The following is a 71,508-nucleotide window of genomic DNA, read 5'->3' as shown; positions in this document are numbered from 1 at the left end:
GTTCCAGCTTTATAGAACACCTGCCTCGATGGATCCGCCCGACTCTGGAGACGAGTTCCACTGGATTTCAGACTCCGGGTCCCTGGAGTAAGGGAAGTTGACAGGATTTGGCTTCTGTTTGGTTTATTATTATACACGGCTATAGCCTCAGGGGCACATTTTCCTAACCTTCATAAGCGCACATGAAGGTGCCCTCAAGCGCAGGATGTGCATCCGCAATTGGCTGGTTATGTAGCTAAACTGCCACTGTTGCATGGGCACTTACTTAGGCCTTGTCTACATGGGAAAGTTTTATCAATTATACCACTATAGTTACACCAGTATAACCCCACCACCACCACCACCACCCATCCATCCTCCGCCATGGACAAGCCTTATTCCACTATAAGAGACCATTTTTCTGGGTTAGTTTAAACCTTTTCCCAAGCAACATATGGTAAGCCGAACAAGCCACCCTTCTGCTGGTGAGTATCCCCAAGGGGCATGGCAGCACCTCTAGATTAGTTTAATTACACACTCCAGCTTACAGATAAGGAAAATTTGCTTTTTAAACAAGGCGGCTTTGGAGTGGGGAACTTCCTCCTCTCATTCCATCTAGGGCTGAGCTGCTAGCAGCATCCACACACCTAGAACACTGCAGTGATTCCGGAAACTCGCCTGCACTGTCTCACACCTCCTCTGCTCTGTCACCACATGCCAGAGGAAGGCAGAGACAGGGGGAAATGGATAAGGAGAGCCAGCTGCTCCCTCTACCCCACACCCACCCACCTGCTGGGCATGCTCACCGGGGGCAGGGGGGGGGGTATGAAAGTGGGGAAAGACACCGAGAAGCCAGGAGAATAGTAGGGTTTCTACAGAGGCAGAAAGCATGGTAGGTGGAGATGCCCTCCCCATGCCAAAAAACCACGGGACAGGAATGGATATGACTGACCAGGGCAGATTTGAAGCAGTGACCTGGTAGTGGCAGGTCCTGTGCCCCATGCCTCATCCTGGAGGCGATGGACCCTGTACCCCACTCCCCATCAGATCAGATGCCCGGTTCCCCCATTCCAAGTGGCACTCTGTCCTGAGCACCCCCGTTGAGTCTCATTAACACGCTCCCAACGGTTAGAAACTGACCTTAGAAAACCGTGCCAGGCACAGGCAGAGATCTGTCCCTGGGATCGGCATACAGGCACCCGCTGAGAGGCAATCCTATGGCCTCAGAGCGTCTGCCTGCCCCTGCTCTTCCCCCGTGGGCAGGGATCCCAACACCAGCCTGGGCCCCTCTCCACACCACCCCCCGGGGAATCTGCCCTGGGAACACGGAAACCTGGCACCAGTGGGTATAAAATGGGCATTCACCCCCCACGACCCCCCATCCCAGAGACACCCTCTGCCCGGCCCTGCTGCCCCAGACACACCACACACCCTGCCCACCCCAGAGACACCTCCTGCCCGGCTCCTGCTGGCTCAGACACCTCCTGCCCAGCCCTGCTGCCCCAGACACCCCCACCGCCCACCCCAGAGACACCACCTCCCTGGCCCCCGCCGCCCCCTCTCCCCCCACCCTCACCCTTTTCCCTCTCCCCCGCCGGAACCCACCGCAGACGCCGGTCGCTCCCCGCTGCGCCGGGCCGGGCCAGCCCGTGGGTGCTTGGCGGGGCGCTCCGCTCACCTGGTCGGGTAGCTCCTGGGCGGGGAGAGTTGAGCTGGAGGAGGGACCCGCCAGCTCCCGCCCTGGGGCCGGCACGACGGGCGGGTTCCTGGCAGCGGCTCCGCCCGCAGTCTGACCGGAGCCCCGCGGCAGCGCGGGGTGTGATCAAGAGCCTGGAAGCTGCAAGTGCCCAACGAGCCGGGTTGTCATCCCCGGCCCGGACAGACACACACCCTGGATACACACACACCGGACACACACACACATTCACACACATACCCCCGACTGACGCACAAGCGCACCCTGGACACATGCACACACCAGACAGACACACACACATACACTCATGCACACCCTGGACAGTCACACACCCCGGACACACACACACCGGACACACACACACACCCCAGATAGCCAAACACACACACACACACCGGACTGACACACACACCAGACACACAAACACACTCCAGACACCCACACACATACCCTGAACAGACACACACACACACTGGACAGACAGACAGACATCCCAAACACACACCCCAGACAGACACACACACATACCTGACAGACACACACATACACCCCTACACACACACCGGACTGACAGACATACACCCCAGACACACACACTGGACAGACAGGCATACACCCTGGACACAAAAACACATTGTACACACACCCACACCTTGTACAAACACACACACCCTGTACAAGTACACACACTCCCGTACATACACCCTGTATAAACACACAAACATACTTTGCAGACACACACATCCTGTACTGACACACACATACACATTGCTAACATAGTTCCTATCTTTAAGAAAGGGGGAAAAAGGTGATCTGGGCAACTACAGGCCTGTCAGTTTGACATCTGTAGTATGCAAGGTCTTGGAAAAAAAATTGAAAGAAAAAGTAGTCAAGGACATTGAGGTCAATGGTAATTGGGACAAAATTCAACATGGTTTTACAAAAGGTAGATCGTGCCAAACCAACCTGATCTCCTTCTTTGAGAAGGTAACAGATTTTTTTAGACAAAGGAAATGCAGTGGATCAAATTTACCTTGATTTCAGTAAGGCGTTTGATATGGTTCCACATGGGGAATTATTAGCTAAATTGGAAATGATGGGGATCAATATGAAAATTGAAAGGTGGATAAGGAACGGGTTAAAGGGGAGACTACAACAGGTCGTACTGACAGGTGAATTGTCAGGCTGGAGGGAGGTTACTAGTGGAGTTCCTCAGGGATTGGTTTTGGGACCAATCTTATTTAATCTTTTTATTACTGATCTTGGCACAAAAAGTGGGAATGTCCTAATAAAGTTTGCAGATGACACAAAGCTGGGAGGTATTGCCAATACAGAGAAGGAGTGGGATATCATACAGGAAGATATGGATGACCTCGTAAACTGGAATAATAGTAACAGGATGAAATTTAATAGTGAAAAGTGCAAGGTCATGCATTTAGGGATTAATAACAAGAACTATTGTTATAAGCTGGGGAGGCATCAGTTGGAAGTAACAGAGGAGGAGAAGGATCTCGGAGTATTGGTTGATCACAGGATGACTATGAGCCGCCAATGTGATATGGCTATGAAAAAAGCTAATGTGGTCTTGGGATGCATCAGGCGAGGTATTTCCAGTAGAGATAAGGAGGTATTAGTACCTTTATACAAGGCACTGGTGAGACCTCATCTGGAATACTGTGTGCAGTTCTGGTCTCCCATGTTTAAGAAGGATGAATTCAAACTGAATCAGGTTCAGAGAAAGGCTACTAGGATGATCCAAGGAATGGAAAACCTGTCTTATGAAAGGAGACTCAAAGAGCTTGGCTTATTTAGCCTAACCAAAAGAAGGCTGAGGGGAGATATGATTGCTCTCTATAAATATATCAGAGGAATAAATACCAGGGAAGGAGAAGAGTTATTTAAGCTCAGTATGTAACACAAGAACAAATGGATATAAACTGGCTATCAGGAAGTTTAGACTTTAAATTAGACGAAGGTTTCTAACCATCAGAGGAGTGAAGTTCTGGAACAGCCTTCCAAGGAGAGTAGTGGGGGCAAAAGACATATCCGGCTTCAAGACTAAGCTTGATAAGTTTATGGAGGGGATGGTATAATAGGATAGCCTAATTTTGGCAATTAATTCGTCTTTGACTACTAGCGGTAAATATGCCCAATGGCCTATGATGGGATGTTAGATGGGGTTGGATCTGAGTTACTACAGAGAATTCTTTCCTGGGTGTCTGGCTGGTGAGTCTTGCCCACATGCTCAGGGTTTAGCTGATCGCCATATTTGGTTTCAGGAAGGAATTTTCCTCCAGGGCAGATTGGCAGAAGCCCTGGGAGTTTTTCACCTTCCTCTGCAGCGTGGGGAACAGGTCACTTGCTGGAAGATTCTCTACACCTTGAACTCTTTAAACCATGATTTAAAGACTTCAATGGCTCAGACATAGGTTTGATACAGGAGTGGGTGGGTGAGATTCTGTGGCCTGCATTGTGCAGGAGGTCAGACTAGGTGATCATAATGGTCCCTTCTGACCTTAAAGTCTATGATTCTATACACCAGTACACTCACACACACATACACTCATACCCAATACAGACATACATACATTCACACCCCAATACAGACAGACACATGCATTTACACACACACACCCCATACAGTCACACATATGTACACTCATACACACACGCACCATAAACTCACACCCCATACACACACCCTATACAGACACACACACATGTACATTCACACACACACATATATTCACAGTTCATGCAGACATGCACACCCATATATGCACACCCATACACTGACATACACACACACCCTGTACATACACACACACCTTCATACACTCACACCCCATACAGACATATACATACCTGTGCACTCTGTCACACACTCCCATGCCCTCACACCCCATACACACACACAACCCCGTACACTCATTCATACACAATCACACATGCTCCTGTACACTCACACACACATACACACATAAATACACACACCCCTGTACATTCACACATAGATACACACAGATACACATACACTCACTCAAACATGGATACACACACATCCATGTACGCTCACACATACAAACACACAGAGATAGGCACATACACCCTGTACACTCACATGTGCATACACTCAAAAATACACACATACAGATACATGCACTCCGTGCACTCACATGTGCATACAGAGATACACACTCACCCCTATACACTCACACTTGCATACACACGCAGATACACATAATTGTGTGCATGCACACATATATATACCTGTACAGCATAGACACACACATATTTGCAGATACATACATGTGCACAAACACACATACATGCACACATACATAGATGCATGCAGCTACCCACAAATATACATATATACCGATTAGGTGCCTTGGCAATCTTTTCGAAATACAGTAAATAAACACCCAGATCCGCCTGCAGTGCCGCGAGGCCTGTGCTAATAATGGAGGCCGGCGCGGCCTGCTCTCATTGTGCGGTCAGCGTGGGAAAGTGGCTCACGGCTGTGACATGCTCCAAGCAGGTGTACCACGGAATGGGGATGTGGAAAGGTGCGAACAGGAGACAGACTCGATTAGTCCAAACAAAGAGGCTGTTGATGAGTCATGGACTCTGTTCAAATCAGGTTTGATAAACCAAAGATGTGGGGGCCCGAAAATGAATGGCCCACAATTGGAGTGTAGGAAATGAAGCCTAATTGGCGATCACAATGATGAGGGGCTGGGCTACCCCATCCCCCTGTTTTGGGGGGTTCTTAACAAAAAAAAGACTTTGGGGGGAAATGAACAACTCCTGGCTGGAAGACAGGTAAAGCAAAGAAAGCAAGCGCCTCCAGCCTGGCTCCCGCCCCCACCATCTCCGGAGAACCCAGGATCCGCCGGAACACAACTGGGCTTCCATCAGCCTGAGAAATGTCCTGAGAAGGCCAGGCCAGAGCAAGGCGACCCCACCAGCTCTGGCTGACTCATGAGCAGCACCTGGGATGTGAGACTTTGTCATACAGCCCCTCTTGTGCATCATGCCACGGGATAAGAGGGAAGGTGCTCTCATGGACTGGCAACTAGTTAAAAGATAGGAAACAATGGGTAGGTATAAATGGTCAGTTTTCAGAATGGAGAGAGGTAAATAGTAGTGTCCCCCAGGGGTCTGTTCTGGGACCAGTCCTATTCAACATATTCATAAATAATCTGGAAAAAGAGATAAACAGTGAGGTGGCAAAATTTGCAGATGATACAAAATTACTAAAGATAGTTAAGATCCAGGCAGACTGCAAAGAGGTACAAAAGGATCTCTCAAAACTGGGTGACAAAATGGTAGATGAAATTTAATGTTGATAAATGCAAAGTAATGCACATTGGAAAGCATAATCCCAACTATACAGATAAAATGATGGGGTCTAAATTAGCTGTTACCACTCAAGAAAGAGATCTTGGAGTCATTGTGGATAGTTCTCTGAAAACATCCACTCAATGTGCAGCGGCAGTCAGAAAAGCAAACAGAATGCTGGGAATAATTAAAAAAGGGATAGATAATAGGACAGAAAATATCATGCTGCCTCTATATAAATCCATGGTACACCCACATCTTGAATACTGTGTGCAGATGTAGTCATTCCATCTCAAAAAAGATAAATTGGAATTGGAAAAGGTTCAGAAAAGGGCAACAAAAATGATTAGGGGTATGGAATGGCTTCCGTATTAGGAGCGATTAATAAGACTGGGACTTTTCAGCTTGGAAAAGAGACAGCTTAGGGGAGATATGATTGAGATATATAAAATCATGACTGTTGTAGAGAAAGTAGATAAGGAACTGTTGTTTACTACTTCTCATAACACAAGAACTAGGGATCACCAAATGAAATTACTAGGCAGCAGGTTTAAAACAAATAAAAGGAAGTATTTCTTCACACAATGCAGAGTCAACCTGTGAAACTCCTTGCCTGAGGATGTTGTGAAGGCCAAGACCATAACAGGGTTCAAAAAAGAACTAGATAAATTCATGAAGGATAGGTCCATCAATGGCTATTAGCCAGGATGGGCAGGAATGGTGTCCCTAGCCTCTGTGTGCCGGAAGCTGGGAATGAGCGACGGGATGGATCACTTGATGATTACCTGTTCTGTTCATTCCCTCTGGGGCACCTGGCACTGTGACTGGCCACTGTTGGAAGACAGGATAATGGGCTAGATGGACCTTTGGTCTGACCCAGTAGGGCCATTCTTATGTTCCTTTTCCTTCCCTACCTTCTTACTTCTCCTTCCTATTGCTCTCCTTTCCCCTTCTTTCTACTAAGACCTGGCTGAACTGGCCACGACTGTGTTTTGCAACACTCCTGGGACCCAGGAGGCAGTTAAAAGCAATGCACTAAACCGCCCAGCCTATTTATTCCATCTAATTTAGCAAACCTGGTACAGGTTTGCCGGGTCTCTCAGGGGCTGCTCGGAGCATGTGCCAGGTCTGTGTCTCTCCAGCAGTGCCAGAGACAGAAGCTGTATTTTCCCTTTTTCTCTCCCCAGTTTGTGTGCGTTTGGCTTGTTTTGTCTGGCAGGAAATGGGATTGGGCTCACAACAGCTCCAACCCATCTCAACTCACTGCTTCTCCTTCCCCAAAAAAGGACACTTACTGCCGCCTATGACACCATCCAATCAACTGTCAGATGGGGAGTTTAACTGAGCCTTGGTTAGCTGTTCAGCATTGGACAGTGATGGGGTCGGGTAACACCTTTAGCTCTCTAGGCCTATTTATTCCATCTGATTTAGCACAATGGCCCCAGTCATGGAGCAGCAGGGCCCATTGTGCTGCACATCTGATCCTTCCTCTTCTCCCTGCTTTGGCGAGGAGAGATGTAGTTAGCAAGGTTGACATGTAAAGTATCCTTGGAGTCAGCACTCATTGAAATGAATGGAACCGTCCCCCCACAGCTATTGTCTCAGGCTCTCTGCAGACTCCGGCACAGCTCACTATATCAGCTTCACTCACTCCAGGCTTTGAAAGGTGGCCTTGAAGCCATAACAGCTAGAAACGCATGGTAAAACCTCCAAAGAAAACTCTGAAACCAGAGAACAATGGAGAAGTCTGTCTGTGCCCTCGTTAGTCTGGGGGTGAGGGTCACACTAGGATACTCAGTGCCTCCCAGCTGCCCAAACCAGTCTTTACATCATTCTCTTTGGCTACCCCCAAACACGCACCTCCCGCTCTCCCATTCACCTCCAGGGCTGTGGGGTTTAAAACTGGATTGCTATTTAGGGAAGCAGCATGACCTAGTGGCTAGAGCGCAGAACTGGGACTCAGAAGAATGGGGAGGGCCTGCTGGGTGACCTTGAGTCACTTTCCCTCTCTGTGCCTCAGTTTCCCTATCTGTGAGATGCGGATAACAATCCTGACCCTCTTTTGTAGAGGGCCTTAAGGTTTGCTGAAGAAAAGTGCTGATTGTCTACTCCAACCTAGGGGCTGACCCAGTTTTTCTACAGGACCCAGCACCATGGTATATTGGCACCTTACACAATGATTACTATAGCAACATCCCCTACACCCACTCCTGCTTGTCCACTTCTCTCCCGTGGTCCAGAGGTGCATAGGAGTAGTTTCCTCTCTCCTTGTCCTCTGGTTCTGCTTCACCTGGCCATTCTGCAAGCAGGCAGTGCTGTGAGATTGGACTGGTGCTGCATTAGGCTGTGCCATCAGCCTCTGAGTGTGTGACTTTGGAGCTCATAAATTTGTGATCACCTGTTGGCAGTGGAAAGTTTTCCACTCCGGGTGCCCCCAAAGGAAGCTCTGTCAAGAAGCACTGCTAATATTTATATTGGGATAGTGTCTAACAGCCCCACTCAGATTTGGGGCTCCATTGTTCTAGGCAATGTACAAACACAGAGGAAGATGTGGTCTCCCCTTGGGTGTTCTTAGGACAGTAAACTAATAGATAGATCCCTAATACTCGCAGGCACCCCCTCTGCAAACCTTGATCGGGGAGGCAGCCCCACATGTGCAAACAGGCGCAAGTGGCTGCAACATGCTTTTCAAATGTGGGGGATGGGATGGAGTGTGACAGGCAGGGCCGGCTCCAGGCACCAGCTTGCCAAGCAAGTGCTTGGGGCGGCCACTCCAGAGAGGGGCGGCACGTCCAGCTATTCGGCAGCTATTTGTCGGACGGTCCCTCACGCCCGCTCGGAGCAAAGGACCTCCTGCCAAATTGCCGCCGCAGATCACGATCGCGGCTTTTTTTTTTTTTTTTTTTTTGCGCCGCTTGGGGCGGCAAAAACCCTGGAGCCAGCCCTGGTGACAGGGAGTGTGTTGTGTGTATGTGGGGGGAGAGAGAGTGGGTTTTTGGGGTACTGAGAGTGTGTCAGCATGCTGTTTTATAAGTTCAGACCCCCCCCACACACACACACACACTCACAGCAAGCAACATTCCACACTAATGGTTTGCTTTGTCCCGGAGCAGATAAGCATGGCGGCTGTCAGAAACGGAGCTTTGAAAGGGGATATCCGCATTCCTATAGCCGATTCCAAAACAATGAGAAGAGTGGCCACTTGACTTAAGGGGATTATGGGATGTTTCCGGAGGCCGATCAAACCGCAGTAATGCAACACCTCGTCCACACTGACGCCCCGGTGTTTCAGCCAAGGCGCAACAAGCATTATGCTTCTCGTGGAGCTGGATTACCAGGAGTGCTCCAGCTGCAGAGTCCAGGTGCTCTAAGTGCCTTGCCAGTGTGGATGGGTTGGGAGTTAGGGTGCCTGGGGCTGCTTTAATGCGCTCTAACTTGCAAGTGTAGCCAAGCCCTAAGGGCATGGCTACACTTGCAAATGTAGAGCGTTTTGAGTTAAACCAGCCTTTGTAGAGCGCAGTAGGGAAAGCGCTGTAGTCTGTCCACACTGACAGCTGACAGCACACTGGCATGGCCACATTAGCAGCTCTTGCAAGGGCCACAGAGAGAAATGCATTGTGGTAGCTATCCCAGCATGCAAGTGGCTGCAACGTGCTTTTCAAATGAGGGGGGTGGGGTGGAGTGTGACAAGGAGTGTGTTGTGTGTATGTGGGGGGAGAGAGAGTGGGTTTTGGGGGGGCTGAGAGCATGTCAGCATGTTGTCTTGTAAGTTCAGACAGCAGCAGACCTCCCCCTCCCGCCCCCACAGCATTCTACAGTAATGGTTGCTTTGTCTCAGAGCAGATAAGCAGTCAGCTGTCAAACGGAGCTTTCAAAGGGCATATCCAAAACAATGACAAGACTGGCCTCTTGACTTAAGGGGATTATGGGACGTTTCCAGAGGCTGATCAGAGCGCAGTAATGCAACACCTCGTTCACACTGTCGCTGGGGTGCTCCAGCTGGGGTGCATCAATTGTTATTCTACTCACTGAGGTGGAATACCAGGAGCGCTCTAGCCGTGGAGTCAGAGCACTCTACGTGCCTTGCCAGTGTGGACAGGTAGTGAGCTAGTGCACCCGGGGCTCCTTTAATGCTCTGTAACTCGCAAGTGTAGCCAAGCTTGAGCAATTGTGGGTATGCTGTAGGGTGGGGGGTGGGGGGAGGCAGTAACTGGCAGCCATAACAGTGTGTTATTATACACCCTTTGCTGTTGTCTGAGGAACAGTTAGCAAAGCCAGTGAGTTTGCCAACACCTAGCATGCATGAGTTAAACACTTTACCTGATTTAAATGACCTTTGTCTTTGAAATTGCATTTCCATCTGAAAATTCTTGTACCAATGATTGTAACAAGTCCCCCCTAGGATTGCTAGAGCTGAGAGGTAGATAGAGACTTTCCTTTGTGCATTTGAGGGCACTTTGTCAGTTACATTGTGCTGATGATGATGACACAAACCCTGCTCCCCCAGCCCACGCAAGTGTGTTAACAGCTAGAGCAGAACCGAAAGCAGCAGACAGAGAGTTGTACAGTGAATGGAGGGAGGGGCACATCTGAGGAGGATGGGTGTGGTTTTGCTTCCAGAACTGCCCAAAACAGCTGCAGGGAGCCCAGAGACCCACACACATACTCTTCCAGGAGTGGTCTAGGAGATGCTGAATTGTAAAAAATTAAAAAGTTTAGCAATAAAATAAAATAAAATTCCAGTTGGCAGCATCGCTTTAATAGCACAGCCGACCCTGAGTACTCACAAATCAGAAATCCAGCTGTTCCCAGCCCTGAGACTATCTTAAAAATAATGACATTTTACAAATAATCAATTCATTGGAGTTCTGTGTATTGCCTTCTGGGTTTTGAACCTTGGCTTACATTTTCCAGCTTTTCTTCACACCCACAAGGGCCAGAAACTTGTGGGATAGTTTTAAACGCAAACTGCGATTCTCCCACAATCACCTGACTTCAGCAGCTGGGACTTTCCAAAACACCAAATATCATGAGCCTTGTGATAAAATCACAAGAGTTGGTGACACTGCTTTACATACAGAGATAAGACACGTGGGTTAAAATGCAGTTATCGCTCTCTTCCAGGAGTGCTGAGGCCAGACCAGGCTTCCAGCAGGATCTGCCTGGGGACACTCCACCCAGTGTCCACACTCCTTTCTAATCAACAGAGCGCCTACCCACTTCCTCTCTGCTCGTGGTTCCAGGCCAGTTCCGTAACTTTGGGCTCGGCTACTTGCAAACTGGAATAAATCCATAGAACTCCACCAGTGTGAATTCACGCTTTTCATTATTTCAGCACCTGTTTATGAGGGGGCAGTCCTCCATATTAAAATATCCTCTTTCAATATAACGGGAGCCAGTTTTTAATCAGTTTAATGTCAGTAGAAACTGAACCCTCTTAATCCCAAATCAGAGTGCACACACAGACAGGCACGGAGATGACAGCCTGAATTCAAATGGACGGAGTTGGCTGGGTTCTAATTTTCATGGTGACACATAGCACGAAACCCTGGGTGTTCCCATTACGTCTCTTAACATTTTAGAAGAGTTTGAAGTTTTCCTCCACCGACTGAAATTGCTGTCTTTCACACCAATGTTGAGTTAACAGAAATATTTCAGAGCAAAGGAATTAAACAAGGGAGAGGGGAAGGAAATCTCCTCAAACCTATTTTTTCCTTCCACTCCCCCACTCCTGTTTCCCCCCAATCCTTGATGTACATGACTGGTCACCAAGCCTGATCAATTCTGAAGAGAGCATGGTGAGAAGGAAGACATCCCCAGAGCTGTTTGCAGATGGTTTTCCAAGAGGAAGTGAAGCCTCAAATGTATTGAATATAGGCCTCACAAGGAGTAACGGCTCTCAAAGCCATCAGCTTTTTCCAGTAACGTACCGGACTCTGCCCCCCTCCAACAACACCAGGTCATTTAACCCTATGGTGCAATCGTAGCAGCCACCGTGACTTCCTGTTAATTAAGAGGATCCGCTGAGTTGCACAGCGGCGGTGACCTGTAATGCTGTTACTCGGGGACAGTGTACGCAGAGCAGCAGGGAGGCCTCAGTGCATGGCACATCCAGCAGATGGAGCTTTTCCTTGCACAGGCTTTGATAATACAGGACGGTGATTGGGGGCATGACTGGTGCAAGGCACTGGCCCAGCTGGAGGCAATGCTAGCGCTGCTGAAGCATGCTGTTCTCCAGTGGCTGCAGCCCACACAGGATACAGGGAGAGGTTTTCAGAGGCACAAAGTTAAGCTAGGCCTCTAAGTCCCAGAAAGAGCCAATGGGAGTTGGGCACCTACCCAGGCCTTAAGGCATGCATACTCAAAAAGGGTCCCAACCCCAGCAATACAGTGTCCACAGCTGAAGCTTCCAGGGCTCCCCTCCCTGGCAGCAGGCTCATCAGTTAATAAAAGCCCAATACAGCCCCCCATTACCTAGTGGTGACTCCCAGTGCTCTCCCTGGAGATAGGCTCCCTTCCTGCACTCAGGTTCACCTGCCTTCCCCAGCCCTGGGCACCTTCCTCAAGGCCCCCCACTGACACTTCCTGTTTTCCTCCCTACTTCTCTGACTTATGGACCCACACGCCCCCTGTGACCCCTCCTAGGTTGTACTTAGCTAACCACAGGTGCACTGAGCCTGCTCTGCCCCCTGTGAGCAGCAGGAAGCCTCTCCTGGGGAGAGTCTCCCCACCCCAGCTCTTTTTACAGACCTTTTTTAAGCCCTGTGCCGACCTCCCATTTGTGCCTTTCACATTTCCCCTGAGCCCTAGTATCATTGCAGCTGCTGGAGATTCTCTTTCCACACCAGTGACCGAGGGCTGTGAAGTCCTGGGCAGCCACGTTCATAGAACATAAGGTCAGAGGCGACCACTAGCCTATCTAGCCCGAGCTGCTGGATAGCACAAGCCAGAGAATGCCACGCAGCTACCCCTGCATTGAGCCCAGTGACTTGTGTTTGGCTAACGCGTCCCTCAGCAAGGCAGCCCGGCTGGATCTGCAGATCCCAATGAACAGAGAATCCAGCACTTCCTGGGAGAGTTTGTGCAGCACTTTTTGTTGAAAGCGTGTCCCTCCCGTATTTCTAATGTGAACGTGTCTGGCTGTGACTCCAGCTAGTGGTTCTGGTTCTGCCTTTCTCGGTGAGTTCAGTACCTGGGATATGCTCCCTGGGGAGATCCTTATGTGCTGTGGTTGAGTCGAGCTCTCAAAGTCGCTCTCAGGCACTTTCTCCAGCCTTCAAGTCATTGTCACGGCTCCTTTGGGCACTGTCTGTAATTTTTCAACATCCGTTTTCAAATGAGGCTCCCAGAACTGGGCCCAGTGTCCAGCACCAGTCCAGCCAGGCTGGGGAAGCAGCAAGGACCAGGAGGGCTGGGTGGACCACAGATCCGGTGATTGGATCTGAATGTCTGTGGCTAGGGGCAGGCGGAGGTTTTTCGCCCCCTGCTGTTCGCAGAATGACTTTCAATGGCCATGTAATGGGGTCTACAGACCCCATACTGAGCTTTGGCAGGAGGGGAAGGGGAGTTTCTCCTGTCTGTGGGCAAGCAGCCCAGCCACACCCATGCACAGCAGCCAGAGCTGCCAGTCATGGAGGTGGGCACCCAGCTGCGCCCATTGAAGGAAACAAAGCCTACTACAAAGCGGAGAGTGCAGAGAGGGGAGGGGAGGCAGAAGGACCTGGGCACGGCCGGCTCCAGGCACCAGCTTACCAAGCAGGTGCTTGGGGCAGCCACTTCGGAGAGGGGCGGCACGTCCAGCTGTTCAGCGGCAATTCGGGGGATGGTCCCTCACTCCTGCTCGGAGCAAAGGACCTCCCGCCGAATTGCCGCTGCAGATCGCGGCCGCAATTGCGGCTTTTTTGTTTGTTTGTTTGTTTTTTGTTTGGCTGCTTGGGGCGGCCAAAACCCTGGAGCCGGCCCTGGACCTGGGACAGCGGAAGGGCAGCACCCCTGCTCCAGGCTGCCTCCCTGAGCACAACTCAGAGACTGAAGCACACTTCTGGACTCAGGAAAGTGCAGAGTCAAACAACTGCCTTGACCAGTGGCGAACTAGGGGGTCCTGGCAAGGGCATCTGCGACTTGGAGTGGGTGAGAGCATGGTACCAGAAGTGGGGTCTGTGTGCAGAGGCCCCTCCCTGCAGAGATGGGAAGCCAAAAACAAAACAGAACCTCCTCTCCTTTTTCCCCACTTCTACCTAGACATGAGAACTATGGAGGTGACTCAGCTCCTGCAATGGCTGGCAGACTCCACAGCCCAACAACAGCTGACGGAACAGATGGCAGCTCACCAGCAACAGCTGTTACAACAGGTGGCCACTAGTACCAGCTGCTACTCCCCAGCATCCCACTTCTGTGGGAAACACATACCTCCTCAATACAGGGGATCACTCTGGCCTCAACACTCCCCACGATGACAGCGGATGATGATCCCAGAGCATTCCTGATAACCTTTGAAAGGGTAGCCATGGCTCCGAACTGGCCCTTGGCTCAGTGGGCAATCCGACTCACCCCACTCCTCATGGGGTAAGCCCAGGCAGCGTATCGAGGTCAGGACGACACGGCAGCCCAAGACTACGAGCAAGTGAAGGCAGCCATATTGGATATGGATATGGCTACTGGCGATGGTTAAAACCAGAATCTCGAATGGGGCCGCAAGTAGCCAACCTCATAGTCCTAGAACAGTTCGTACAGATTCTTCCACTTGCTGGTCGAGACTGGGTTTGCAAACACCTGCCGCTAACCCTAGCTGAGGCCTCCCCCATCTTGGAAGGATATCTTAGGTTGGATATTAGGAAAAACTTTTTCACTAGGAGGGTGATGAAGCACTGGAATGGGTTACCTAGGGAGGTGGTGGAATCTCCTTCCTTGGAGATTTTTAAGGTCAGGCTTGACAAAGCCCTGGCTGGGGTGATTTAGTTGGGGATTGGTCCTGCTTTGAGTAGGGGGTTGGACTAGATGACCTCCTGAGGTCCCTTCCAACCCTGATATTCTATGATTCTATGGCTCCCAATATACCAGAGAAGGAAATGAGCCAGGGACCCAAAAGTGGTGATCCCTCTTGGGTGAACTCCAGGAAGACGCAGACTGCTATCCAACCGACTGGCAGCTTAAGGGGCAGGAAAATACCTCAAGGTCCATGGGTCAGATTTCCCCACAACAGTAGGCCCATGCCCTTTACTCCCCTACCAACTCCTCATCCCATATCTACACAGGAACAGGGGCTCGCTGCAACTCAGCAAGAAGGTAATGCAGCTGCCAGAAGACAAGGGACAGGCATAATGATCTGTTACTCCTGCAGACAATAGGGGCACAGATTCTGCAACTGTCTCTACATCGAGTATAACTTTGGACTGGTCTGGACCAGAGAGAATAGGGCATGATGAAAAAGCCCAAGGAAATTCACAATCCCAGTTGAAGTGGAGGGTGAAAAGACACTGGCCCTCGTAGACTCGATGTGTGATCAGACATTTATCCGGGAACGAATAGCCAAGGTGGCAGGGAAACTCAAGAAGGGGAAAATCCCAATCAGAGGTATCCATGGAGATATATTACCATACCTCATCACGACAATAAGACTAACCATTGATGGGCACCAAGGGCAGATGAGAGAATGCGTGTCTACAGACCTCTGCTACCCTGAGATATTAGGCTGGGACTGGCTGTAGTTCTCCGAGCTCTTACAGAAGCTTCTCCTAGCACCAGGACCCAAAGAAAACACCCCAGAGGAGGTCCTGGGGGGTCTTGTTCCCTTTTAAGGATCCTGACCTCCTGACCCAAGGAAAGAAAATCTCAGAAATGGATAGTGAGGAGAGAGTGAAGGGAAGTGACAGAGGCAGTCCCTTCCATAGGCGTAATGGAGGCCACAAATGCTGGAACTTGTGCCTGTGAGGCAGATGAGCCTGGAGAAGAAACATCCACGGGCCCTAATACACCACTCCCTCTGCAACTGAACCTGGAGAATCTAACCAGGTTCTCTGATTTCTGCATGCAACAAAGAAATGATGAGACCTTGAGTTGAGCCTTCAAACAAGTAGTCACGATAGATGATGAAGACGTGGATCCCCTGAAGGCCCAGCAGTACCCACATTTTGCCCTGAGGGCAGACTGCTTATATCACGTTGACTAAGACAAGCAGATACAAGAGATAAGGACACAACCGCTAGTTTGACACATATACCGCTGTGGGTTAGTGCATTTGGCCCACACAACACCATGTGCGGTACAACTGGGGAAAGACAAGACATAATCGAGAATCCTAGCCCAATACTTTTGGTCAGGAATCTTTAAGGAAGTTAAGGATTTCTGCACCTCATGTCCCAAATGTCAATTGACGGCCCCTAAGGAAAGCCCGCAAGCCCCACTATTGCCTCTCCCCTTGGTGGATGCCCCCATTGAAAGGATAGGGATTGACTTTATAGGCCCCCTAGAGAAGAACACCTCAGGACATCAGCATATACTTGTCATTAAGGATTATGTAACCAGATACACAGAAGCTATACCACTACAGTCTACGAATGCTAAGACGATAGCCAAGGAGCTACTGAAAGTCCTCGCGAGGGTTGGGTTTCCCAAAGAAGTCCTGGTGGTCCAGGGGACAAATTTTACATCCCAGATGATGAGAGAACTATTAGAAATCAAACCCTGACACACATCCGTGTACCACCACCCCGACAGATGGCCTAGGGGAAAGGGTCAATCAGACACTCAAGGGGATGCTCAAGAAGTTCATTGCCCAGGATCCCCGACACTGGGACCAACTACTCTCAGCAGAGAGGTGCCCCATGCTTCAACAGGGTTTTTGCCATTCGTATTGCTATATGGACGACAGCTGAGGGGCATACTCAACCTGGTACAGGGCATCTGGGAAGGCCAAGAACCAAGAGCTGAGAACATAGCACAGTGTGGTTTAAAGTTACTTGAAAGGCTGGAGGCCATGCATGTCTTTCAAACGAGTCCTGTTGCTTCTTCCAAGCTCTGAGGCAAAGTTAATGGCCCTTAGGAGGTATCAAAGAAAGTGGTGACCGTAGACAACGTGATTAGACAGCCAGGGAAGAGAAAGGAACAGCAGGTATACCATGTAAACTTACCGAAACCCTGGAAAGCCCGGGGAAAACCTTTTTATCACACTGTTTCTGGAGAAACTGGAACTAGGACCCCAAGGTCATGACTGCCTAAAGAAAGGCTCCGTACCTTGAGACAGAACTTGAGCCAGCCAAGAGCAAAAGGAGCAGGGGCTCCAACTGGTGGCAACTTTCCCACAGATATTCTCAGATCTACCTGGGAAGATGTTCCTAGCACAACATCACATTAGTACAGAACCTGGTAAAGTAAAATGGGAAGGGCTCCTACCAATCCCCAACAGGTTGAGGGGGGCTGCCAAGAGAGAGATCAGGACCATGTTGATAGAAGAGGCCCAGAGCGACTGGAGGAGCCCCATTGTGCTGGTCCCAAAGCCAGATGGTTCACTACGTTTCTGCATAGACGTCAGGAAAGCAAATGTGATTTCCAGATTCGATGCCTACCCCATGCCATGAGTGGATGAACTCTTAGAGTGACTGGAGAAGCCCAATACATCACCACTTTGGATTTAACAAAGGGTTATTGGCAGATTCCCTTAACACCGGATGCCCAGAGAAGACAGCCCTTTCTACACCGCTCGGCCTATTCCATTTTAGGACCATGCCTTTCGGGTTACACAAGCCAGCAGCTACATTTCAACATTTGATGGACCAAATACTCCAACAGCACAGTCAATATGCGGTGACATACTTAGACGGCGTAGTGATCTGTAGTAAGGATTGGGACTCCCATCTAGATAAAGTCACCGCTATTCTCCGATCCCTAATAAAAGCCGGGGTAATGTCAAATCCCACTAAACATGCAATAGGAAAGGAAGAGGCCCGTTACCAGGGCCATAGAGTCAGTGGAGGACACGTTTGATCCTTAGTCAACAAGGTTCATGCCTCACAAGCCTACAAGATGCCCTTCACCAGTGGGGGGAGGGATAGCTCAGTGGTTTGAGCATTAGCCTGCTAAACCCAGGGTTGTGAGTTCAATCCTTGAGGGTTCCATTTAAGGAACTGGGGTAAAAATCTGTCTGGGGATTGGTCCTGCTTTGAGCAGGGGGTTGGACTAGATGACCTCCTGAGGTCCCTTCCAACCCTGATATTCTATGAGTGCTGTATAGCCTGGACTTCAAAAAGGAATTCATAGTACAAACAGATGCATCAGAATCAGGGCTGGGGCTGTCATTTCAGATGGAGAGGAACACCTGATAGTCTATATCAGCCAGAAACTCTTCCCTGTGAGAAAGCATACTCAGTGATGAATCAGGAGTGCTTGGCTGCCAAATGGGCAAGAGAGAGCCTGCGATACTATCTCCTAGGAAACAAGCTCACGCTAGTTACCAATCACACCCTTGCCTCTGCGCTGACTAAATGTGATGGACGAGTCAAACCAAGGATCATGAGATGGTACCCATCGCTACACCCATACGCCTTCCGGATACAACACTGGGCAAGAGGCATCATAACACAGATTTTCCATCTACAGAAGTAGCCTATGACAGTCAAGGCCGGGTCTTGATCTAGCAGAGGAGGAGATGTAATGGGGTCTACAGACCACATACTGAGCTTGGGCAGGAAGAAGGGGAATCTCTCCTGTCTGCCGGTAAGCAGCCCACCCATGCCCAGCTGCCAGAGCAGGCAGGCACCCTAGGGTGACCTGGTGACTCTGGTCAGCACTGCTGACCAGGCCATTAAAAGTCCAGTTGGCATCGCTAAGGCAGACTAGTCCCTCCCTGTCCTGGCTGGCACCACGCTGCACCCCAGAAGCAGCCAGCAGGTCTGGCTCCTAGGCGGCGGTGGGGCACAGGGCTGCGCGCGCTGCCCCCACCCTGAGCACTGAGAACGTGCAGGTGAGAGCGGCACGTAGAACCTCCTGGCCCCCTCACCCCCTAGGATCCAGACCTGCTGGCAACTTCTGGGGCACGCACAGCACAGTGCCAGGACAGGCAGGCAGCCTGCCTTAGCCCACCCCCACTGCGCTACTGACTGGGAGCCATCCGAGGTAAGCCCAACCCCTAAGCCCAGAGCCCTCCCCCCCCTCCTGCTCGCCAACCCCCTACCTCAACCCACAACCCCCTTCCACATTCCAAATCCCTCGGCCCCACCCCCTAGCCTGGAGCCCCCTCCTGCACCCTGAACCCCTGTGATAAATGAAGGGTTGGGGGTAGCTCCCTTTTATGGACCCAACAGCCAGTTAGCTATAAAATCCCTCTTAGTAGCTATTCTCTACTTGCCTTACCTGTAAAGGGTTAAAAGTCACTGTGATGCATAGGTAAAAGGAAGTGAGTGGGCACCTGGCCAAAAGAGCCAATGGGAAGGCTAGAACTTCTTAAAATTGAAACAAGACTCCCCTTTTGTTGTTCTTTGGAGAGAGGGAACAGAACAGCGATGCTGTAAAAAGCTTTGGGCCAGGTATGAAAAATCACCAGATCATACCTAGAAACTACTCATTTAAAACCCCAGATATGTAAGTAGATCAGGGAATGTCTAGGAAGATGCAGTTAGGTTTATCTCTTTTTTGTTTCTATATGGCTTGTGGACTCCTCTGTGCTAACCCCAAATGCTTTTGTTTTGCTTGTAACCTTTAAGCTTGACCACAAGAAACTATTGTTGATACTTAATCCTTGTATTTGCTCTTTTTAAATGTAGCAATAGCCTGAGTTTCCAGATGTATTTTCTTTCATTTTGTTTTTAATAAAATTTACCTTTTTAAAGAACAGAATTGGATTTTTGTGTCCTAAGAGGTCTGTGCACATGTTGTTTAATTAGCTGGTGGCAACAGCTGATTTCCTTTGTTTTTCTTTCTCAGCTCTTCCCCGGAGTGGGTGGTGAAAGGGCCTGAGGATACTGCACAGGAAGGAATTTCCAAGTGCACCTTCCTGGGTTCTCAAAGGGGTTTTTGCACTTGGGTGGTGGCAGTATCTACCCATCCAAGGTCAGAGAAAAGCTATAATACAAATTTAATACAAGTTTAAATAAAAGTTTAATACAAGCCTGGAGTGGCCAGTAGTGTTAGAATCCTTGTGGGCCCCCACCTTCTGTACTCAAAGTGCCATAGTGGGGAATCAGCCTTGACAACCCCACATTTCTGGCCCCACCCCGGAGCCCACACCCCAGTTAGAGCCCTCACCCCCTCCTGCACCCCAACCCTCTACCCCAGCCCAGTGAAAGTGAGTGAGGATGGGGGAGAGCGAGCCACTGAGGGAGGGGGAATGTAATGAGTAGGGGTAGGGCCTCAGGGAAAGGGCAGGATAGGGGCAGGGCCTCAGGAAGTGGGGGGCCTATGATGTTTGGTTTTGAGCAACTAGAAAGTTGGCAACCCTAGGGCACCCAGCTGTGCCCAGTGAAGGAACCAAGGCCTGCTACAAAGGGGACAGAGCAGCAGAGAGACAGAAAGGCCTGGGACAGTGGAGGGACCGCACCCCTGCTCCAGGCTGCCTCCCTGATCACAGCTCAGAGACTGAGGCATGCTTCTGGACGCAGTCAGAGTCAAAGAACTGCCCTGCTGGGGCAAACTAAGGGGATCCAGCAAGGGCAGCAGCGACCCCCCCAGGACCACACCTCGAGCCGGTGACAACTGGTCACTGGAATTCCTGCCTCTGGGTGGCAGCCCTGGCAGCCGGCTGCTCTGGCCCTGGTGGCCCAAGCAGGGCTTTCTGACACACCCGGGGAGGGGGTCCTGCCTCCCACTGTGCCAGGCCCAGCAGGAGAGCTGGGAGTACCTGCGGCCCATGCCAGGACAGGCTGGTGAGTGTGCAGACAGCCAGGCCTGGCTGGTGTCGGTGGAGCTAGCTCACCCGTGGGGTCTGCCAACTGCCCCACACACAGGCTGTCACCTGTCAGAAAACTCGGTTGCTGATCCTGCCTTCTCTCCCCCCACTCTGGAGAAGAGCCAGCTGCCACCCCACTGCCATCCCCAAGTCTTGGCGTGTGCTAGTTACCCCACAAGCCTCTACCACCGCTAGGGCCCACCTGTTGAGCCAGCCCTCCCCAGAGTAACTAGCCCCCCTCGCTGAGCCAAGGGGTCTCCTTGCCACCCACTTGCCCTTCATCCCTCTTCTGTCCTGGGCTTCAGGATTATCCCTCCCCCCTCAAGATTCCCTTCTCCTGCCCCCTCCTCCCAGGCTTCTGCCCTCTCCTACTTCCCGACCTCCCTGTATCTCTTGGACCCTCTCCCAGCGGGCCCCTCCTTCCCCAGGAGCTGCTGGCGCTTGCTCCCGTTCTAAACCTGCCCCCACCCCAGACGAGTGTGTCTGCCCCCAGGGTGCTGCTTTTCCCTTGGTGCCCATGACTCAGATCTGCCTCTGCCACAGCTCCCCTCCCCTGCTGCCAAACCCCATTGTTCTTCCCCGTCTCCTTGGGATCAGCTCTCTTCCGCCCTGGGTGCCTCATGCCTCGCCTGAGGGTTGCAGCCTTCTCTTCCTCCCCTCTCCTGTCCAGCCCATTCTGCCAACTGCAGCAAAACTCTCCTCCCTTGGCCCACCATGGGGGTCCTGTCTGCTCCCTGCTCAGATCCACCCACCAGCCTCCGCCCACAGCGAGCCCATGTGCCTCATCCTCTTCCTGACGGCTCTGCCTGGTGCTGCCTTGGCGTAACCCCCAGCACGCCCATTCCACCAGCTCCATCCACCTCTCCGAGCCCATGTCTGCTCTGGGTCGCGTCACTGAGTCATCTTCCCCAGGGATCATCCTGCAGGACCAGCCTCTCTGACCCAGGACAATGAACCCCATCCATAGCCTCATCCTCACACTGCACTTCTTGCTGCCAGCTGTCCGCTCCTGCTGGCCTCATCCATCCCCTGCTAGCTGCCTCTGAGCAGACACCACCACTCTTGGGATTTGCCTGCAAAACGCTGTGTGCATCGATGCACTGGAGCAATAACACTGTCGGCATTTTAGAACCGCTACCGTTCTTCCCAAAGGGCCCAACCCTGCAGACCCATACGCACAGGAGCAGCCCTCGCCCTACGCTCCAGTGGGACTGCTCCCCAAATGAGGGTCACGATGCCGGACCGGGCCTGGTAGTGCGTCATGCGCAGTGGAAGGAAGGGGAAGGTGTTGGAGGTTCAGGAATTGGACTGTGGAGGTTGAGCATGGAGTGGAAGGCTGGCCCCTACCCTGAGAGCCAGATGACCAGGATTCAGTTCCCAGCTTTGGTTCACTCCCTGTGTGAGCTTTGGTCTGTCACTGTTCCTCTGTTCCCATCTGTAGAACAATAATTATACCTCATAGAGAGCATCAGTGGCTCTCAACACATGGCATAATTGTGCATTTCCCTTGCACCACCGTGAGGCAGGGCAGGACTAGCATCCCCACTGCACAGAGGCTAAGTGACTTGTCCAGGGTCACACTGGAAGCCTGTGACAGCCCAGGAAGTTCACCATGGGTGAACCTACCCTAGTACAACTCTTATGCATGGGAGGGTGGGGCATGAGGATCAGTCTCTTCTGGATTGGGGGCTCAGATATGCTGGTCATGGGGGCCAGATACCCAAGATAGCAACAGAGCCTTGAAAGGCAGAGGGAAGGCTGCCCTTCTCAAACCAGGCCACTGACACTCCAAAACTCAACCCCCTGGAGACTCACTTAGCTGGTTATGGCAAAGGGGGGGCCCAGGTTTGCATGGAATGGGAGCCCTGGCTGCTGAGCTCTTGTAGGCCAAGGATCAGGGCAGATGAGGCAATGACTGGTAGGGTTGTGAAATCTGCCAGGGAGGACGTGGTTTATAGCTGCACTGTGCAGATCCTGGAGTCCAGATTTCCCCACTAGGCAGCAGACACTGACTGCTACCAACCATCTCCCCACTCCCCAGCCCTGCGCGGTGTTTATGGAGAGCTCCCTGTGTGCCCTAGGTGCCTTTCACACTCATGGACCCGCAGTGAGCAAGGGAAGGAAAGATCCTCCAAGTCCCAGACAAATCCTTCTTCTCCACCCTTAGAACTGGGGGCCTGATTTCCCCCTCCCTGTGGTCTCTTGAGCCAGGTCAGTGACTGCTACCTGCTAGTCACACTCCCTGTTCCCCAGGGACATGTCTCTCAGCAGGCCAAGAGGACAGCCAGGGCTGCTCTACCCTTTTCTCTTCGCCCAGGCTGCCTGGCGGTTCAGGGGGGTGAGATCTTACTGCTGCAGCTACACTGAGGGGATAGGATCAAGGTGTCTCATACCGGTATAGCTTATTCCCCTTATCTGTGCTGGGGCAGGGCCCAGGAGCCAACTGTGGCCACGGACAAGCACGTGGTGCTGGCTCGGCCTAGGCCCACCACTGGCACCATCCGGGTGCAATTCCAAAGTCTGCTTGGGTCAGTGGTACATTGCAGGGCTGCTGGCGGCCCCTGCCCCGCTGGGCCATAGCACCCACTTTATTAACCCCACACGGGACATTTGTTCTGGGCTGAAGTATTGCAAATTCCTGAAAATAAGAACAACTGATAATCATTGTAAAGCACCGCAGGACAGCTGCACATCCAGCTGTGCCAAGCACGTTCAGGCTGCAACAGAGACAGTTTGGGCTACAACGAAGATCATTTGGCATTTCAGAGACAGTTAACAGAAGTCCTGGTGAGGTTCACAATGGAAACTGGCTTTAACCTCAGACTCCGGACCATTTCCCGCTCTCATCCTCTGCTGCCACCACGTGGCCATCTCCCCGCAATAAAACTACCGTAGTTTCTTTGCAGCCTTTATTCAATGGTGTTGGTTTCCTCCTCCAGCCCCATCCCAGGATCCGGTGCCATGGCCATGAACACAGATCAGCTGCTGAGCTGGCTCCGAAAACCCAGCCACAAGGACAGGCAAACTGCCTGTGATCCGGGCTTGGATGAGATCCAGGGAATACCTGGGGGTGGGAGAGGCCGGCACTGACTAATGGAGACCTGGGGGTGAATCCTTCTGGGGTTGGGGACCCAGCCACCCTGCCCTCCCCAGGGTGACCAGGCCAACATAAGGCGATGTGAGGGCCTCCTCACTTTGGAGCCCAAAGGGCCTGTTCTTCCTGTCCGGGTGCTCCCTGTCCCCCAGACCCCCAACAGGCCTGTGAAGGACCTGGCTGGGAGATGCTGGCGTGGAGACGCCAGGAGCAGGGGAAAGCTGGAAGACAGCAGGGAGAGGGACCACACCAAGGGGCCAAGCTGCTGGGCAGTACGGCCCTTCCTGCTCATGGCAGATTGCCCTGTGTGCCCTGCCCACCAATGCCTCTGAGAACCTGTCCCTTGGGGAGCCAGGCAGAATGCCTGGGCCTGGCAGATGGCTGGGGCAGAGGTGGAGCCAGCAGGTTTTGCGGTGCACAGGCAGTGACCCCTGGCTCAGAGACCTGGAGGCCAGGGATAGGGGGGTGGGTGTGGAGTGGTGGAGATGCCACCTCGGCGCTCTGGGAATAGTCTAGTGATGGAGAAAAGAGGGGAAGTGCTGCAGGAGGAACCAGGGGTCCTAGGAGCCCAGTGCATACTGAGCGCCTACCCCTCCCCTGCCCCACCATAGAGGCAGCTCAGTGGTTTGAGCATTGGCCAGCTAAACCCAGGGTTGTGAGTTCAATCCTTGAGGGGGCCACTTAGGGATCTGGGGCAAAAATCAGTACTTGGTCTTGCTAGTGAAGGCAGTGGGCTGGACTACATTGGGGATTGGTCTTGCTTTGACCAGGGGGTTGGACTAGATGATCTCCTGAGGTCCCTTCCAACCCTGATATTCTATGATTCTATGACTCGATGACCTTTCAAGATCCCTTCCAGCTCTATGAGATAGGTATATCTCCATATATATTCCCCCCACCCAAACTGAGGGATATACCCCAGGAATGAAGAGGAGTGTCCCAACAGAGGAGGGAAGCAGGATGGTGTGGGGAGGCTGAGAAGTGGCAGGTGAGGTAGAAGCGCTGGCTGGAGGCTGTAGTGAGGAATGCTTGTCCAGGTGGGGTGGCCCCTTAGTAGCAGGGGTCTCCATTGGGTCCTAGTCACAGCACCAGGCATCTCGGGAAGCTTTAGGTTCTCTAAAATCTGCTATTTAACAACCCCATTAATGTGCTTTCCCTGCATTTGGGGGCAGAGGGCTCTGCTTCCCAAGGGTGTCCCTTTCCCGCCATCCTCCACGCACATCGGGAGGGCGGGGCCTGCCCCGGGGGGTGTTCTGATCGGAGCCGGGAATGCTCTGGGCATGGCTGGCACGGCACAGCACCCATCAGTAGGTCTGCGGTGTCAGGATGAAGAGTCGGTCCTCTTCCCTGCGGATCCACTTCATCAGCTTGTTGACAGCGCTGACGGCGGCTGCCTTGGTCCCCAGCGGGCTGTAGCACACGTAGAGCTCGAAGGCACTGGTCACCTGGGGGAGAGATGGGAGCCAATCCCAGTCAGTGCCTGGGCACAGAGCCTGCCTCCAGATGCCAGGAGGAGTCCAGGAGAATGGCCCAGCGATGAGGTCACTAACCTAGGAGATGGGGGTTCAATTCCTTGCCCTGTTACAGATCTTGGCCCAGATCACGTAGTCTCTCTGGCCTCAGTTTCCCCATCTCAACAATGGGGAGGGCAGCACTGCTGCATGGGGGGGTTATGAAGACACGTACATTAGAGACTGCAAGCGGACAGGGTTTTCCACCTCCTAACTGGGGAGCAAAGGTGGTTGGCACATTTCAGTAATTAACATTGTCCATTCTGCTTATGAAAGTTTAAACCCTGTAAGGGCCATCCCTTCCCCCCGGAGCTCCCTGGATTTGTACAAAAAAAGATGGATTTAACCTTTCCATCCCAGGGAGATGCCCAAGTTATGCCCACTCATGCCCTAGACCAGCAGCTACTTTTCCTAGAATGCAGCAACCCTCATCTCTAACATGGAGATGAGGCCTGTGGAAAGGCCTTGCTGCACTGCATACTGGAAACTATCTCAGCTCAACATGGAGCATTGCATGCTGCAATGGGTGCACGCTGCAATGGGTACATGCTGGCACATCAAGGACTCCGACAAGGCTAGGACTCTCCCACAAAAGCCAGAGCAGGGGGCAACTCCCAGCTTGGAGAACAACACTAGAAGTCTTCTGCCGTGTATTCACATTGTATCACCCTGGTGTCCCGCAGCATCACTGTGCTACAACCTAAAGGTCTCACAGCTGTTTGTGTGAGGATGCACACAAGAGATGGGCTCTCAGAGGAGCAGCAAGAGAGTACGGCAGCAAAGAAGGGCATTGACAAATTGGAGCGGGTTCGGAGAAGAGCCAGGAGGCTGATTAAAGAATTGGAGAACCTACCTTATGGTGAGACACGAAAGGAGCTCAATCAATTTAGCTTAACAACAAAAAGGTGAAGGGGTGACTAGAATCACAGTCTGTAAGTACCTACAAGGGGAACAGATATTTAACAATGGGCTCTTCAGGCCAGCAAGTCTAACACAGACCAATGGGTGGAAGCTGAAGGTAGGCAAATCTAGACTGGAAATAAGGCGTACATTTTTAACAGTGAGGGGAATTAACCATGGGAACAACTTACCCAGGGTTGTGGTGGGTTCTCCATCACTGACCATTTTTAAATCCAGATGGGATGTTTTTCTATAATATCTGCCCTAGTTCAAACAGCAATAATTGTGGGGCAGTCTCTACAGAGGGGGGCAGATTAGATGGAATCATCTATGAAACCCCTGGTTACCGTGTACATCATGGTTGTCATTGTGCTGCAAAACCATGGCCATTTGGAACTCCGTGATGGGGACAGGGCTGGAACTCAGCTTGGCCTGCCAAAAGCCCAGGACTCTGCCACTTAAACTAAAGGAGATTCCCCTGAGCAGCAAACAGTATAAGGCTTATGACACACACTGAGCAGTTCTTATTTTCTCTCTCTCCCCCATGTATTTCCCAGGCACTTATCCTGACTGTGTGTTGGTATCCAGGTTCCATGCAGAGGAAATTCCATGCAGAGGACAGTGGAACATACACGCTAGCCAGACCACTTCAGTGTACTCTAGCTCTCCTATCTCAGCTTGTTATCCCCATCGTGGCATGTGGGTCTTTGCCCCCTCTAGTGGCTGGTCCTAATAAGAGGAGAAAAGTCTACTACTGTTGCCAGCATTAATCCTGTAGCTCAAATGACAGAGGCTTGGCTGGTTCACACTCTTTAGATGTGGGACAGCTGATGGAAGGATGAGTGGTTCTTACCCAAGCCAGGAGATTTTCGCTGGGTCCTGTGAAGTAGATGTTTTTCAGGGGGCGGGAGGAGTTGTGGGCACGGCTGTGCAGGTACTGGTATAGCTCCAGCAGCCTCTGCTTCTCCTCCTCGCTGACATAGGGAGCCTCAATCTCAGGGCTGGAAAAAACAAATTGCCCTTTGATTAACCTCCCAGAACGTTAACCTGACCAGGGTAAGCTCCACGCAACAGAGCAATGGAACTCCTTGTCCCAGGACAACTGCAATGGGTCACACAAAGCTACTGAACCCAGTGGGCAGCACATGCAACCGACCTGCATACCTTGCAGGGTGATGGAGATCACCGGTAGCCAGCACCCACCCATGTCTGCCAGCTTGTTGCAGGTGATTCTGATGGAAATTGCACACTTGCTGGCACCTGCCTGTCACTGCCAGCTCCTCTCAAGGAAACTCTTGGACCCAATGAAGGACCCAGCATGGGGCGCTGTGAAGAGCAGCTAGCCTGCAAGGTGAGGAGGAGCATGTCCTTCACCACTCCCTGTCTCTGGTGCAAAGAGGTCTGGGTAATATAATATGCAAATGAACACACAGGCCTTGCTAGACCACTGCAGTGGAGACCTTCCCGGTGTTTGGTTTTTTCCAGGATTTGCCATGGAGGCCTCTCTACGCTCCCCAGCCCACACCAGTCTTCAAGCCATGCACAAGGGGATCTTCTGGATGGCATTGCCCTGGAATCCTGGCAGCTGTTCCTAGACCAACCACAGGAGTCCCTGCGGATCAGTGCCACCCCCAGTGGGGGACAGTCCAGGACCCAAGGAGTACGGGTCTGGGAGATGGGTGTAAGCGAGCCCTCCAGAGCAATCCATTAGGAAGCCGGCTGCAGTTGGAGTCACACACTGCAGCCTGGCTGGATGTTCCCCCTCCCATTTTGCCACCAGTGACGCAGCTCCCCGAGCCGGAACAGTGCTGGGAGCACTAGTGCAGACAGGGTCTAGACCCATCTGGCACCAGCTGCCTGGAGCCTGGCCTACCTTGGCCAGCAGCAGGAAGCTGCCCTGTTGGGAGCAGCACTGGGAACATGAGGCATTCAGGCTGGTGTGGCGGGTGTCTTCTCCCAAGCACCAATCACTGTCAGGGTGGGGAAGCTGCTTTGTGAGCTCCCTGACTCTGGCTGCAGGGCACCCCCTTGGAGCTGCCACCCTCGAGCCCTGTGCCAGGCCTGCAAGGATCCCCTCTGCACTGAATGCCCCCCACAGTCCACTGCTCAGGGCACACCTGGGAGAGACCCACCCTGCCCCCCAATGACACACCCCAGGGCTTCGTGTGTACCTGACTTGCACTGTGGTGCATGAGGTGCCATGTGTGGCTCTAATGCAATGCCAGCTGTAAGCACAAGTGGTGGCTCTGGGGCACCGTGAGACTCACAGGCTGACCCAGGCACCATCAGTCCCTGGCACCAGCTTAGTGGCAGTCCAGGATCTGGCAGGCAGGGAAGCAGCCCTGGCTGGCACGGATTGTCATGGCCACAGTTGGGAGCTACCCCTGTGCTCTGATGGCACAGAGCAGCCCCAAGGACTCATCCCAGCCATGCACGCTCCCCTTGGCTCCGCGTCTGGCGATGGAGACCATGCCCACCTCGACTCTCACCTGGTGAAGAGCCCCGAGCTCTTGGATTTGTAGATGAAGTGTCTTAGGTCCGGGATCCCCACTTGGGAGACGCTGTAGAAGGGGGTACGTAGGGCCTCCTGCAGGGCATGGGACACGCCACGCTTCCGCAGGCGCTCCTGGAAGCGGCGCTTGCAGTCAGAGACAGTGAAGAAGTCCTCACGGTCGGTGGAAACCAGGAGCAGGCACAGGTCCATGTCCTGCTCCAGGTATGAGATGTGGGCATGGAAGAAGCCACTGGAGTTGAACTTGGGCAGGCAGATAGGAGTCCAGGCCTCGCCTTCACGAAAGGAGGAGGAGGAGCTGATGAGGTTGAAGAGTAAATGCAGGTCAATGGGATGCAGGAACTGGTCCTTTCTCCTCACCAGAGACACCAGCTGGTTCCTGGACAGCAGGATGGAGAACACCAGGCTTTTTGCCTTGGCCTGCTGGAGGCAGGTGCTCACGGTGTCCCTGAGCCCCGCTGCCATTGGCAGGCAGCGCGCGGCACCCATCAGGAAGCTGGGGTCCCGAGCCATCAGGTCCAGCAAGTTGTCAGTGATGCGCTCGGAGCCCGCCAGCAGCCTGCGTAGGTCATAGTTCTGCTTCTGCTGGAAGATGTGGTTGAGCTGGGTCCAGGTGAGCAGGCTGAGGATCTGGTAGTAGATGTAGAGGAGCTCATGGGCGATCTCCTGCTCCGACTGCCGCGTCCGGGCCATGGCCACCAGCACCAGGGGGCTCCGGCGCACAAAGACCACCTTGTAGCCATCTGCCCGGCGTGGGAGGAGAGAGAGGGACACGTCAGCCCAGGGCAGCGCACCGCTGGGAAACACCAGGGAGCTCTTGTGGCTCGGGAGGGTCAGCGAATGAGGCCACGTCTACGCTACAGGCACTACTATGCTGGCGCAACTCCGTACCACAGACACAGCCTACACGAACCACTGGGTTTAGGAATACCACCTCCCTGAGTGATGGTGGGTAGGTCTTCTGTTGGCCTAGCTGCATCTACACCAGGGGTTAGGTCGTCATAGTTACGGGAAGCGCCGTAGCTACGATGACCTAACCCCTGTTGTAGATGCACCTAGGCCAATGGAAGACCTAGCTACCGTCTCTATGCAGCTAATCAACCTACATTTTCAGTGTCAGTCAGGCCTGAGAAGCAAGGACAGCTGTCCTTGCAGTGAGGTGGACACTGAGGGTAAGCTCCTCCAGCAATCCAGTATTCCTGGACCTAGCCAGGGAAGGGAAACCCAGTGCTTCCCCTGCACTGTGTCAGAGCCACAGGCTTTCGTGTGCCCTTTCCAGGGAGACACCAACACACAGGTCCCTCGTCTCCTCATCTGCCTCCCTCTGTAACCATCTCACAGTGCCCTCAATTTGCCCGCACATTTAAAGCACTCACCAACAGCGGATGCCCGGATTCGCACACACGGCTGTGGTAACTGCACTTGCAAATCAGGCAGCTGTGTTTGCAGCTGGAGGCCGGGCCCAGCGCCTGCCCTGCTCCCAGGACAGCAGTGAGCTCCTGTCCAAGCCGGTGCTCCGGCTGCTCTGTGCAGCGGTCGACAGCGGAGCATCACATCTAAGGTACAGCTAATACTCCCCGAGGCAGCATGTGCCATCAAGTGGCCCCTGCCTGCAATGGTACCTGCATGGATAGACCTGATGGCATTCTTCTCTGCCTCCAGGAAGGACACCAGGGCCATCATCACTCCCATGGTGCTGGACAGCGCCTCCTCTGAGCCGTAGCGGGAATACACTGGCTTGCCCGCCTCGCTCAGCACGAACACATGCTTCTGATGCATGCGCCAGGTCTCCATGGTCATGTCCTCGTCCTCCTTCTCTGACCGCGCTGAGTCCCTCCGGGCCGTCTGCAGCGAGAGATCCATCTTGTCCTCCTGGCTCGGCCTCATCTCCTCCTCCAGGTCTAATGCCATGCCTGTCAGCTGTGTGCTGAGCTCACTGAAGTCCTTGCTGATCTGTTCTATGCTGGTCTGGTCTGCCTGGTCCCCTCGCCCTTCCTCAGAGCTCCTGGACACAACGTCTCCATCCTCAGGGCTCGTCAGGTCCTCGTAGGACCGGGTGTGAACAAACATCGCCCCCTCCTGGCCTGCCCCTGGAAACCAAGACACCGGAGAGCTTTAGCCTCTCCTCTCCAGTGCCAAGATGACTGCTCCAAGACAAGCTAGGACAGCTGACTGGATGGTGGGGAGAAATGAGCCAGACCCTGGGAGACACCACAGATGGAGGGGAACCCCACTCGACCCCTGCAGGACCAATAACAAAGTCAGGCCCCATTCCCCCCGCTAGAGAGAGGCCGATACCCCAAGTCTCCAAACCCCACCCTGTGTTAGAGCCCCATCTCTGAAGCAGAGCAGGCCCACTCCTAAAGCAGAGCCAGCAACTCTGATGCCTGCACCCAGGGGCCCGGCTGGCTCAGTCTCTCATGGCCGTCGGGCTCTCCAGACACCTGCAAAGAGAAACCAACATGGCTGACCGTAGAGCCTAGCTGTCCTCTGAATAGTGCCACAGAATGGCGCTGCCGGAACTATCTGTGCCCTACTGGGGTTGAACCATGCCAGCTGCACACACAAAACCCCTGCACCCCTGGTGATGCTGGCAGGCCAGATACCAGCTTTTTCCCAAGCTGCAGGCATTAGCTAAGAACTGACAAACTCATAGCTGGAGACCAGACCACTTCACCTGTATGGTAGTTTTCCTCAAAAGAGCTATTACATTCTTATAAGACATTGGTTGTTTAGACCAGGGGTCTCAAACACGTGGCCCGGGGGCTGCATGCGGCCCGCAGGGTTGTTTTATGCAGCCCGCGAGCTCCTCGGGGCCCCCCCCCCGCTCACCCCAGGGTTTACCTAGAGCGGCTCCAGCCTGACATGCACCAGGGGAAGGGCAGGCTCCCTGCCTGCCCTGCCCCCTGCTGCTCCGGGAAGCGGCCGGAACATGGGGAAGGGGGGGCACAGGGCTCCGTGTGTTGCTCTTGCTTCAGGCAGCGCCCCCAGCAGGTCATATTGTCCGCAGTTCCCCATTCCCAGACAATGGGAGCTGCTGGGGGTAGTGCCTGAAGCAACAGCAACACACAGACCCCTGTGCTCCTTCTCCCCCAGGTTCCGGCCACTTCCCGGAGTGGTGCGGGGACAGGCAGGCAGGCGGCCTGCCCTGCCCCTGGTGCGTGTCAGGCCGGAGCCCGCCCCCCGAGCCCCTCCTGCAGCCCGACCCCCTGCTGTACCCCACACCCCTCCTGCACCCCACACCCCAACTCCCTGCCCTGAGCCCCCATCACACCCCACACCCCTCCTGTCCTCCCTGGGGGCTGGAAGGGGGCAGAGTTGGGGTGGGGATTTCAGGGAAGGGGTTAGAATGGGAGCAGGACCTCATGGAAGGGGTGGAGTGGGGGCGGGGCCAAGGGTGGCAGGGGGAGGTGTCAGTAATGCAGCCCTCGGCCAATGTACTAGTCCTCATGGTCATTTGAGTTTGAGACCCCTGATTTAGACTCTATGAAACGCTTGTAAATTGCAGCCTGCATTAATCTCGCTTGCAATGTCTGTATCCCAGGCTATAAGAAGAGAGGTAAGCTTTGGTTTATAACTTTGAAAATGTCTGCTCTGAATTTGTGAACCCAGGCACAGGAATTGTCCCCCCACTCTTCCAGAAGGACTATAAAAATCAGATGGGCCATCAAGAAACATCGCAATACTACCTGCAAGGAAGCTCGTCCTGCGGACTTGGAAGCTGAATGAAGAAAATAAAACCAAATCACAGGAAAGTTTTCCATCTTTTTGGCTGTTTGAACTCTGAAGGGCCAGAGACTCTAAGGCCATGTCTACGTGACCACTTTTGTCGGTATAATGTCGCTCAGGGGTGTGAACAAAACACACCCTGAATGACATGTTACACTGACAGAAGTGCCACTGTGGACAGCGCTGTGCTAGTGGGAGAGCTTCTCCCGCTGACACAGCTACCACCGCTTGTGGAGGTGGTTTTATTATGTCGACGGGAGAGCTCTCTCCCACCGGCATAAAGTGGCTACACGAGCACTCTTACAGCGGCGCAGCTGCACTGGGACAGCTGTGCCGCTGTAAGCTCGCTAGTGTAGACATGGCCTAACCTGAAGCCAGAGATCCTCAGGGGGTGCCTCCTGAGTCCACCCTGAAAGAGACTTTGAATTGACAGATCACTACAACTCGTTCACTCTTAGGATTAGACGGTAACTCATTGGGGTGGATATGTTCACTTGCTTTAACCTGTAAATAACTCCCTTATACCTTTTTCCTAGTTAATAACCCTTTAGATAGCTTATTACAGACTGGCCACAGGTGTGGTCTTTGGAGTAAGATCTAGGGGACCAACTGATCTGGGGTAAGTGACTGGTCTCTTGGGACTGGGAGCAACCTGAATATGTGGTGTGATTTTTGATGTAAGTGACCATTTATCACTAAATCCAATTTGTCTGGGTGGCACGATAATTTGGGGACTGTCTGTGACTCCATGATGAGACTGTGACAGTGATCCAGGAGTTCACATTTGTTACTGGCATGGTAAAATCTGATTATAGACCACCAGCTTGGGGTGTCTGCCCTGTTTGTGACTGTCTGTCCTGAGGTTGCCACTCAGGGTCCTGAGCCTCTCCAGACAGCGTGACCACCACCTCCTCCCCCTCCCATCCCAGCACAAGGCTGGGGCAGGCGCTTTGTTTTATGGCCTCTCTTATCTCTGCTCCGGAGCTGTGGGGGGACTTTAGTCTGGGCTGGGGAGGCAGGCACCCTGCCACAGCCATGCAGACCTGTGGTTTAGAGATGCTGCCCAAAGCACAACACAGGGGACTGGGCACAGGGCAAGGGAATCCCCGGGCTCTGTGCCTACAGCCTTTGCCCACTGAGCCAGCCCCAGCGCTGGGGGTTGGTGGAGGGAGCCTTGTCCAGCCCCTGCAGGGAACGAGGGGCAGGGGGTGATTGAGCAGAGTAAACCAGCCACCAAGGGCCCAGACGGCATGCTCCTAGTGGGGTCCCCTCCCAGTGGACATGACCCTGATGGGGGGAGCACATTTTTTTTTTTTTTTTATAATGGAGATATCCTATCTCCTAGAACTGGAAGGGACCTTAAAAGGTCATCAAGTCCAGCCCCCTGCCTTCATTAACAGGACCAAGTACTGATTTTGCCCCAGATCCCTAAGTGGCCCCCTCAAGGACTGAGCTCACAACCCTGGGTTTAGCAGGCCAATGCTCAAACCACTGAGCTATCCTCCCACCCCGACATGACAGCTCTTGTGTCGCTGTGACTCACACATTTAAAGGGCCAGCACTGCACCAGGGCAGTAACTTGGTTTTTCCCGTAGATCACGTCCAGACTCCATGGCACCATCCCTCACCAGGGAGTGCCCTCTGCAAACCCTGCTATCTAAATCCCCAGGTGGGCGGGGGGGCACAGATTGTTCCTCACCCCACACTTGGCAACCAGTCCAGCAAACTCCCTGCAGCCCGAGCCTGCGTTACCCTTTGTCCGAGGCCCCTCCGTCAGGAGCTTTCCTGGGGGCAGCAGTGGGGTGGGTGCATTAGAAGGACTGGCGATACGTTGCCACTGAAGCTGCACTGCCAAGATCCCAGAGGAAGGGTCGGGCATCCCCAGCTGGTGTGGAGTCCCTGAAGCTGGGCCTCCCCTCCGGGGGCCTGCCCCCCCCCAATGGAACCTCAGGGTATCAGGAACAGTCAACATGGATTCACCAAGGGCAAGTTATGACTGACCAACCTGATTGTCTTCTATGATGAGATAATTGGCTCTGTGGATATGGGGAAAGCTTGACTTTAGCAAAGCTTTTGATACGGTCTCCCACAGTATTCTTGCCAGCAAGTTAAAGAAGTATCGATTGGATGAATGGACTATAAGGTGGACAAAAAGCTGGCTAGATCATCAGGCTCAATGGGTAGTGATCAACGGCTTGATGTCTAGTTGGCAGCCAGTATCAAGCGGAGTGCCCAAGTGGTCGGTCTTGGGGCCAGTTTTGTTCAACATCTTCATTAATGATCTGGATGATGGGATCAACTGCACCCTCAGCAAGTTTGCGGATAACTCTAAGATGTTAGGGGGGGAGAGGTAGATAAGCTGGAAGGTAGGGATAGGGTCCAGACGGACCTAGACAAATTGGAGGATTGGGCCAAAAGAAATCTAATGAGGTTCAACAAGGCAAGTGCAGAGTCCTGCACTTAGGATGGTAGAATCCCATGCATTGCTAGAGGCTGGGGACCAACTGGCTAAGCGGCAGTTCTGCAGAAAAGGACCTGGGGACTACAGTGGACGAGAAGCTGGATATGAGTCAACAGTGTGCCTTTGTTGCCAAAAAAGGCTAACGGCATATTGGGCTGCATTGGTAGAAGCATTGTCAGCAGATCAAGGGAAGTGATTATTCCCCTCTATTTGGCACTGGTGAGGGCACATCTGGAGTATTGCATCCAGTTTTGGGCCCCCCACTTCAGAAAGGATGTGGACAAATTGGAGGGAGACTAGCGGAGGGCAACGAAAATGATGAGGGGGCTGGGGCACATGACTTACGAGGAGAGGCTGAGGGAACTGGGCTGGTTTAGTCTGCAGAAGAGAAGAGTGAGGGGGGATTTGATAGTGGCCTTCAACTACCTGAAGGGGGGTTACAAAGAGGATGGAGCTCGGCTGTTCTCAGAGGTGGCAGATGACAGAACAAGGAGCAATGGTCTCAAGTTGTAGTGGGGGAAGTCTAGGTTGGATACTAGGAAACACTATTTCACTGGGAGGGTGGTGAAGCACTGGAATGGGTTACTAAGGGAGGTGGTGGAATCTCCATCCTTAGAGGTTTTTAAGGCCCGGATTGACAAAGCCCTGGCTGGGATGATTTAGTTGGGGTTGGTCCTGCTTTGAGCAGGGGGTTAGACTAGATGATCTCCTGAGGTCTCTTCCAACCCTAATCTTCTATGATTCTATAATTGTTCCAGCCTCACCTCCTCCAGAAGGTCACTGCGTGGGGAAAGATGCCCTCTCTGGCTCCATCCCACTGTGCCCAGGGTGGTGAGACACCAACCCAGAGTCCTGGCCACTTGGGTCACTGCAGGTCCCATGCCCTTCACAGCCCTATTAGCGTCATGGTCCTGGCCACATTCCCATCACCCTACGCTCATTGTCCTCTTCCACAATTCCCTGCTTGCTGATTGGCTGGGGCATCTGAGCCACATAAGAACTGCACAGTTGTTTCTCATTAACTATGGAGAGCTTGTGGGATGCTGTCTCACCTATAAATCCCTGGGGTGGATGGCTTCCCCACCAACCATCCCACAGCAAACATGGCAGCCTTGACTTGTGACATGTGTTCCCATTCCATCACCCAGCTGTGACGTTATTGACTTAAACTGTAACCATATAGAGCATTGTTGCAACCACTGTTATATATATTTGCAGCAAATATTGTACAAAGGTTGTCAAGTGAGGTGTCTATGGAAAGGTTGTAGTTTGCTGGTTATGATTATGCTGTCTGTATGTGTGTATCAGTTTTGTATCTGAAGTTATGAATATTGGATATGTACTTGTATCTCAATTCTAAATAGCCTCAGTGAAGCATTTGGTCAGCTTCTTGAGAAAGGACTATTCTCAGTAACTGCCCAATCAAGAAAACACTTAACTGACAATGGACTTTGGGAGATGCCAATCCATATCTGAGCTTTCCTAAGAATGTTCAAACTAACATGTAAACAATGGCGTCGGCCTGCAAAAAGCTGAATCATTCATAGACATGTGACATGCCCAAGTGGCTACAAACTCCATCTTGTTGCTGTGATTTTGCACAGGAGAACAAAGGGGTTTCCGCCCACAAGAGAAAGAATATAAAAGGCCTGGAAACCTCTCCATTTTGTCTTCAATCCTGCTTCTTACCTCTGGAGGAACTTTGCTACAAACTGAAGCTCTGAACAAAGGACTGAATGACCCATCCAAACTGTGGATGTACTCCAGAGACTTGAGTTGAACCTGAAGTTTGTTCCATCACTGCTACAAGCCTGAACCAAGAACTTTGCCATTACTGTATGTAATTGATTCCATTTAACCAATTTTAGGTCTCATCTATATTTCTTTCTTTTTATGAATAAACCTTTAGATTCTAAAGGATTGGCAACAGCGTGATTTGTGGGTAAGATCTAACTTGTATATTGACCTGGATCTGGGGCTTGGTCCTTTGGGATTGTGAGAACCTTTTTTCTTTTATTGGGGTATTGGTTTTCATAACCATTCATCCCCAAAACAAGTGGTGCTGGTGGTGATACAAGAGAACTGGAGTATCTAAGGGAATTGCTTGTATGACTTATGATTAGCCAATGGGGTAAAACCAAAGTCCCCTCTGTTTGACTGGTTTGGCGTGCCTTAATAGTAAAGGAATTCCAGCTTTGGGTTGTAACTGCCTGGCTCTAAGCAATTTGTCCTGAATTGATACTCTCAGTTGTGTCCCACCAAAGGCTGCATTGTTACACCAGCCAAACCCCGTTATTCCAACCCATTTATCTCATGAAGGAATTCACTACGTGGGACTGGGCAGAGACAGGGTCAGAAAGTCAGGCGGACATTTTTGTTGTGGGCATGACCTTGGGGCGCCAGTCAAAGTGAGAGATCTTCCCAGTTATGGAGTCGGGCCCCTTCTCCTGATCTGCTCCCGGGTGGAGAAAGCGGCTCAGTTACGACATCTGTACTAATCCCATAGCAGCTTCAGAGCAAGGATGGAAACTCTTCCCCATGCTGGCTCCAGGGTCATTCCCAGCACTAGCTCTGCCACCAGTGTCCCCCTGCCACAGCTGGGGCCGGAAGCATGGAGCCGTGTCTCCGGGGGGGGGGGGGGATGACACCCGGAAAGGGGAAAGTGGCCAAGGCTGGTGCCACAGCTAGTGCCAGGGGTGGGGCTGGCAGTGGAGCCCCGGGTGCAGGGCTGGGAGCCCACTTGCAGGGCCAGAGGGAGCAGAGCCCCGGGAGCAGGGCTGGCAGCTGGGAGCCCACATGCAGGGCTGGCAGCTGGAGCCCTGGGCACAGGGCACTAGGCACCCCCCACAACCCTAGTTTCCACACCTATGCATGGGACAGCTTAATCCATGGGGATAACATGACGTGATCAGCCCAGAGATGGACCCTCACTCACATCATTCCTGCTGGTTGGCCTATGCACCAGTCACGGTACCTCAGCTAGGGTGGCCTGCTCCTCCCAGTATCCTTCCCAAGCTAGCCCGGGAAATGAAAGATTAAGTTGTTTTCGGCCTCCCCCCCTGGGGCCAGCAGAACAATCGCACAGCTGGAGTGAGCATGGCCCCTCCTACGAATGCAATAATCCCCTGCCCCTACCTGGTTCCATGCCCTGAGCCAGCCCTGGGGTGGGGCTCTCCGACCTCTCTGTGGGTTGCCCATCTGCTGGCACCAAGGACCCGTTGGGGACTTCCCAGCCTTTCTTCTTGTGAATGTCAGCAGCCATTCCTCAGAGGCTGGCAGGGACCTGCACACAAAGGAAACTGTCAGCCCTCCATGTCCCGCTGCTCTCTTGCCTGGTCTTGCTGCTCCCCAGCGTGGGCAGACGGAAGCACCACGACACAGTGGGCATCGCATCAGAGTGGTGGTGAGGGGGGAAACCTATCCAGGAATGTCTGGGTGGGGTGGCAGCAGCAATGGGGAATGGGCCAGAGGGTAAGTAGTTCAGTTCTCTTTGATCATGGTCTGGAGCTCACTAGGGGGAGGAAACAGCTGGGCATGTCTCTGGTAGCACATGGAGCAGGCGTGTAAAAGCCATCTCTGCGCCACCTATCCATAGTAGGTGGGACACATCTACAGGAGGTACCTCTTCTACATCCAGGCTGAGATCACATCCACGTTACTCAGCCACGGGAAGGGCCTGGAGTTCTCTCTTCCATTGTGGGAGTCATGCCACAAAAGGGACAGTGGTAAAAAGGACAGGGGGCGGGTCCTGGGGAGGGTGACAAGGGAAAGGGCACGTCGTCTGAGCAGCCCTGACAACCTTTCAATGGGGGTAAGAGGAGCAGAAGCATCGGGACGATCCTTGGAGCGCCACTGGCTGCTTTGGGTCAAGAGGACCGGTTGGAGGAGCCGAGTGGGGAAGAGTGGTCAGAGGGAACAAGACCCATCCCTCATCAATGGGGCCGGTTGGTCTGAATGAGGGAAAGCAATGGCTCTAGAGATCCCCAGAGCAGTAACATAATGAAAGGGGGTGGGAGCTGGGTGGGAAGGGTGAGAAGCTGGCATGGGGAGTTAGTCAAGCATGGCTCATTCAGTCACTTCCCCATGGCTGGCCCCAATCCCAATCAGACTCCTGAGCCAGTTGGATGCCAGCGCCTCACCAGGCCAGTGGGAGCATGTGGGCAGGAGGAATCAGAGTGGAGCCTGGATCCTTCCAGTGCAAGAATCCCCCCTTCCTCACCCACATTCCCCAGGGCTTGGCTCTCACCAGGAAGAGCTTCTCACCCCGCTAGTTTAAGCAGCTCCATCCCAGCCACTCACTGGCTGGGGAGTGATGGGGGAGCACAGAGGAGGCCAAAGAGATGGGTGTCCTGTCCGTGCTCACCCCTGCCTCCCTTGTTCTTAGGCCTGTCACTAACACCATCCCACCACTGCTACTGATTGTTTTCTTGGTGTCAAGCAAAGATGTTCTGAAATGGCTAGAGATGAGGCTCAAGCTCTGCTAGGAGCAGGGTGGCCTAGTGGATTGAGCGCTGTAGGGGGGCTCAGAAGAGGCAGGCTCTATTCCTGGTTCTGCTGCTGGGTGACCTCCCTGCCTCAGTTTCCCCATCTGTAAAAGGGGATAATGCTGACCTGCTTTGTAACATGCTTTGAGAACTAAAGACAAAAAAGCACAGCCTCCTTGCCTAGACCTTGAGCAGAGCTGAGACTTTGGTCACATTAGCATTCGCCACCTAATTCTCCTGGCTCAGTTGGGGTGCACAAACTCCTGGAAAGGCGTCATGAAAGCTGCTCTAATTCCAGCAGGGTTTCCTCTCTTCCACAGTCCTGTATAATGGATCCCATTGGTTTTCTCTTTCTGGGGCCTGAGGCCAACTCATTGGTCCCCTTGTTATTTGTTGTCCTGGGTTTGGGTTGAATTCACCTCTGTGCCACATGAGTGCCTAGCCACCACTCAAACCACATTGGAGTCCTGTGACACTAGCCCGTGCGCTGGCTCCTCTGCCCAGCCTGCCCTTTACACTGGCACTGCTTCACCTCTCCCTGCATTCGGCATATGTATTTGAAATGGACAGAGCACAGAAAAGAGAAGGAGTGGCTTAGCCAACCAAACAATATCGATTCTTCGCTCTTACCCAGTGCTTTTCATTGATAGATCTCAAAGTGCTTTACGGAGGAGGTCAGTACCATTATCCCCATTTTATTAATGGGGGAACTGAGGCACAGGGAGGGACATGATAGGCCCAAGATCAACCAGCAAAGCAGTGGCAGAGCCAAACATTGGTCCCAGGCCTCCAGGGTCCCAGTTCACTGAATCACCCTGCAGTAGCCTGTAAAGTTGATAGCGGTGATAATCTATCTCATCGGATAGGGTTTTTTTCCCCCAGAAAACCTGACAAGCCATTTTCACATAAAAAGTTGGATAAAACACCAAGTGCGGCCTACAAAAGCAATGCCACATGTGAGCCTCGAGTTTGTTTTCCTTCATGGTGCAATAAGTTGTTTTTTAGATTAAATATGCTCATGTTTGGCCATCATTTTTCGTAACTGATGGTTCATCTGTCAGCAGAACCCGGCACATAAAATCTTCAGAGAACGCCATGGAGAATTGGCCACTCTCTCCTAGGGCTTCAAAGAGGACTGAGGCCACAAGGTTCCCTCAGCTTAGCTGCCTTTATTCAAAACAGCCACCATCTCCTATTCCTCTTACCATGAGGGAAACCAAGCTACCTTCAGGGGATGGGTGGACCTACCATGCTGAGGAAGAGAGAAGTACTGTGAGGACTAGGTGAATGGAGACATGGGCAGCCTGTGTCCCCCGGAGAACAGTGGGAGACCTCAGCTGTTTTGAAAGTGGGCAGATTTTTGTGGAATTCTCTGAACATTATTATTCATCCTGCCTCCTTATTCAGTATGGCCAACCTCAGGAGAGCCAGACTCATGAGTTGGACCCCCACATACTATGCGGTTGGCCCCCCAAGTCATGAGACTTCAAAAACATCCTCAGGCCATGGTTCCTGGCCTGTCTTTTGCCCTTCTAATTCCCCTCTACTCCTATGGCTCTGCATGTGTGATCCTTTCAGGTTGACAAGGCAACCTCCAGCACACACTAAAATACACCCCTCCCCTGGCTGCTCAGAGGGAGCCCCCACTTACCCTCTCCGCACCGCTGAGATGGGGAGCTGCCATCCCCTGCCTATTATTGCCTTGACTCCCCCTCCCAGGCCTTGCTGCCCCCCGAGGCTTCTCTCCTACCTGGATCCCGAGGCGAAGAGAGGTGATGAGGCAGTGGGAGGCGTTGCTGGTGGGTCCAAAAGACCCTCCCCCAGCCTCACTGGAGGGTGGTGACCCATCAGGAACTGCCATGCTGCAAAACAGCCTGATTTGTGTTGGGCCACAGCTGGCATGACGTTGGGACATGACTTGGCCAGCCCAGGCCTGTCACATAGCTCTGAAATGTTTCTGCTTAGGCTGGCACCATGTCGTTGGGCAACCAGATTCCAGCTGCAAGTGAGGTGAAGAGGGCCAATGTTCAGATGCAGCACTTAAGTGAGGTTAACGCCAGGTGTGCCCATGGATCCCACGCGTGGCTACAGAGATCAGGTAACAGCATGAGCCAAAGGGCCACTCGGCGCAGTGGCATGGTTTATGTTTGCACACGCAGGATTCGCAGCACAGCAGTGGCACATGAACACATCGGGGTGGGTGGGTCTGAGCGCACTGAAGTCATGGGGGCGGGCTCAAGACTTGTGGGAAGAATTGAGCTGCCACCTTTAACACTTTAAAGGATTGGGGCCTGTTTTATAGCGCCCCTTTCTGGCTGCGACCTAGGCTTGCACTTGCTGGGCCAGCACCTTCCCTGGGGGAATTCTGCCTTAAACCTTCACACCAAGCCCAGGGAAGGTGGTTTTTATTTGTTTTATTGCAAGTCTCCTCAACAAACAAGATCATCTTCCCCACCTCTGTCCCTCACATCTGTCAGTTCATCACCCCAAAAGCTCCTGGCTCTTACCTCAGAGCCTTGTGGTAACAGGACTTCCCACAGTCTGGCGCTGTCCATTTGTCTCTTAGAGCAGTTCTGCCCAGCAGCGGCCGCAGCCTCTGGCAGGTATTGCAGCCCCCCTTCCATTTCCTGCTCCTCCTTCTATGAGGATCAGCCAGTTAAGGTGCAGCTCTTTCCCAGGTGCAGCAGCAGGGCTAATCAGCCAGCCAGCTGCTGGTCTCTGATCTCAGTGGGATGATAGGTATCCCCTTATAACTTTACAGGGCCCAAAAGTTCTGAATGGCAGAATATAAAGCCCTGGAGGCTGGGTATCAGACTCGTTCATTTTCTGCTCGTGGGCAGAGCAGAGGCTGAAATAGAATCTGGATCAATGAAGGTCTATCACCGCAGTGCACAAAGTGGCAGGCCTGCTTTGGCTGGAATTACACTAAGGACAGACATAAGTAGTTAACACATACTGCAAGGGACCATTAACTACTCGTGCTAAACAACCTGCTCCACTTCGTATTTAGCTGTGACACTGAGTACCTTTTCCAGACTTGCAGAAGAGCTCTGTATAGCTAGAAAGTTTGTCTCTCTCCCCAATAGAAGTTGGTCCAATACAAGATATTACCTTGCACACCTTGGATCTCTAATATCCTGGGACTGACACGGCTACAACAACACTGCATACTCAGGCCAGACAAACAGATTCCTTTCTTCTCTTCGAACAGGCACGTGTCAGGAACTAGCAAAGGGAACTGAAAGCAAAAGCGGGACCTGAAAGCAGTGCATGAACCTGATCTGGGCCTAGCCCTGGTGCTTTAGCTTTACTGTCTTTATCTGAGACGTATGTAAGGCCAGTTGCCACTGTGCAGACTCTGAGCTATGTAGTTTGCCTCAACAGTTTGCGTCATCTCCTGTTCTTAAACACAGTCTGAAAAGACCAGCATTCAGGGCTCTGTGCTGCTTCTGCAACAGTGGCTTGCACAATGCTTAGCACAACTCAAGGAACTACATGCGTCTTGCTGCGTTAAGGATGGCGAAGCATCAGCTATCACAGGGGAAGCTCTGACCTCAGATCCTGGCTGGGGCCCCAAAGGATTAACTGATTTTCCACAATTCTGAAATGCAGCCATTTGTACAAGACACATTCACATCTCCCTCCTTTCAGACCACGTTCCCGTTGACTATTTGAAGGCATCTTACAGCTGTCATTCTGTTTAATGAGTTACAGCTCTAATGAGGGTGGCATTGGCTCTGGGCCCAGGGCCATAAACAGCTAAATAAACAAACTTTTGCCCTCTTCAATTCCTGTGCTGAAATACTCCCTCCCTCCTTCACCCACAGTTCTCTGCAGCAAAACCAAATGCAAGAAGTGAAAGGCAGCACTTGCGGGACAAGTGTGTATCTGCTACTACCAGTATCAGATGGGCCCTATCAATCGACTCCCATTTGGAAGAGCTTTCGATTCTGAGATGCCAAGGCCAAAAGGGAACCTTGTGACCATCTGGTCTGACTTCCCACATAGTACAGGCCAGAGAACTGCCCCATGATAATTCCTAGAGCAGATCTTTTAGAAAAGTATCCAATCTTGATTTAAAAATGGTCAGTGATGGAGAATCCACCATGACCCAGGGTAAATGGTTCCAATGGTTAATTGCGCTCCCTGTTAAAAATGTACACCTTATTACCAGTCTGAATTTGTCGAGCTGTATAGTGCAGTCTGCTAGATTGAAGAGCCCATTGTTTAATATTTGTTCGCCATGTACTTATAGATAGTAATCATGTCACCTTAAACCTTCTCTTTGTTAAGCTAAATGGACAGAGTCTATCACTATAAGGCATAGCTTTTACTCCTTTAATCATTCTCAGGGCTCTTTTCTGAAACCTCTCCAATTTACCAACATCCTGCTTGAGTTGTGGGCACCAGAACTGGACACAAGATTCCAGCAGCGGTCGTACCAATGCCAAGTAGAGAGATAAAATAACCTCGACGCCTACTCAAGATTCCTCTGTTTATGCATTCCAGGCTCACATTCGCTTGTTACACTGGGAGCTCATGTTCAGCTGATTATCCACCACACTCCTCACAGGTATGTCTACACTACCCGCCGGATCGGCGGCTAGCAATCGATCCAGCGGGGATCAATTTATCGCGTCTAGTCTAGACACAATAAATCGACCCACGAGCCCTCTTCCGTCGACTCCTGTACTCCAGCACACAGGCAGAGTCGACGGGGGAGCGGCAGCAGTCAACTCACCGTGGTGAAGACACCACGGTAAATCGATACAAGTACGTCGACTTCAGCTACGTTATTCATGTAGCTGAAGTTGCTTAACTTAGATTGATTCACACCCCCCTCCCCCAGTGTAGACCAGGGCCACATCTTTTTCAGAGTCACTGCTTCCCAGGATAGAGTCCCCCATTCTGTAAGTAGGACCTGCATTCTTTGTTCCTAGATGTGTACCATTACGTTTAGCTGTATTAAAACACATATTGTTTGCTTGCAGACAGTTTACCAAGTAAGCTAAATCACACTGAATCAGTGACCTGTCCTCTTCATTATTTAAAACTCCTGCAATTTTTGGGTCATCTGCAAACTTTATCCCTGATTTTGTTTGCTTCCAGGTCATTGATAAAAATGTTAAATAGTGTAGGGCTAAGAACTGATCCCCAATGGAAACACACCCGCTCGATGACGATTCCCAGTTTACAGTTACATTGAGACCTATCAGTTAGCCAGTTTTTAATCCATTAAATGTGAACCATGTACATCTTATATCATTTTATTTTTTTTAAATCATAGAATCAGAGAAGATTAGGGTTGGAAGAGACCTCAGGAGGTCATCTAGTCCAACCCGCTGCTCAAAACAGGACCAACCCCAACTAAATCATCCCAGCCAGGACTTTGTCAAGCTAGGCCTTAAAAACCTCTAAGGATGGAGATTCCACCACCTCCCTAGGTAACCCTAGGTAATCAAAATGTCACGTGGTGCCAAGTCAAACACCTTAGAAAAGTCTAACGTATTACATCAACCTTTATTAACCAAACTTGAAAAGATATCAAGGTAGTGTGATGGGATCTATTTTTCATAAACCAATTGATTTGCATTAATTAACCTCCTTTAATTCCTTATTAATCAAGTCTCATATCATTCTCTTGCTCCATTCTCTTGCCCAGGATCCATGTCAGGCTGACCAGCCTATAATTACCTGGGTCAATTTTAAAAATTGGCACAACATTAATGTTCTTCCACTCCTCTGGAATTTCCCTAGTGCTCCAAGACTTATTTAAAAAAATCAATATTAATAGTCCAGCATGCTCTTCAGCCAGCCCTTTTGAAACTCTTGGATGCAAGTTTGACCTGCTGATTTAAAAATTAGTTAGTAGCTACTGTTCAACATCCACCAGAGATACTAGTGAAACGGGGAGAGTGTAATTACTATGTGATGAGACTATATCATCTGATCCCACCCAAATACAGAACAGCAATATTTATTTAGCACTTCTGCCGTTATTACTGATGATTCCACCGTGTCCATTAAGTAATGGACCAAGGCCATTGCCAGGATGCTTTTTATGCCCAATATATTTTAAAAACGCATTGTCCTTAACTCTGCCGGCCATAGATTTCTCATATCCCTTGGCTTCCCTGTCAGTTTTCTACAATTCTTAACTTCTGATTTATATTCATTACTATCAACTTCCCTTTTCCTCCATTTGTTGTATTTTTTTTATAGCTGCCCTCACTTCCTCTCTAAACCAGGTCAGCTTTTTTTAACCAGTACAGCCTTCCCTCCTTGATTTTGGCTTTTTGGGCATCTGCTAACAATGTTCTGAAATGATTCACTGTTATCATTCCCATTTTTCTGATTAAATTCATCCTCCCGGCTGATTTGGCTCATAATTGTTTTCAGCTTTGTGAATACAGCACTATTAAAGCACCAAGGGTACATATCACTGGTCTGATCATTACTCTGCATGCACGTTATAAATGCAGTTAAGTCATGGTCACGTATACCTAAGTTACAGTGAATTTTTAGTTCTCTTTAAAAAGTGCAGCGCTGCTGGAAGCTTCTCCCACAGCCCTGCTCTAGCACACCAGGTACTGTCCAGCACAGCTGCTGCTTCCAGCCATGGCAGATCTAACCCTAAGTCCTGCCGCTTCCCCTTCCAGTCGCTGCAAAGCTCTGTCGGTAGCCACTTATGGATTCTCTGGGCGCTGGCAGCAGGGGTTCCCCAGCTGCGGAGTTGGCGAGCAGAGGCATCACTTAGCACTGCAAGGGCTGGGGCTGCAGTGGTTTCTCTGACTGGCCCAGCTGGAAAGCAGCTGACGAGGTCTGTGCTGCACTCAGCTTGAGGGGTCTCACTGGTCACTTCCCAGCAGTGGGATTTCACCAGTGATAGACACAGGGAATGGGATGCGGAGCCTTTGGGCTGATGGTTTGACTTTGGCCCAAGATGGTTGTGATCGCAGTTCCCATCTAGTTAGGTGGGCTGTGGGAAATGGGCTTTGTGGGCAGGTGTTAACATCAAGACCACTGCCACTGGAAACCCACCGCTGGGCATGAGGGCTCTTGGATGGCAGGGGAGGAGTATGCCCTGGTGCTCCTGGGGGCTGTGCTTGTTCTCTATGCTTCAGGATGCCCAGCCTGGCACTTTTCACCAGCACTTATCTGGGCTTGTGTTGTCTGCCCCCATCCTCCCCACTCCCGCTCCCAAACTGAGACGGGGTAAGACCAGATGGAAGCACAGCCGGGGGTGCAGGGATGCCCCTGTTTTCCTCTCACTATCCTTGCCCCACCCTGACCCTGCCTTCACCCACAACGCAGGAGGAGCCCCTCCCCGCACAGGAACACTGGCAGCTCGCTGCCAGAGGGAGACCAGGCACATCTCTCGCTTGGGCACCCTTCCTTGCAGACCCCACTCACTATGCCTAGGAGATGTCTTGGAGGTGGCCAAGAAGCACCACAGCCAAAGGGGACAGGCTCCCCGGGGAGGCTGGATCTTGGAGAGCAACGTCGGGGACACGCAAGGACAGAGAGAGACTCAAAGGGACCAACCTGTGCGGTTCAACCAGCTGCGCTCGGGAGGCCCTGCTTCGCAGCTCTGGCAGGAACCCAGCGTCAGTGGCTGCTTTGCGAAGCTTAGACAAAGGGGGAGGGAGGGATGCCCCGGGGGGCCCTCGGCCTGCCTGCTGCTGCCTCCTCTGGACACGCTGTCATTGTAATCGCAGACACACTGTACAGGGCGTCCAGCCAAGCTTGCTCCTGCTGAGTCCAGCCAGGAAAGCACTGCACAACTGCTTCTCCTCTAGCTCCGTTTCCAGTGTCACATACCCCAGTGCAGCTTGGGGATTGTAGTCCACAAGGATTCAGTGCAGTCTGCACGGGTCACTTGGGCCGCCCATTCTCCCCCACTCTGGGGACTAGTGCAGCGCTGGTCCCCGCAGTGGTCACCAGTGCTTTGTCCAGCAGTTTGACGCAAGCTACTGCTGCGAAACCCTTAGCACAGAGCAGCCTGCGTGAATGTTCTCCTCTATTTCCATTGCACTGTGCTCAGCTGTGGTTCTGGCTGCAGTGCAATCAGACCCAGAGGCAGGCCAAAGCCCAGGGGCTATGCCTGTCTAATAACATGCCTCTGCTTCCAGGATAGGGTGATCAGATAGCAAGTGTGGAAAATTCAGGATGCTATTTTTCCAGGGGGGAGGGGTATAGTTGCGTATATAAGCCAAAGTCCCTAATATCGGGACGGTCCCACTAACACTGGGAGTCTGGTCACCCTGTTCCAGGGAGAGGAACAAGTTCAGTACAAGGGGCTTTCTGATGATAGAGTGCAGCAGCCTAAACTCTGATGAGAGCAGAGAGAAGCCTGCACCAGTGATCCACAGCCAATGTGCTGCACCAGGGTCTGATACACCTGAGCTCTGGCATCACTGAGGTGTTTTACCAATGTTTGTTTTCTGTAAATATGCTCCTTAATTCTTATGGTTCTATTGAGATGGTTGGAGAGGCAGGTGAGCAGTAAGGTAGCAAAGTTTGCTGAGGACACAAAGCTATTTAGGTTAGGACCAGAGGGGACTGCGCAGAACTTCAGGGAAACCTAACCAAGCTAAGGGAATAGAGAATATGACAGCAAATGCAATTCACTGTTGGCAAGTGCAAAGTTATGCACTTTGGAACAAGTTAAGCTACTTGACGTCTTTCAGGGGTCCAATTTAACTGCATCAACACGAGAAAGAGATCTGAGGCCTGGTCTACACTACGGGTTTAGGTCGACTTTAGCAGCGTTAAATCGAATTAAGCCTGGACACGTTCACACGACGAAGCCCTTTCTTTCGACTTAAAGGGCCCTTTAAACTGGTTTCTTTACACCACCTTCGACGAGGGGATTAGCGATAAAATCGGCCTTTGCGGGTCGGAATTGGGATAGTGTGGATGGAATTCGACGTTATTGGCCTCCGGGAGCTATCCCACAGTGCTTCATTGTGACCGCTCTGGACACCACTCTTAACTCAGATGCACTGACCAGGTAGACAGGAAAAGACCTGCGAATGTTTGAATTTCATTTCCTGTTTGCTCAGCGTGGAAAGCATAGGTGACCACGCAGAGCTCATCAGCACAGGTAACCGTGATGGAGTCCCAGGATCGCAAAAGAGCTCCAGCATGGACCGAACGGGAGGTACGGGATCTGCTCACCATATGGGGAGATGAATCAGTGCTAGCCGAACTCCGTAGCAGTAAAAGAAATGGCAAAGTATTAGAAAAGGTCTCCAAGGCCATGAAGGACCGAGGCCATAACAGGGACACACAGCAGTGCCGCGTGAAAATTAAGGAGCTACGGCAAGCCTACCACAAAGCCAGAGAAGCAAACGGAAGGTCCGGGGCAGAGCCGCAAACTTGCCGCTTCTACGCGGAGCTGCATGCCATTCTAGGGGGTGCAGCCACCACTACCCCAACCGTGTGCTATGACTCCATCAATGGAGAAACACACAGGGAAGAGGGTTCGCGGAACGAGGAAGATGAGGATGGAGGTAATGTAGGTAGCTCACAGCAGCAAGGAAGTGGAGAAACCGGTTTCCCCAACAGCCAGGATATGTTTGTCACCCTGGACCTGGAACCAGTAACCCCGGAACTCACCCAAGACCCTGAGGGCACACAGGAGACCTCTGGTGAGTGTACCTTTGTAAATATTACACATGGTTTAAAAGCAAGCGTGTTTAATGATTAATTTGCCCTGGCAATCGCGGCCAGTACAGCTACTGGAAAAGTCTGTTAACGTGTATGGGGATGGAGCGGAAATCCTCCAGGGACATCTCCAGAAAGCTCTCCTTCATGTACTCCCAAAGCCTTTGCAAAAGGTTTCTGGGAGGGCTGCCTTATCCCGTCCGCCATGGTAGGACACTTTACCACGCCCGGCCAGTAGCACGTAGTCTGGAATCATTGCATAACAAAGCATGGCAGCGTATGGTCCCGGTGTTTGCTGGCATGCAGACAACATCCATTCCTTATCTCTCTTTGTTATCCTCGGGAGAGTGATATCATTCACGGTCACCTGGTTGAAATGGGGTGATTTTATTAAGGGGACATTCAGAGGTGCCCGTTCCTGCTCTTCTGAACAGAAATGTTCCCCGCTGTTAACCACGCGGTGGGGGGAGGGGTGAAGTGATCATCCCAGAGAATCGGGCGTGTGTGTGTGGGGGGTGGTTTACTTGGGTTTGTGCTGCATGTTAACCCAGAAACCGCAGCCCCTCCTTTTACATTGAAAACCCATTTTAAATGGCCAACCCAATTCATCCTTGATATAGGAAATGTGCTGTTGTTTGAAACCATTCCCACATGTTAAGAAGGTTAAAAAAGCCAAAAGACTGTGGCTTACCATGGCTGCCTGCAAGCCGAAATCTGTTGCCTGGCACTGCGTGAGTGATCTCTCATACCAAACCGGCAGGCAGAGGAAAAATGCGACCTTGTAACGAAAGCGTGTACCCATTGTTCTCTAAAATGTGTCTTTTTTAACCACCTCTCCCTTCTCCTCCACCAGCTGCAAATGTTTCTCCTTCGCAGAGGCTAGTGAACATTAGAAAGAGAAAACGGAGGACGCGGGACGATATGTTCACGGAGCTCCAGATGTCCTCCCACGCTGATAGAGCACAGCAGAATGCGTGGAGGCAGTCAATGTCAGACATGAGAAAAACACAATATGAACGAGAGGAGAGGTGGCGGGCTGAATGGCGGGCTGAAAAGAGCAAGTGGCGGGCTGAAGATGATAGGTGGCGTCAGCTTGCAGACAGAAGGCAAGAGTCAATGCTCCGTCTGCTGGAGCATCAAACTGATTTGCTCCAGCGTATGGTTGAGCTGCAGGAAAGGCAGCAGGAGCAGAGACCGCCGCTACAGCCCCTGTGTAACCAACAGCCCTCCTCCCCAAGTTCCATAGTCTCCTCACCCAGACGCCCAAGAACACGGTGGGGGGGCCTCTGGCCACCCAGTCACTCCACCCCAGACGATTGCCCTAGCATCAGAAGGCTGGCCTTCAATAAGAGTTAAAGTTTTAAAATGCAGTGTGTCCTTTTCCATCCCTCCTTCCCCACCCATCCCAGGCTACCTTGGCAATTATCCCCCTACTTGTGTGAGGAATTAATAAAGAATGCATGAATGTGAAATAACAATGACTTTATTGCCTCTGCAAGCGGTGCTCGAAGGGGGGAGGGGAGGGTGGGGTGGTTGGTTTACAGGGAAGTAGAGTGAACCGGGTGGGGGGAGGGGGTTGGAGGGTTCATCAAGGAGAAACAAACAGAAGTTTCACACCGTAGCCTGGCCAGTCACAAAACTCGTTTTCAAAGCTTCTCTGATGCGCACCGCACCCTGCTGTGCTCCTCTAACCGCCCTGGTGTCTGACTGCACGTAATCAGCGGCCAGGCGAGTTGCCTCAACCTCCCACCCCGCCATAAAGGTCTCCCCCTTACTCTCACAGATATTGTGGAGCGCACAGCAAGCAGCAATAACAATGGGGATATTCTTTTCGCTGAGGTCTGAGCGAGTCAGTAAGCTGCGCCAGCGCGCTTTTAAACGTCCAAATGCACATTCCACCACCATTCGGCACTTGCTCAGCCTGTAGTTGAACAGGTCCTGACTCCTGTCCAGGCTGCCTGTGTACGGCTTCATGAGCCATGGCATTAAGGGGTAGGCTGGGTCCCCAAGGATCACGATAGGCATTTCAACATCCCCAACGGTTACTTTCTGGTCCGGGAAGAAAGTCCCTTCCTCCAGCTTTCGAAACAGACCAGAGTGCCTGAAGACGCGAGCATCATGTACCTTTCCTGGCCATCCCACGTTGATGTTGGTGAAACGTCCCTTGTGATCCACCAGGGCTTGCAGCAGCATTGAAAAGTACCCCTTGCAGTTTATGTACTCGGTGGCTTGGTGCTCCGGTGCCAAGATAGGGATATGGGTTCCGTCTATGGCCCCACCACAGTTTGGGAATCCCATTTCAGCAAAACCATCCATTATTGCCTGCACGTTGCCCAGAGTCACTACCCTTGATATCACCAGGTCTTTCATTGCCATGGCAACTTGGATCACAGCTGCCCCCACAGTAGATTTGCCCACTCCAAATTGACTCCCGACTGACTGGTAGCTGTCTGGCGTTGCAAGCTTCCACAGGGCTATCGCCACTCGCTTCTCAACTGTGAGGGCTGCTCTCATCCTGGTATTCTGGCGCTTCAGGGCAGGGGAAAGCAAGTCACAAAGTTCCATGAAAGTGCCCTTACGCATGTGAAAGTTTCGCAGCCACCGGGAATCGTCCCACACCTGCAGCACGATGCGGTCCCACCAGTCTGTGCTTGTTTCCCGGGCCCAGAATCAGCGTTCCACGCCATGAACCTGCCCCAGTAACACCATGATTTCCACATTGCTGGGGCCTGTGCCTTGTGAGAGGTCTATGTCCATGTCAATTTCCTCATCACTCTCTTCGCCGCGCTGCAATCGCCTCCTCGGCTGGTCCGGGTTTCGCCTTGGCATGTCCTGGCTCTGCATATACTCCAGGACAATGCGCGTGGTGTTCATAGTGCTCATAATTGCCGCGGTGATCTGAGCGGGTTCCATGATCCCAGTGCTAGCTATGGCGCCTGGTCTGAAAAAAGGCGCGAAACTAGTATCTGACGGACCAGGAGAAGGAGGGAGGGAGGGAGGGCCGAGTGATGACATGGCGTACAGGTACAGGGAATTAAAATCAAGAAAGATGGCTGTGCATCAGGGAGAAACACAAACAACTGTCACACAGAATGGTCCCCCCAAAGATTAAACTGAAAACCCTGGGTTTAGCAGGCCGTTGATTTCACGGAGGGAGGGGAAGCAAATGAATACAGAACAAATCTATTTTTTACATCTTAAGACGACGGTGCAGCATGACTGATAGCCCTCGGCATCTTCTGGGTGCTTGGCAGCAAATACTGGGCGCTTGGCAGTTAGTGTACTACGATGGCCTTCAGGCCTATTGCACGATCTGCTGCTCAGGGAAGATTCTGCTAATGTGCGATGATCCAACTTGTAATAGGACGGTTACCAGTCGTAATACACCATCTACTGCCAAAAGGCAAAAGGCAAGGGGCTGGTGCAATGCAGCCCTATGGCTGCCAGCCCTACAGCTGCCAGCACCTAGATCGCCGATGAAGGCTACCAGTCATGCTGTACCGTCTACCGCCAAAAGGCAGTTAGCTGCTGCTGCTGTGTAGCAATGCAGTTCCACGTCTGCCGGCACCCAGATGACATATGGTGACGGTGAGCTGAGCGGGCTCCATGCTTGCCGTGGTATGTTGTCTGCACAGGTAACCCAGGTAAAAAGGCACGAATCTATTGTCTGCCGTTGCTCTGACGGAGGGGGAGGGGCCTGACGACATGTACCCAGAACCTCCCGCGACACTGTTTTGCATCATCCGGGCATTGGGATCTCAACCCAGAATTCCAATGGGCGGCGGAGACTGCGGGAACTGTGGGATAGCTACCCATAGTGCAATGCTCCGGAAGTCGACGCTAGCCTCGGTACTGTGGACGCGGTCCGCCGACTAGAGCACTTAGAGCATTTTATGTGGGGACTCACAAAATCGGCTGTATACAACCGATTTCTATAAAACCGGCTTCTATTAATTCGACCTAATTTCGTAGTGTAGACATACCCTCAGTGTCACTGTAGGACAGCTCAGTGGAGAGTGCTGCTCCATGGGCAGGTGCAGTCAAACAAGCTAATGAGATGTTCGGGTTAACGCTGTGGAAATAACCGATTCTTCAGTTTGGTGGCTGAACTGAAAAAGAAGAAATTTGTCTCAGGTAGAATTAAATGTTTTGTTCTACCTAAAACTAAAATTGTTTCTTTTTCGGTTTGCCTCCACTTTAAAATAAAACAAATAAATTTCAAAACAAAAAGTCATTTTGAATAAAAAAAAATCAAAACATTGTTTTGAAAATGTCCTAATTAAAAAAAAAAAGTTTTACACATTTTATCCCCCACCCACCGCCAAAACAATTCAGTAGCTTTGACATTAATTTGAAAAATGTTTCAGCTGACCCAAACCCACATTCAGGAGCGCCGCCAGCTTTTCTGCCACCTTAGGAGGAGAAGGTCCCACCTCAAAATGCCACCCCCCACAGAGGCGGCGGAAGGTCCCGCCGCCAAAATACCGCCGCAGTCGCTGCCCCCCAAATTGTAGCACCCTAGGTGACTGCCTAGGTCGCCTAATGGGTTGCGCTGGCCCTGCCCACATTTTTTGGTGGAAAAAAAGTTTTCTGTTGAAAAATTTCACCCAGCTGTAGTTTGGCTGCATAGGAAATGGGATGGAGAAAAATATGGAGAATATTCTACTACTTTTATATAAAACAATGATGTGGCCCCCATCTACGTGTCGTACTAGATACCCCATCTCAGATGGGATATTGCAAAACTGCTGTTCAGAGAATGGTGACGGGAATGACCCAGGGTCTGGAGAAATTCCCAGGAAGAGAGATTGGAAAGACTGGGATTGTCACTTTAGAAAGGAGATGAATAAGAGGGGAGATGATAAATGCATATAAAATAATGACTGATCTATTCTAGAGAATTGTATGCAGTGTAGTTGTAGCCAGGTCGGTCCCAGGATATGAGAGAGACAAGGTGGGTGAGGTAATAGCTTTTATTGGACCAGCTTCTGTTGATGAGAGAGACAAGCTTTCAAGATACAGAGCTTCCTCAGGTTACTCAAAACTTGTCTCTCACCAACAGAAGTTGGGCCAATAAAAGCTATTCCGTCACCCATCTGATCTCAAGAAGTCAGATAAGGAGTAGGTGTTCTCCCTGTCTCATAATACAAGGACAAGGGACACAAAGTTAAAAGATAGGAAATCCAAAACCGATAAAAGGAATTTTCCCCCTCACAGGCTGTAATTAGACTGCAGATGTCAGTCTACCACAGGATGTCATTGAGGCAAAGAATTAAGATTTAAAAATGGATTGGTTATTAGTATGATATCAAGACTATCCATTGCTGTCATAATTAGTGACAACACAAATTTTGGACGGGGTAATTAAACCTCATGCTTTAGGACTTAACCCCATCTCTATTAGAGGCCAGGATGAGACCTAATGAGGGGAGCGGGTTATCCCACATCTGCTACTGCCCAGGATTCTTACTTTCCTCTGCAGCATCTGGTGACAGCCCCAGGATACCCGACTTGGCAGACCTTGGCTTGGACACAGTCTAGGAATTCTTTTGTTTGCCAAAATAATGGAATATCTAAAAGTCTGCAGACAGTAATTGCCAGGATCACTCTCCTGTCCTTTTTTGGAACTCAGTACTGCATTCATGTTTCTCTTCCTATCATAGACTTCTCAAAAACATCTTTCACTGTTTCTTCATGCTCTAGAGGCCAAGCTCATGCCCAGAGTAACCTTACCAAAGTCAGGGATGTTACAGCAGAGATGAGTTTGGCATCAGGCATTGTGAAGGGGTTCCACTCACTGCAAGTGCACATCCTTGGGCTAGGTGTGGGAATTAGCTCTTACCTCCATCTGGCACCCTCTTCCATCAGTTATTCATGCTACGGCCCCCCTCTCTCTCTTTTCCCATGACTCAAGGTGCTCCCTTTTTATGATTCAGCCCCCTGGCCAGGTCACCACGTGATTCCCCCCCCACCTGCCTATACACTTCGAGGGTAACAGTCCCTCTTGCCTTCTCAGTCTTCTGTCCCAACTCCAGGCCCTATGGCAGCAGCTAGTAGGGAAACCCAGGCCCACCAGGTTCCAGCCCAGGTGGCCTAAGACTAGCCACATAGGTCTGCTCAGTCTCAGGCCATGTTGTTGTTTCCCTGGGTTCCTCCCCACTTCCCCTCTAGCTCCTGATTTACCACTACAGCTTCATCCTCTCCCATGGCTACTTCATCTCTTTGGGCCTCTTGTACAACTCCCTAGTCCAGGCAGGGCCCTGGGGCCTATTCTCCCTCTATAGCACAGCACCTCCTTGCCCCAAGCCAACTCCCCTTCCCTAGGTGTAACTCACACCCCTTCTGGGTGTGATGTTCTGTCCCATCCAGTGGCCCCGAGACTACTTAGAGAGAGATTAATGAGTCTGCTCTACAGCCTTAACTAAGAGCCATATGGCTTTTAGCTCATACAGTACAGGCTCATGTACTAAGCTGTAGACATCCCAGGTTCAAGTCCACCTGCCAGAACAACAAAGGAAATAACTGCAAACCTCAACCTACTGCTCCCTTCCTGGCTTTAAAACCCTATCCCAGCTGCACTTTATCTGCCATTAGGTGCTATCAATCCCTGATTCCCCTCCCAGTGCTCCTGTTCCTCCTTCTCCATTTCTAGGCTATTGATAACTGTGTCTTCCTTACTTTCTGCTAGAGAGTGATGCACTTAATTGCTCATCCTGTAGGTTGAGCTCCCTGTATTATCCAACTTTTTAAGTGCAAATGGAGATCTGGTTGGAAGGGCTGGCCAGAGTGGGAGGGGGTGTGAAGGAGCTGTGGGGGTCTGGCTGGAGTAGGGGTGGCAAGGGGCCTGGCTCTGGGGGCCTAGCCAGAGTGGCAGGGAGTGAGGGGCCTGAGTGTGGGGATCTAGCTAGAGTATGGGGGACAGCTGGCCTGAGTGGGGGGAAGGGGGAGGGTTACCACCTTTGAAATGCAAAAAAATCAGCACCCTTCCCACAAGGCAAGCCTGCCACATCCCCAACCACAAAGCAACTCCACCCCACCCCCCAACAGCCACTTATAGTATCTAGAGAGTTCACACATAGAGATAAGATTGATAATATCCTACATGTGTGACTCAAACCCTCTCTCACACCTGCACGGTGCACTTGCGTGTTGGTGGGCAGGCAGCTGTTGTATTTTCAAGAGTTTTGATCTGTTATTGCTTACATTTAGGAAGTGGGAAAACTACAGCATCTTTAGCTGGACACAGAAACTTTTAACATTAGCTACCCCAGTGTATTGTGATAATAATGCAAACATTTAGACCATGTAAAAAATCCCAGCAGATTAAATTATTTTTCTGTCAACTGGCAAATCCACAAAAAAACAGGCCAGTCAAATACCAGCCAGGTGGTAACTCTAGTGAGGGATCTTGCTTGACTTGGTCAATTATCCCAGCCTTTATTTTCTTGTTAGGATTACAACCATTTTTGAACCCTCATTAATTTCACACACCCTCATTTATTAAATAGATCAACTTTCTGATTAACATAAGAACGAGCATACTGTGTCAGACCAAAGGTCCATCTAGCCCAGTATCCTGTCATCCGACAGTGGCCAATCCCAGGTGCCCCAGAGGGAATGAACAGAACAAATAATCATCAAGTGATCCATCCCCTGTCATCCTTCCCAGATTCTGACAAAAAGGGACTAGGGACACCATCCCTGCCCATCCTGGCTAATAGCCATTGATGGACCTATCCTCAATGAACTTATCTATCCTCCATGAATTTATCTTAATATTAATTAATTTTTATTTCCCCTCCTAATACACTGGACAAAATCTTACTCATTTCCCTTAATTTCTTTGACAGTATTAACTGAACTGAAGGGCAGAAGAAAATATTGTGCTAGACAGCAGTAGAATGCTCTGCAATACACTGTATGTGCAATAATTGAGGCAGGATCCCTGATCTCTGTCCACACATGCCTTTGCATATCATATGGCTGCTCTTTTGTAACTAGAATTTCAGTTTCCTTTTAATAAATCTAGGAAGTTCCATACAGAAAATGAGATTAAAATAACATTAAGGCTGAACAGTGAAGCACTCAAGAGCCAGGAAATGATTAATTTAACGTGCTTTACACAATCTTAACTCTGCCTCCTTGTGTATCTGCATAACTGCATGATCACAATGTTTAAATGCATTGTCACAAGCTATTTTTTCCACTGGATATTTGCCTCATTCAATATGGAGGATGGACAATGCTCAGTGAAGGATGCAACAGTTCAATATTTATTGTTATCCATCCTAATTTTTATATGTGGCCCTGCGCTTCATTCACTGCACACCATCCGAACCCAGTGCTGAACAAGGAAAGTATTTGGGGGACACCTGCCTATACACTTTCCAACTTCTATAGTGGCAGCAGGGAGGCAATCTGACCTAATCAATAAATCCCTGGATGGGACCTCAGGATACCTGACCTGCTTGTGATTGTGGAGAGGTCATTTTGCTTCTCCGTGCCTCAGTTTCCCCTTCTATAAAATGGGGATAATACCTGTTTTTTAAAGCATTTTGGGATCTACTGATGAAAAACAATACATAAGAGCTAGATATTATTATTACAATAACTGAGGCATGGGTCCTCCTGATTGTACCTCCATTCACTATACAAAGGGGTTTCATTTGCCAGCCAAACATGGGGCTGTTTTTAAGATTAGCAAATCCTGAAGCAAGAGCTGAGCTGAGATGAAATGGGCAAGGCCACTAGCTGAAACCTTTTATATCCTCCAAAGGGTCAAAACATAGGGGTGATGTTAGTGGAAGGTAATGACAGCATCATGCCAGTGGAACTATTGTGTATCAGTAGAGAGCAGAGGCCTTTGCTTGCTGTCATCAGAATCACTCTGTCTTGGTGCTCTAGACAGATCACTCTTCTGGCTGAGTTACCAGTGATTTAATAACCGCCAGATTTAGACAGCGACTTACGCTATGGATGTATAATGCAAGTGCCTACTCACTGCAAACGAGTCTAGTGCAGCACCCAGACATTGCTTTAGCTCCATCAAAGCTCAAATCTGCAGCTCCACTGAAATCAGCACCTATGGCTCTCAGCTCTGCCAATATCTTCTCTGTTATACTTCTCTTTGTCAATCACTCATTTCTGTAGCCATGCTGATGATATTAGGGAAGTAACTTACATTTTTGCCATCTCTTTTTCCCTCTCTTGTCATGTGTTTCATTGGAAATTGCTTTCACATTGATTCATGGCTGTGTTTCACAATTGTGTCTTTTGCAGTATTTGCCAACCTTAAACTTTCAAAAATCACGAGGCAGGCCCCAAAAATATTGAGATTGGCTTGAAATCATAATTTTTGTTCTTTATTTGCCTCATTGCAACCGTCAGGGCTAGAAACTCCGTCTTTTAACGTCGGTGGGGAGTCGCGTAGAATCACATGCCTCTGGGAGCAGGGCCGGCTTTAGGCCAATTCCACCAATTCCCCCGAATCGGGCCCCGCGCCTAAGAGGGCCCCGCGCCCAGTGGCAGGGCCGCTGGGGTGGGGGCAAGTGGCCGAGAATCCCTTCCCTGGCTAGAGGCTCCTTTTTAATTTTTACTCACCCGGCAACGCTCCGGGTCTTCGGCGGCACTTCAGCGGCAGGTCCTTCACTCGTTCTGGGTCTTCGGCAGCCCTTCAGCAGCAGGTCCTTCAGTGCCACCAAAGACCCAGAGCGAGTGAAGGACAAACTGCCGAAGACTACGAGTGCCGCCTGGTGAGTACAAGCCCCACATGTTTTTTTACGTTTTTTTTTTTTTCAGTCATCCCTGCCGGGACCCCGTCAAAACTGTTCAAATCGGGCCCCGCACTTCCTAAAGCCGGCTCTGTCTGGGAGCTGGGGCTTTAGTGCCAGCAGAATGGGTGGCCTTCCTGGGTGCTGCCTCGGGGGGCTCTGCACAGGCCTGCATGGACTCTGTGTGTGCTGCGGGCTAATCTGAACTGCCTGGCTGCTAAGGGAAGAGCTGCCCAGCTCGGTGCCAGCCCCGCCTGGCCCCATGGTTCTGCGCTGAGTAGCAGTGTGACTACGGGCTACGGCCCTGCTGAGCGTCCTGACCCCAGGGCCTACGCCGTAGAACTACAACCCCCAGCATACCCCCGACTCCCCAGCGGAGAAGCGGGAGTCCGTGCGTGTCCTGCCAAGCACTCTGGGAACTGTACTCCGCCCATCCGCCCGTGCATAGCGGCCAGGCTGGCGGCTGTGCAGTGCATGCCGGGAGTGGTAGTGCGGAGGCGCACCCGGACTCTGTGTCCCATGGTGCAGCTAGACGGCACCGCCCCGGAAGTTCCGGTTTCCTCTCGGCGGTGCAGCGGGCCCGGGGCGGCGGTTCCGTTGGTGTTTGAGGTAAGGGGGCTCCCGGTTTGCTGTGGGTGTTGGCGAGGGCGGGAGCCGCGAGACCTTCCAACCCCGCCCCCAGGGCAGGCGGGGCGAGCGGCACCGATCCGCTCCGGCTCCCCGCGCAGGCCAAGCCGCGCTCGCCTGGCGGCGGGGCACGCGGAGCGCGGGCGGGGCGGGGTGCTGGGGCACTTGCGGGGCGCGCTGGGTTCACGGCGGATGGGCGCCGGGGCGTTGGGGTGGGGGTGAGTTGAATATGCGTGTGGGGGCGCTGGAGGTGTGGGCGTGGGGGGTCGGACATGCGTGGGGGGGCGCTGGAGGTGTGGGGGATAGAACACTTGGACTCCTGGCAGGGGGTGCTAGGAGTGGGGGGTTTCAGGCATTTGGGCTCGTGGTGGGGTGGGTGGGCATGTGGGCTTCTGCTTGGGAGGCGTCACTAAGAGTGGGGGCGTCGGGTACAAGGGCTCCTGTCGGGGAGCGGGGGCGCTAGAAGGCGTTGATTATGTAGGTTCTCACCTGGGGATATGTGTGGTTGGTTATGCAAGTTCTCAGGGGGTCTCTATGAGTATGGTGGGGTTGCCCTTCAAGTCTCATTGGAGGAGGGGGTCATAGTGGGGGGACGGGAGGTTAATCATCATGGGCCTTGATGAGGGCTCATGTGTGGGGGGCTTTACTGGGGATTGGCCATGGAGAGGCACTCTTGTTTGAGGTGTGGTGGTGTGTGTGGAAGTATGGCTGTGGGGGGGGGGGGGGTGTCAGTTTGTTCACAGGATTTTCCTGCCTGTGACATTTTGCTGGGGAGACATCAGTCTTTGGGTTGGGATGGGCATTCAGGTCATGGGGGTAGTGCAGGATCCTGGTTTGGTGGACAGGGTGGAAATTGAGGGGTCAAGAGGGTGCTCAGCTTCAGGGACTTTGGTAATGCAGGGTCCTGGATAGGAACATGCCATTTTTGGCCAGGCAGCTGGCAATGGGGGATTCCAGCTGCTTTTGGTGGAGGTGAGATGATTACAGGGTTTGCAGTGGGCTGAAAGGTGTTCCCCCTGTGTGGGGTTCCTACTCAGGGTGCTGTATGGTAAATTGCTGTGGAGCTGGAATGTTTCAGTTCATAGCTGTGGAGGTGTTGGACCTGGGGACAGCATAGGTAATTTTTAAGGTTCCTTATGTGACTGTCAGGGTTGAGTGAAGAAAACATTAGGGTGTATTAGTGGGAATGAGGGCTTGCAGTGAGGCTGGATTGTAACCCTGGTGGCTCACAGTGTCTGTTGCCAGGCCAATTGGAATGTGTATGGATAAGATTTAATGCCTATTGTATGATACCATATTATGGATGTTTCTGCAGTCTAACATTCATATTTATAAATGCTAATACAGGTGTAAAGCTTGTGTATTGTTTTTGGAATGGCATGCAACCATAATCCTGGCGTATCAGACTTTGTCTGCTTGATAAGCTTCTGTAATAGATTAACACCTCAGAAACTAAGTTTCATTCTGGTTTTTATGGGTATGAAAATAGACTTTTGAATGTAACCTGACTTTCAGTTTAACACAGCATTACAATGGTCTGTAGATGCACTGAGCTGCCTCGTCTACTGTCAGTATCCATGAATTCACATAATTTAGATGTGCAATTGCTTTAATAACTTGGACACATGGTGCAATTGTGTACATATCAGGTAATTGAACTCTCAGATGGCCAAATGATGGGTGGAAAGGACTGGGACTGAAAGAGTCAGTATTTTCTCTCCTGAACAATGCTGAATACAGCAGTAATTTTATAAATAGTTTAATGCATAATTTGACACTGGATCTTTGTACAAACTTATTGTCAATAGTGACATATCCTCTATGAATATGGGGAAGAATTTGAGTCTAACTCAGGAATAAATTGTAACACATGATGCATATGTACTAGGGGGGAGAGTTAAACTTGTGTTCACAAAAAATTCTACTTTTTGGATTCTTGAGTAACTAACTGCAACTGTTACTTTCTTTTAATGTAGTTATATTTTTGCATATAATATAAATTTAGAACCTTATTGGAATGTGGTGGTATAACAGACATTTGAAATTGAGGAAACTAGGTTGTAGTTTGAAAAACCTCGTTCTGAAACTTCTCTCAGAATTTCAAATCAATCTTTATACTGACAGGTTTCAGAGTAGCAGCCATGTTAGTCTGTATCCGCAAAAAGAACAGGAGTACTTTTGGCACCTTAGAGACTAACAAATTTATTAGAGCATTGCTCTAATATGCTCTAATAAATTTGTTAATCTTTATACTGCCTCCCTTACTATTGGGAGGACATTGCTAATTGTTTCATGAAACAAATATGCATCTTGTTTGTATGTGGAATTAAGTCTGTTCTGTACAGCCGTGTAACCTGCAGTTACACTTTTATTCTGTCAACAGTACAAGGGGATCTCTGTCCAGTCTTGTGAGTTTGTACTGGGATCTGTGGCCTGTATAGTCAAGTCAACTATTACTTTTTTTGGTGGAGCAGAAGTGATGTCTGTAGTTAAGGTTTTTATCATTTGTTATGGTAGTACCCCAAGGCCCTGATCAAGATCAGGGCTCTGTTTTGCCAGGTACTGTACAGATGTATATGAAGAGACAGTCTCTACCCCAGAAAGCTTGCCATCTTTAAAAGAAAAATTGGACGAAGGGTCTGTGTGAACATAATCTGGGCTGTGGAAAAAGATGATCTAGTCTCTTATTAGGAGAGCATCATCTCTGAGCACTATTGGGACAGTGAATGGGATCGAGTGGGGTATTCAGCCCAAAATAATTTTCTAAAAGGGGGACCAAAAAACGGAGGATAATATATGGATGGTATGGTTTCTGCCCCATACTGGAGGATGCTGAAGGCTGTTTTCTAGCTTTTCGTTAGTGGATCGTGTCAACAGTGTTGGGAACCCTAGCTTAGATGGCTCTTTTTATCCCTCCAGAGCAGAGGTTACAATACTGATAGCATGGCAGTGGGAGAGCTCTAAAAATTCCCTAGTTGTAGCCGTGGGCATAAAGTCTATCACAAGATCTGAAAAGCAAGTGGGAAATCATTGGTTCACTGTCAGACTGGGAGGATTTATCTAGTGGGGTCCTGCAGGGGTCTGTCCTGGATTCAATACTACTCAATATTTTCATGAAGGAGTCATATAATGGAGTGGAGAGTATGTTTATAAAATTTGCAGATGACACCAACCTGGTAGGGGTTGCAAGTATTTTACCCTGACAAATTGGAGAATTGGTCTGAAATCAACAAGATGAAATTCAGTAAAGACAAGTACAAAGTACACTTGGGCTATGACTACACTACAGACCTTACAGCTGCACCACTGTGTAGCTGCTCTATACCAGCAGAAGAGATCTCTCCTGCTGGCATAATTACACCACCCCTAATGAGTGGCAGCTGTGTCGGCGGGAGAGTGTCTCCTGCTAACATAGCACTGTCCACACAAACGCTTCTGTCGGTGAAACTTTTATGTCAGTCAGGGGTGTGTTTTTTCACACCCTTGACTGACAAAAGTTTTGCTGTAGAAGTGCTAGTGTAGACAAAGCGTTAGGAAGAAAATATCAAATGCACAACTACAAAATGGGTAGTAACTGGGTAGGCAGTACTATTGCAGAAAAGAATCGGGGTAGTTAATCACAAAGTGAACATGTGCCAGCCAAGTGATGTAATTACAAAAAAGGCTAATGTCATTCTGGGGAGTTGTGACCCTTCCCAGGAGTACCCATAGTTGTGAGGCACCTTACTACCACCTACACTTAGTGTGAGGAAGCCTTGTCTTAGCCTGCTGGGGATCAGCTCCCCAACTCCACCAGCAATGGGTGCATCTCCCTGCAGTATTTACTGATTCACTGCTTCCAAAGAAGCAGTACTCCCCAGCTTGCCAGTCTTACCTTAGATCACTGCTCCACTTAACTCACAGCACTTAGATCTATTTATAGTGAAATCAAGGGTATGTGTATTTAATGAAGCATAGAGATTCAAGTAATAGTGAATAGAAGTATTCAAAAGGTTATGTGTAAAATAGGGCTGTGAAGCGATTAAAAAAACGTGCAATTAAAAGGCTTAACCGTGCGATTAAACAATAATACAATACTATTTATATAAATATATTTGGATGTTTTCCACATTTTCAAATATATTGATTTCAAATACAACAGTAAATACAAAGTGTACAGTGCTCACTTTATATTTATTTTTAATTATAAATATTTGCACTGTAAAAATAGAGATAGTATTTTTCAATTCACTTAATACAAGTACTGTAGTGCAGTCTCTTTATCATGAAAGTTGCACTTACAAATGTAGAATTATGTACAAAAAATAACTGCATTCAAAAATAAAACAATGTAAAATTTTAGCGCCTACAAGTCCACTCAGACCTACTTCTTGTTCAGCCAATCAAGTTTGTTTACAGTTGCAGGAGATAATGCTGCCTGCTTCTTGTTTACGTCACCTGAAAGTGAGAACAGGCATTCTCATGGCACTGTTGTAGCCGACTTTGCAAGATATTTATGTGCCAGATGCGCTAAAGATTCATATGTCCCTTCAGAGGACTTGTGTCCATGCTGATAATGGGTTCTGATCAATAATGATCCAAAGCAGTGCAGATCAACGCATGTTCATTTTCATCATCTGAGTCAGATGCCACTAGCGGAAGGTTGATTTTCTTTTTTGGTGGTTCTGGTTCTGTAGTTTCCGCATTGGAGTGTTGCTCTTTTATGACTTCTGAAAGCATGCTCCACATACTGTCCCCATCAGATTTTGGAAGGCACTTCAGATTCTTAAATCTTGGGTTGAGTACTGTAGCTATCTTTAGAAATCTCACATTGGTATCTTCTTTGCGTTTTGTCAAATCTGCAGTGAAAGTGTTCTTAAAACAAACAAAATGCTGGGTCATCATCCTAGACTGCTATTACCATACATGGCAGAATGCGGGGGTAAAACACAGAGCAGGAGATATACAGTTCTCCCACAGGGAGTTCAGTCACAATTTAATTAAGGCATTATTTTTTTAATGAGCGTCATCAGCATGGAAGCATCTCCTCTGGAATGGTGGCCAAAGCATGAAGGGGCATACAAATGTTTAGCATATCTGACACGTAAATAAATACCTTGCAATGCCAGCTACAAAAGTGCTATGCAAATGCTGTTCTCACTTTTTGGTGGCATTGTGAAAAAGAAGTGGGCAGCATTATCTCCCGTAAATGTAAACAAACTTGTTTCTCAGTGATTGGCTGAACAAGAAGTAGGACTGAGTGGATTTGTAAGGATAGGTTCCTGGGTTAGTGTTTTTGTTGTATGGTGTGCGGTTGCTGGTGAGTATTTTCTTAAGGTTGGGGGGTTGTCTGTAAGCGAGGACTGGCCTGCCTCCCAAGGTCTGAGAGTGAGGGATCATTTTCCAGGATAGGTTGTAGATCGTGGATAATGTGCTGGAGAGGTTTTAGCTGGGGGCTGTATGTGATGGCCAGTGGTGTTCTGTTATTGTCCTTGTTGGGCCTGTCCTGTAGTAGGTGGCTTCTGGGTACTCTTCTGGCTCTGTCAATCTGTTTTTTCACTTCAGCAGGTGGATATTGTAGTTTTAAGAATGCTTGATAGAGATCTTGTAGGTGTTTATCTCTGTCTGAGGGATTGGAGCAAATGTGGTTGCATTTTAGAGCTTGGCTGTAGACAATGGATCGTGTGGTGTGTCCTGGATGGAAGCTGGAGGCATGTAGGTAAGTATAGCGGTCAGTGGGTTTCCGGAATAGGGTGGTGTTTATGTGACCATCACTTATTAGCACAGTAGTGTCTAGGAAATGGACCGCTTGTGTGGACTGGTCTAGGCTGAGGTTGATGGTGGCATGGAAATTGTTAAAATCATGATGGAATTCATCAGGGGCTTCTTTTCCGTGGGTCCAGATGATGAAGATATCATCAATGTAGCGCAAGTAGAGTAGGGGCATTAGGGAACGAGAGCTAAGAAAGCGTTGTTCTGAGTCAGCCATAAAGATATTGGCATACTGTGGAGCCATGCGGGTACCCATACCCATGCCCAAATAAATCTGTTAGTCTTTAAGGTGCCACCAGACTCCTTGTTGTTTTTGTAGATACAGACTAACACGGCTACTCCCTGATACTTCTTTTTGTAGTGTTGGTAGGAAGGATTCTGTGGGTTAGTATGTTGTTCAGAGGTGTGTTGGAAGTATTCTTTGAGTTGGAGACGGCAAAAGTAGGATTCTGGGTCACCGCAGAACTGTATCATGTTCGTGGGTCTGGAAGGACAAAAGGAAAGGCCCCGAGATTCTTCTGGTGGGCTAAGAGGATAGCTAAGAGAATAACTGGAAAGATTAACAATATTGTTGGGTGGGGCAAGGGAGCTACTGTTGTGGCTCCTTGTGACATGTAGCAGTTTAGACAGTTTAGTGTCCTTTTTCTTTTGTAGAGAAGCAAAGTTTGTGTTGTAAATGGCTTGTCTAGTTTTTGTAAAGTCTATCCATGAGGAAGTTTGTGTGGCAGGTTGGTTTTTCATGAGAGTATCCAGTTTTGAGAGTTCAGTCTTGATCTTTCCCTGTTTACTGTATAGGATGTTGATCAGGTGGTTTCGCAGTTTCTTTGAGAGTGTGTGGCACCATCATGATTTTAACAATTTCCATCCCACCATCAACCTCAGCCTAGACCAGTCCACACAAGTGGTCCCTTTCCTAGACAGTACTGTGCTAATAAGCGATGATCACATAAACACCACCCTATACCGGAAACCCACTGACCACTATACTTACCTACATGCCTCCAGCTTCCATCCAGGACACACCACACGATCCATTGTCTACAGCCAAGCTCTAAGATGCAACCACGTTTGCTCCAATCCCTCAGACAGAGATAAACACCTACAAGATCTCTATCAAGCATTCTTAAAACTACAGTACCCACCTGCTGAAGTGAAAAAACAGATTGACAGAGCCAGAAGAGTACCCAGAAGCCACCTACTATAGGACAGGTCCAACAAAGAAAATAACAGAACGCCACTAGCCGCCACCTTCAGTCCCCAACTGAAACCTCTCCAGCACATCATCAAAGATCTACAACCTATCCTGAAAGATGATCCCTCACTCTCACAGATCTTGGGAGACAGACCAGTCCTCGCTTACAGACAGCCTCCCAACCTTAAGCAAATATTCACCAGCAACCGCACACCATACAACAAAAATACTAACCCAGGAACCTATCCTTGCAACAAAGCCCGATGCCAGCTCTGTCCGCATATCTATTCAAGTGACACCATCATAGGACCTAACCACGTCAGCCACACCATCAGGGGCTCCTTCTTCACCTGCACATCTACCAATGTGATATATGCCATCATGTGGCAGCAATGCCCCTCTGCCATGTGCGTTGGCCAAACTGGACAGTCTCTACGCAAAAGAATAAATGGACACAAATCTGACGTCAGGAATCATAACATTCAAAAACCAGTGGGAGAACACTTCAACCTCTCTAATCACTCAGTGACAGACTTGAAGGTGTCAGTTTTGCAACAAAAAAAACTTCAAAAACAGACTCCAAAGAGAGACTGCTGAACTCGAATTAATATGCAAATTAGACACAGTTAACTTAGCCCTAAACAGAGACTGGGAATGGTTGGGTCATTACACTAATTGAAATTTTTTCCCCCCATGTTAAGTTCTCCTCACACCTTCTATGAGTCATCTCGAGTATCACTTCAAAGTTTTTTCTTCTGCTGCTACTGATAGCTCATCTCAATTGATTGGCCTCTTACAATTGGTATGCATACTTCCACCTTTTCATGTTCTCTGTATGTATAAATATCTTCTGTGTGTTCCGCTCTATGCATCTGAAGAAGTGGGCTGTAGCCCACGAAAGCTTATGCTGAAATATATTTGTTAGTCTCTAAGGTGCCACAAGTACTCCTGTTCTTTTTGCGGATACAGACTAACATGGCTGCTACTTTGTAACTAGTTTAAACCTGCATGTGACCGGTGCTCCACGCTGCAGAGGAAGGCAAAACCCCCAAGGGTCGCTGCCAATCTGAGAAACCACCTAGGTGAAGGTTTCAGTATGTCTCTCTGCACTCCAAGCCTTTGTTTTTATTCAGAAACAGTACATCTGCTGCTGTTTGTTTGTTTCTTGTAAATTTCCTCTTAGATTTCGCTGTCTGTCTGCCCCAGCTCAGTATGCACATAGCCATACAATAAACAAATAGCTGTACCTGGAGATGTCAGTTACCTCTGCCTGAAAGGAACATTTTTGCGGTATGTCTCCTCCTGGTGACCTGCTTTAACTCCAGGACCTTAAGAACATATTTTTCAGTATAAATACACTGATATAACACTGTCCTCGGGAGCCAAAAAATCTTACCGGGTTATAGGTGAAACCGCATTATATCGAATTTTCTTTGATCTGCCGGAGCGTGCAGCTGCCCCCCCCCCCCCGTAGCGCTGCTTTACTGTGTTATATCTGAATTCGTGTTATATCGGGTCGCGCTATATCGGGGTAGACGTGTACGCCTTAAATATTATCCGTATGTACATTTCACAATGATTAAGATGCCCAGCGGGCAGCGGTATCTTGGTGGAGATCTCACATGCAGCTTTGGTAAACTATTATGCAGATATCCAACCCAGGAGATCTCTGTAAAACCCTAGGTCACAGGTATGTTAAAAGGTGTGTCATATGTAGGACATGGAAGGTAATTTTTCCACTCTCTTCAGTCCTGATGAGGCTTCAGCTGAAGTACTATATCATAGAATCATAGAATATCAGGGTTGGAAGGGACCTCAAGAGGTCATCTAGTCCAACCCCCTGCTCAAAGCAGGACCAATTCCCAACTAAATCATCCCAGCCAGGGCTTTGTCAAGCCGGGCCTTAAAAACCTCCAAGGAAGGAGACTCCACCACCTCCCTAGGTAAAGCATTCCAGTGCTTCACCACCTCCTAGTGAAATAGTGTTTCCTAATATCCAACCTGAACCTCCCCCACTGCAACTTGAGACCATTGCTCCTTGTTCTGTCATCTGCCACCACTGAGAACAGCTGAGCTCCATCCTCTTTGGAACCCCCCTTTAGTCTTGAGAAAACAGGCTAAATGGATGGGACCTGAAAACAGGTTTCAAATATATGGGAGATACTACGAAAAAAAGTAGACTCTTCTGAAAGAGAAATACTGTATCTTTGACGTTTCATATCTCAGTTTGTCTGATCCATTGCAAATTTTGTACCCCCTCTGCCTATTACTCCCTCCCCCCCTCCAAAAAAAAAATTCTGACAAGAGACTGCATGCAAAATGTCAGATGAAATGAATCTTTTTATGTGGAAACTGATGGGTGGACAGTTAACAGCTACTTTTTAGAATTTCTTCACTCCACATCTTGTTACTCTTCTCATACTTGCCTTGAAGAAAGAAGACTTCTATTCTTGGATAATATAACTATGCTTTAAATTGTCTACAGTACGTTATAAGGTAATAACGCATGTCTCTGGAGTAAACTGGCAGGGGTAGGCATAGGAAGCGGGAGCCTGAGATCTCAGTGGCTAGAGGAAAAAGAAGGAAACTTATAATAATAATGGAGATATCCCATCTCCTAGAACTGGAAGGGACCTTGAAAGGTCATCGAGTCCAGCCCCCTGCCTTCCTTAGCAGGACCAAGTACTGATTTTGCCCCAGATCCCCAAGTGGCCCCCTCAAGGATTGAACTCACAACCCTGGTTGTGATTATGATAATCTCTGATCTCCTTCTGTGAGGTATTGCGGGGGAAGTGTTTTCTAAACTAGACATGTGATTGTAAGGGGGCTGATATGAGGAAATTCTGGAGAGTTAAGGTGGGTGAGGTAATATTTGTCATTGGACTAGTTTCTGTAGGTGAGACAAGCTTTGGAGCTATGAAGAGCTCTTTGTCAGGTGCTGAGAATTAAGTGGAGTAGTGATCTAAGGGGTTAAACTGGTAAGCTGGGGAGTATTGCTTCTTTGGAAGCAATGAATCAGTAAATATTGCAGGTGCCCTGCAGACCAGGGATTGGACACTCCAGGGAGATGCATGGAGGGCTGAAGGGATGGGGTGTGTCTGTTGCTAACCTGTAGAATGACAGCTGGGCCTGTGAGAGCTAAAGGGCAGGGCTGGTTGCCATGGCTGCTGGAGTTGGGGAGCTGACCCCTATCAGGCAGAAACAAGGCTTCCTCACACCAAAGATAACTGATAGTGGGTACACAACCCTGGGTACCCCCTGGAAGCATCACAACACCTCAGAATATTAGCTTTTTTTGTAATTGCATCACATGGTTCATGTTCACATGAGGAAATTTTTACAGTAATGGCAAGGGAAGGAGGGTGAGCATGAAGAGCAGTGCCTCAGACAGGTTGCTATCAGTCCTGCCCTTTCCCTTTTTCCCCCCATCCACTGGGAGAGTCAGGGGTTATTGGTCCATTCACTAACTCCCTCTTTTCCACTGTCCTATTTGCCATTTCCTCCTGGGGCCTCAAAAGGGTCATCTGTCCTCCCACCTTCACTTGAGAGGTCTCTTTTCTATGTCTCCACTAGGAAGTTTGGGGTGGGGGCGGGAAGAGAATAAAGGTAACATAGTGTTTATAATTTTTATATTAGAGTCCCATATTGTTGTGTTCAGCTGGAACCTCCTGAATGTTCATGTAGTTGGAGTGATCGCTGCTCTTTTTAAAAGAGTTATAAACCAAGACTCTGTGGAATAATTGGACTAAATTCTAATGCAACAACCCTAAATTCCTCAATATTAATATTTTTTATTACTGTGTAATATCCTGCATTCCTATCCCCTTCACATGCACTATGGCTCACAGTTGACAATACTAATTGGTGTAAAGTTCATTGATATTTTTAAGGATAGGATTTTTGTTGTGCTCTCCAGGTGGCCTGGCTCCACTCCACAAGCCTTGGCTCCTATGATTTTCTGCTGTCTTCCTGGATCAGAACCATCTCTCCCTTTGTCCCTGTGTATGTCAAGGATGGAGGGGCCTGGCTTCAGAAGCTTATCTTTCCAGGCAGCCCAGCTTCTGGTTGTCCTACTGGACTTTAGCTCTGGCTCTCCAACCTGCCTGTTGCCATGGACGCTGTCCTCACTGTAATCCACTTAACTTCCCCTGCAGGGAACACTAGAGACCCAAAGGCCACTGCAGTCAGGGAGACAGAAAATACATTGATGAGCACCTGGCTACAGCAGAATGGGAAATTGTGAAGCAAAAATGCAGAAATTTGTGACATCCCCCCCCCCCCCCCCCCCCCCCCCAATGCCCATGGCCAAAGAGTCAGAGTCTACAGGGCTCTGATTAAGATGAATAGGAATGTTCTCATCTCTTAAAGCTGTTTGATGCTCTGTACGTTCTCAAGAGGGTATCAGTACTTTGGTTGGCCAAGCAAAGTGAGGTCTAACAATCAATTTTATGGCATTTTTCTGTTTGATAAATTTTGAAGGCTGTATCAGTTCAATTCCAAAGTTTCAGGAATTGTTTATGGTTTATTACAACAACATGTAACCCACTAACCCCCATTTTTGCCCTATGACTATATGGTTGTTAACGGGCCTCTTTGCCTTGTAAGGAATCTTAGAATATGTGCCAACTACTTATGCTAAGCTATCTGTTCTACCTTGTGTTAGCTGTGACACTCAGAGTATTTTTCCCAGACCTGAAGAAGATCTCTGTAGCTTGAAAGCTTGTCTCTCTCCTCAACAGAAGTTGGTCCAAGATATTACCTCACCCACTTTCTTTCTAACATTCTGGGACCAACACAGGTACACCCCCACTGCATAGGGACTGAGCATCAGTAGGCAGAACTCTGTTGATTTTGGTAAAAACTTTGAACGCGGAAAATGGGGGACACATGAAACCTCTGGCTTCTGATTAG

The 71,508-nt window shown here is 50.3% G+C and overlaps 3 protein-coding genes across 4 annotated transcripts in view; 1 reads left to right on the top strand and 2 right to left on the bottom strand.

Annotated features, from left to right (window-relative positions):
- Nucleotides 1-1,677, bottom strand: part of MST1R (macrophage stimulating 1 receptor) — a gene marked incomplete in the record, with an annotated part of 53,125 nt that extends 51,448 nt beyond the window's left edge. The window contains 1 exon segment of the mRNA XM_034776557.1: nucleotides 1,585-1,677.
- A 23,093-nt stretch (nucleotides 1,678-24,770) lies between these two features.
- MON1A (MON1 homolog A, secretory trafficking associated) lies at nucleotides 24,771-47,417 on the bottom strand. Its single transcript, XM_034776598.1, has 6 exons — nucleotides 47,134-47,417; nucleotides 38,240-38,387; nucleotides 30,537-31,004; nucleotides 28,892-29,657; nucleotides 27,256-27,403; nucleotides 24,771-25,436 (listed from the first exon to the last, which is right to left on the bottom strand). Exons 2-6 carry the CDS (start codon nucleotides 38,364-38,366, stop codon nucleotides 25,296-25,298), a joined length of 1,650 nt encoding a protein of 549 aa, XP_034632489.1. The 5' UTR covers nucleotides 38,367-38,387; nucleotides 47,134-47,417; the 3' UTR covers nucleotides 24,771-25,295.
- A 12,138-nt stretch (nucleotides 47,418-59,555) lies between these two features.
- RBM6 (RNA binding motif protein 6) overlaps nucleotides 59,556-71,508 on the top strand; it is a 142,455-nt gene continuing 130,502 nt past the window's right edge. For both annotated transcript variants that reach the window (XM_034776748.1, XM_034776747.1), the window contains exon 1: nucleotides 59,556-59,636. The gene's annotated coding sequence lies outside the window, so the exon portion shown is untranslated. The remainder of the gene's footprint in view (nucleotides 59,637-71,508) is intronic.

Source organism: Trachemys scripta, chromosome 7 (genome assembly GCF_013100865.1).
Source record: "Trachemys scripta elegans isolate TJP31775 chromosome 7, CAS_Tse_1.0, whole genome shotgun sequence".
In the NCBI taxonomy this organism is placed as follows: Eukaryota; Metazoa; Chordata; order Testudines; family Emydidae; genus Trachemys; species Trachemys scripta.
The sequence above is the reverse complement of the archived record's forward strand: the minus strand, read 5'-3'. Positions and strand labels throughout refer to the sequence as shown.

What these genes read in the sequence shown, in the direction of transcription:
- MON1A (XM_034776598.1), bottom strand. Translation starts at nt 38,366, where the DNA reads ATGGCTGCTGACATTCACAAGAAGAAAGGCTGGGAAGTCCCCAACGGG. An exon ending in CATCAGGTCTATCCATGCAG is followed by an intron (nt 29,658 to 30,536) that starts GTACCATTGCAG and finishes CACGCCGGGCAG; the next exon opens with ATGGCTACAAGGTGGTCTTT. An exon ending in AGCTCGGGGCTCTTCACCAG is followed by an intron (nt 27,404 to 28,891) that starts GTGAGAGTCGAG and finishes TGTTTTTTCCAG; the next exon opens with CCCTGAGATTGAGGCTCCCT.